Genomic DNA, 72,089 nt, shown 5'->3' with positions numbered 1-72,089 from the left:
ACGAATTTAACTTCCTAGGTTTTGAAGAAACAATGTCTTACACAAAACGTCTCATGTAGCCGAGAAAGACCAGTTTCTTGCGACATAACATTCTCTGTGGCATTCTTTGTGGCTCTTGAATAATTTCTCCCACTCTGTCTTCTAAAAATAAACTTGTATTTTAGAAAGACAGCTTCACGAGCCGCAAACCCGTCGTACTCGTGATAATTGAAGAGGGAAAAAATGAGCATTTGTTTCTTGTGAAAACTTACAAACATGGTACCCTTACCATTTCATATCTCATATGATTCGATTTAGTGGAAAAATAATCTAGACAAAATGATAAAATCCCCAAAAGGATCAAGTAACTCATAGTAACTTGATCGAAGTCCAAACCTTATCGAATAGCGTTTGAATTCTTATCCAATCATACATTATCCCATAATGCGTGTTAAGAGGGATTAAATTTGTGATACTATATCACAATTTATTTGGCTTATATCAAAGTCTTCACTTTGATAATCCCATCATGACTAAATCGTGATTCCTTGAACTCTTTGAAATTCTTCAAAGATTTCTCTATTTACCTTATTTAGTGAACATATTAGTGTCAACTTAAATCGTTGGTAAAAGATAATGATCAACCTATTTTGGATCGATGATTTACAACCTCGATCTCCTTTTCAACTAAAAGGCACGAGATATCTTGCTTTGAATACAAGATACGCATATACCATTAACAATCTAATGGTTTCAAGAGTACTCGATAACTCTTTGCGTTAATCATTCCAGAATTTAAGGTTTAATCTTGGGTTACCAATTTGAGTCTTGCATCATCTTCATGATATATCATTCTAGTTTGGTTTAGAATATAATCACCTTGATGATGGGCTAGCCATACATCAAATCATGGTGTATAGGGTCACAAAAGTGAAACCTCTTTTGTATCTTTAACAAATTGTATTCTTATTTAGAGTTTATGTACTTAATAGTCACAATTAAGTACAACTCCAAACCTGAAAACTAGATTTAGTACACAATGACTCTATCTCTTGACTTCATTGTTGCTAGTCGTCATATTCTAATCATCCTATGTATCAAACATAATGATGAAAACCACCACCGGTTTCTAATATTGACGAAGTAATACTAGCAAAATTTATGTTTAATCAAATGAACATTTAACGAAGAAGGTCCCATTAGATGTCCCACAACTAACTTGTTGATTCTTCAATAATTTGGGGTAGTTTCCTTTCTCGTGTCCAACATTTAAGACAATGGAAACTTTATCGGTCGGGATTGATAGGTTTAGTATCGTCATTCTCAACAACTTTACCTTTAACATAACCTTGTATCAATTCCATTCTAATTTTACTTCTTTAACCTCGTCCTCATCTTAACGGTTTAAGAAAATGCTCCCACTCATTTCAATGAGTCTTTACTTAGAGAAGCAAAGGTGAATCTTATAAAGATTACTCTTCAATTCAATCGTTTTAGTCTTAAAACTTTCATTGAAGTGGTTGCGTTATTTTGGTCAATTACGAATTCTGACAAAACTAATTACCAAAACAATTTATCTCTTCAAGGTACTTAATTCAATTAAGTATATGAAACATAATCCATTGTAAGTAGAAGTGTTAGTCAAGAATCAAAAACCTGTTTGATAATGAATAACTTTAATCTATACTCTTTACAAGAGATCCTTAGCAATGGTTCATTCGAGGTCTTTAGAAGAAAATTCAAATTTTGCCTTTAGATACGGTGTTTTAATGGAGTTTTGAATCGAAATGATATCGTATATGAATTGTGGTAAAGAAATAGAACAATATAACAACGGAATAGTGGAAAACTTAACATTTATCGTTTTATTAATACTTGTAAACAACAAGTAAAGCATTTACATAGTGACCTCTACCCAACTATGATAAATGATTCCAAGACCCAAATTCATATCGACTTAGGTACGGTATGGCCGATGAAACCCTTATCAATATAACTCGGTGGATTAACGTTTTAATCGATTCTACTTTTAGAACTCTTGGTCAATAAAATTACTCTAATAATTATCTATAGCCCAAAACACATCCGACAAGGGCACGGTATGGCCGATGAAACCCTTATCGAAAAACTTTTGTTGAGTTCAATCCAAATTTCGAATAAATGTCCATGATCCAAATCCACATCAACTTGGGCACGGTATGGCCGATGAAACCCTCATTAACATGAACTCGGTGGATTAACATTCATCACCCACTTCCCCTACGTAACAAGGTTTGTACCCCGGTAGGGCCGAGTGCACTCCCTCGCGAAATAGGTTTTCATGGTTTCTACTATTTGGTAAAGCTATGTCTCAATTAATTGTTTTAGCGAGAGGTCATGTCAATTTATTATCTATCACGTTTTAAGTGAACTAAAGCGGTGAACTACGATAATTCTAATTGACACGGTCGATAAACTCGATTAGATGATGATGCATGTTTTAGTTATGGCGATTTAGCGATGCATGTGACATATAAATAAAATGCAATGCATAAAAATAAATCCTAGTATGGCCTTCCTAAAATAGAAAATCTAATTAACTATTACATATTCGGAAACCAACTTCATTGGTCCCTTGAACTTCGGTTGTGGCACGCATCTCGAGGTAACACCGTCTTTATGTATCGCCATCTTGAAGAAATCCGTCTTTGGGAACTCCGAAATGAATAAAATTACATAATAAATTACATAATTTCCTATTATACATTTGTAACTATAATAAAATAAATCTATTAAATTACAAGACGGTGATACGAGATCACAATAAAATTACAACCGAATCGATATTCCCATACATTTCGGGAAATACCAATTAAAAAACTAAGGCCATACTAAGTAAAAATTACATAATTCAAAAATTACATAAATTAAAATTATGACAATCATAAAGAAAATGCAGCATTATAATATGTATGATGATGCCCAATTTTATGCTAAATCGCCTTTAATTAGCCAATATCGTATATTACTCGGTTTTTACGGATTTGCGTGATTTCAACATTTTATAATCACAAAAATTACATAAATTCATATTTATGTATAAGTTAATTACCCTAACCTCTTAGGACTCAAAAATTAGTCTTCACTAATTATTTGACCATAATTAACTCATGTTTCTAAAATTGTTCATTAATGGACCAAAAATTACAAAAATAAGCTATAAACTTCAAATAAATCACAAAATTTCAAATAAATTCAAAATTTGAAATTTAAACTCATGAACATTCTGGAAAAATACCATGACACTCATAATGTTCAAAAAACTTAGGTTAAAAATTTCGAAATTTATACGGAAAAACAATGTTGCGGTTTATCGGTTTTAACAAAATAATCATAAAAACATGAGAAAAATTATATTCATTAACTTTTCAATTTTATATCTGAAAAAGGTAATAAAATGCAACATATAATGTTTTTCCTTAGTCATAGAGTATGTTTTATTAATATTTCACTAATAAAGTCACTATTCATGCTATTTTACTTCAAAAATCCATAAATCATGCAAAAAGACTTCACTATAGCCTATTATTTTATACACATCTTATAAAATTGCATGTGATAACATACTAAATTTCTATGACCAGATTCGAAATTTATCTCATATTAACCTATTTTTCACTTAAATCCGATTTTAACAATGAAAAATCCATATTTCGAGCATAAGAACTCATAAAATTATGAAAATTTCCAGATCATCTAAAAATAATATATGTGAAAACATATCCAAAAACCACTGGAAAATTCGAAGTTTAGCTAATTTTCGTCCGAAAATGACATTTTTATCATAAAAATCACATTTTAATGCCAATATTGTATAATATGAACAATAAAAATCCATAAATTAACCAAAATATCCTAAAAATATTTTAGGACCAGAAATTTTAACATGCATGATGATTTTCGTGATATATCATAATAACACAAATTAAATAAGTTTTATAAGTTATTCTTATAACTCGGAAAAACTTTTAACCGATTTGCATGCAAACAACCAAGGCTCTTGATACCGATTGAAGGAAAAGTAGATCTATATACTCAACATATTCATATATGTTTTATTTTAATTTGTCATAAAATTAAATGGTGGATCTTATGCATGCAAACATCAATATTTAAAAGAAGAAATCGGTTCCTTACATTGCATGTTTTGGATATTTGGGCACTAGTAAGGTCACCTACCTTACTTAGTTCTTGAGCTTTCCTTATGGATGAACAAGATTCAAAGGTAGAATCTCTCCCAAAGACATATACCCAAGGAACACTCATAACAACCAACATTATTTAGATCTAGTAATAATATTAGTTTTACTATAAAATTGACACAAAATAAATTGTGTTTTTCTCTTGAATATCTCGGTCAAGAGGGAGTAATTTTTATGAGTTTATTTCTCTAGAATTATCATAAATTGTAGAGAGTTTTTTTTTTTTTGATAGATTTTCTTACACTAAAAAATAAGATGATAAGAATGAATGAATAATTGAAAAGAAAAACTCTTTTCTTTTCTTCTATGGTTGGCCCAAAAATTGGCCTTGGGTAGTATGCCCAATGCCTTTTATTTTTGCTCTTCTCAAAAGCTTAGGTTTGCATGGCTACTTGTTAGCTTTCATCATTGTGTTTTCCACTTAAACAATTAACACAATTTCTCCACTAACTCCCTCCATAATTTCGGCACTTTCATTATAAAATGGATGGTCCATTTTATTTTGTCATTTGTCAATTTGTCACATGTAACATGTTACATGACATGTCACAATGTAATGTATTTTTAACTTATTAAAAATCAACATACTCATAAAATATGTCATTTAGAAAATCGACTAGTAATTCGTAATTACTCGTACCAAAAATGTTTCCAAATTATAAATTACAACATTCTGTATTTATAATAATTTATTCATTCCGTTTCAATTGTTTCTGTAAACAATGATTTCATCTAAGTAATAAAACAATTCGATTACTTAGACCGTGTCTCATTTAATCATATTTACAATAAGATACGTAAATTATACTCACAAAATCATCCGTCAATTTTAAGCAATTTAATTAACTCGTATCGGTATACGATTAATTAAATAATCAATTAAGAGTATTTCCCTATAGGTATGACCTAAGGGGATCAACTGATCACCACCGTCGCACGACAGTAATGTCAAACTCTAGTCAGCCAATCATTACCGATATGTGTGGACCAGTTGACTGTAAAATATTACATCCCACATGTATTCTTAAAATGAGATTTAATAATGATATTTAAATCATGTGATCGCACTATTGTTGAGGACACATTTCCCAACAAAGAGCTTGTTGACGGAATCCGTTGATTTGGCTCCTTAAAGTTTGAGTTTTTTTCGGTGGAAAAAACTTTTGGTAGAAAGCAAGAGCCAATGTTTCCCAATTGGTGATTCCCATGGCGGTGCGGTCAAGGCTATTGATCCAAAGCTTGGCCTTGTCCTTCAAAGAGAAAGGGAAAAGTATTTCCCTTATTTGGACTTGAGCGACGCCCGTTTTGTAACACCCCCATACTCCAAGTGCCTTACCAGGACCACTCAGGTATAAGGATGCTACCATCTCGGTTACCCGAGGCATGATAATCATAAGACAATGAAGAAACATACTTTATTAAATAAGTTTAAGTGATTACATTACAAAACCAACTGTAAGCAAAATACAACTGTTCTCAAACTATAAACCAACTTGTAGACACCTCGTTTCTGCACCCCTCGCAAACCACCCGGTGATGATTGGGCCGCATGTTTGATTCGCGGAACGATTAGTGACAGTTCGTAAGATTATCGTCAAGTGATTGCTCAAATATTAATGTCAACCTCTTAAATGTCATCTACGTGCCGATACGGTCGTTTTGGCGATAATTAGAGTACATTCGAGTCCGGGTCAAAAACCGTCTCCATTTTCTTGATAACTGTTAAATCCCGAGTCGAATGTTCGGAATGTTCCGGATATTTCTATTCCATATTTCTCAAATTTTATCTTTCGGCAAATAATATCCCGAAATATTCAAAAGATAATCGAATTATTTCCGTCCTACCATAACTCAAACGCGAAATCTTTCTTAAGCGGAGGAGGAAACCTCCGGGAATAGACGCAAGACTTTCTTTGCGCGCTCTTCCAAGAGACGCAGTGGGCGCTGCGCCTCTTCCCAGGCCCTTCTTTGCATGATTTACGTATCTTTTTCATATCTTTCCGAGATTCACTTCCAAAGAGTCTCCGAAACCCTATTCCTTCACGTGATTAGTATAAATAGGAGCTTTCGTTCCTCATATTTCTCACGCGAGTGTCCGCCCTTCTCTTCTCCCTTTGCATTCTAGACTTCGTTCTTACTAATTGGCGCCTACGTGCTTGGACTTCCGACCACGTAAGCTCGGATCCTTCCGGGTACCAGCCTCTCCGTTGCATGACCGACCAATTTGACCACTACACTCAATCAATCTATTTAATCAATCTGTTTTAATCGTTTTCCTCTTTCGAGGGCACTCTTTCCTTGCATTCGCGTCGAGCATCACTAATCGATCTTCTTAGTTCTTCTCGTTCCGTCAACATGTAAGTCTGAGGGTGTATTAATCTCTCTTTTATTTATTGTATTTTATTTATTGTACGACAATTGTAAGGTTTATGTCGAAAGTACCTCATTAAAACCGATTTCTAAAACCGTCTTTAAAACCTTTTTTGCGGATTTCCAGTAGACAGACGTCGAGAAAAGACGCAGCAACCGCTGCGCCTCTTCGAAGGAGCGCAGCACCTGCTGCGCCTCTTCGTGAGGGGCCGCCGCAGCTCGCTTCTTTTCTTCTTCCTCCGTCCTCTCGTAATTTGTCTCAAATTTATTTCTTTTGTTTTTGTTAAATCTGTTAATTCTTCACATGATAGTTTAATAATTCATATGTATATTGACCATCATCATTAACATGTTTTAATCATCATAAATCCGACTTAAATCCTAAATAATCCATATTTACGGGTTTCCGTCATTAAATTCAATTCGAGTTTTAGAGATTCAATTCGTTCATGTTGAGTTTCTGGGATTCATTGTTGATATATTTTCACCTGTTTGTTCATTAATTCATCGTCAATTCATCATGTTTAGTTAATAATTCGTTTAGTTAGTTAGTTTAATTAATCATTCATTAACATCGACCCTTCACATAATTAATCCGTCTTGTTTCCGTCTCATCCATGTTTTACTGTTTTATGACCTCAATCATATGTAAATAATTCATTAATCACTTTCATCCGAATCTAATATCGTAATCAATCCTTAAAATTAACAAATAACATTAACGGTTTTGCGATTCCGCTTCGGCCCAGAACTCACCCTTGGAATGACGCAGAATCGCCGCGCCTCTTTCCAAAGGGCGCAGTGCTGCTGCGCTGTTCAGGTGAGTTCTGTCCTGAACTCCTTTTCTGCCTTGACCTAGTTTAATTAGCTACGTATTAATCAACTAATATCCGTATTATCACGCTAATTCCTGTTCGTCTTTTATTCTTTTATTCTTTTTTCTCAAATCATCCGTTTTAGAGGTATTTTCGACATAAATCGCCTATTCCAATGTAATTATTATATTTATATTTATTATTATTTTATTTTGTATCATCATTTGTATGTCTTCACATGTAAATCAACCTTAAATCCCAACTTCGACCCAATTGTTTGCTAATTACATGTCAACCGACTTAGTTAAATTCTCACATGCTAGGATTAATCTATGGATGTTGCATTGCATGCATATAGCCGACGATATATCAAGTACGAATAAACTTCCCTAATCATTAGTAGAGGCCGCTATCGAGGCGGGCGGGATTAGGTGTTCGATCAAAAGAGCTTCCTAATACGTACCCTCACCCCTTACTCCAGATCTCCGTGAGCACCCGTGTTCATTGGCATCCACGAGAGTCATTCTAGACATAGAATGCTAAGGGTAACGATTGCTTAGTGTTCATGTCACTACTTTGTGTCTTGACATGACACGAGGTATTCGAACGGTTCCAATTTCCCATAAAAATTGGTGGCGACTCCATACAAAATGCAAACGCTTGTTTTCGAGCCCCTTCACCAAGCGCCCCGTGGGCGGCCCGTCTCCACGCTTTGGCGACTCATGGGAAATACACTTACGTGTAGCTAAGGGTGAAACTTGAACAAGGTTAGGGAATAAGTTTGTACAAGACAATTGTCGGTTTTCATAACTCGGTCTTCCTAGACCGTTTAATTCGGCCTTCCTAGGCTCAACCCAACCCATTCGACCAATCGTCCCGTCTAAACGGTCCTAATTCTTATTTGGGCCTAAAGATGGATAGCGATTGACGTCATCCATACCATGATGCTTACTCTTGTTTGTATCAAGGGCCTTCACTACTTGAGGAAATGGACTAGGAATCGGCCTTACTCTTGTTTGGCACGAGCCTCTCCACAGACTTCGGGTTTGATGGTTCGGTATGGCAACCCACCCTTTAAACCAAAACCCTTCTAAATGCACTCAGCATCCCGTTATAATGCTTGTATAAATGTGTAAACCTTATGTGATCACCATTTCTAAACAAAACCATGACGAATTTTCAGAAAAAAAATCAAAACCCGTTTTCAATCAAGAATTTCGAAATAGGGCCTTTAATTAGCACAAAATCCGGTCAAAACTCTGTCCGTTTGTCATGTCAAAATTCGGGCCACAAGCCCATTTCAAACCTCACTTCGAGTCCACTCCTACAACTACACTACAGTTGGCTAGGACACACATTTTCAAAGACCTTGTCTTTCTTCAAAACTCACTCAACACAAGTGGCACACACCCACTTCACGAGTCAAGCCTTTTCCTCTTTTAGCAAGTGTGATGGAATGGTCGATCGTGTTTTGATTCGTCGCCGATCTCTTATCCAGTTTCCAAGATGCCTGGTCAAGTGATGAAACGAACCTCCAAAGAAATTCAAGAGAGTAATGATCGAATCCTAGCCGCGATAGCCCAAATGCAAATCACTCAAGAACAAACCTATGACCGCCTTGAGCTTATCGAAGGCCGTATCTTTGATGTAGAGGGAAAGCTACCTCCCCCTAAAGGTGGCGTGCTATAATTTTCCGATGACGAGTCTAAAGATGAGAATCCTATCCTAGGAACAACCGCAGCCGAGAAAAGACTCCAGTACCTAGAGGAGCAATTGATGTACCTTAAAGGGGATGACATTTACAGGGAGAACAATCGTAAGTATGAAGCCGTCAATTCCAAATTGCCCACTAACTTTAGCATGACGGATATCCCTAAGTTTAAAGGACATGAGAACCCTTTGAACCACATCCGAGCTTTCAAGGACTACATGTCTATCAAAGGCATCAAACCCGAGATGTTCTTAAGGATCTTTCCTTCATCTCTTGACACCATCCCAAAGCAATGGTTCTACACTTTAGATCACAAAAAGGTCGCTACTTGGGAGGACGCCGCCATCGAGTTCTCGAAACAATACGCGGATAATGCTGAGATCCAAGTCAACATGCGTACTCTAGAGGTTCTTACCCAAAACGACAAGGAAGGATTCACCGACTTTCTAAGTAGGTGGAGGAAGACTAGTACTCAACTAGTTGAACGCCCGGATGAGGCCACTCTTGTGGAGAAGTTCGTGGACAATCTCAAGCCCATATATGCCAACCATTTGAGATATCAAAATATCAAGACTTTCAAAGACTTAACCGTGTTAGGGACACGAATTGAAGATGATATCCGCAAAGGACTCTTGTCCAAAACGGTAGGTCGAGGATACCAAGGGTCCACGAGTCGTTCATACGGCTCTACTAGCAAGACCGACGAAGTTAACCTTCTCGAGCCTTCCAAGAAAACTAGCCCACCAAGGAAGTTCACAAACCTTGGAGATACATACTCCAATGCTCTAAAAAGGCTAATGAAGCAAGGTAAACTCCAACCCATTGGGCCTACTCCCGAACCCGAAAGGAAGTCCAAGTTTTGGGATGAAAATTCCTACTGTGAATACCATAGGGGCAAGGGGCATGACACAGAAAAATGCTACAAATTGAAACATGTGCTTCAAGATATGATTGAAGATGGTCGACTTCCAATCCCGCCAGGAGGTAAGCCCAACAACACTCAGAATCCTCTTGGAGTTCTAGTGATTACAAGTGACGAATCTACCTTAGATTGCTCACATCTCATTTCTCCCACCGAAAATGAAATTCATGCAATTGAGAAAGAAAGACTCTACTCTACCATCTCCCCTACCATTTCCGACTTCGTCGCATGGGCAAGGAGCGTAGATAGACAAGTGTGGGAATTAGAAAACATGGTAATGATCTTACGCAATCCCAATGCAACACCTAAAGAGCGCGTACCATTGACCTTCTCTCAAAATGCCACTATGCAAGAAGTAGTCGCCGTGGTCGACAAGCTAGTCGATCAAATCATACAACTAGAAAGTGACATCATGAGAATGAGGGAACTAGCCGCAGTTAATGGGGTTTGGGCCGATGATGATGAAGACGAATATCTCATTGAAAACTCCTTAGTCAAAGAAATAGTCCAAAATGGTGAAGACCAAGATGTGGATCACCTAACTCGCTCGGGTCGTCCATACCAAAGCACCACTCAAAACGGTCCAACCAACGTCATCACACCAAATGACAACGAAGACGACCCCACTGATCATTTGCTCAAGCAATTACAGAAAACCAAGGCTGATCTTTCAGTCTGGCAACTAGTGGCAAGCTCATTTCCGCATCGCCAAGCTTTACTGCAAGCTTTGGCCAAATTGAATGTAGCGCATAACTCTACTCCTGAAGATGTAGTCAACTTGGTCTTCCAAGAATCACCCAAGCTAAGTAATCCTATTACTTTCTCAGACGAAGACTTGCCACCTTTTGGCGCTAATCACAACCTTGCTCTATACATCACCATCATCTGTCTAAAGAAAAATGTGCCAATGACCTTGGTAGACGATGGCTCCGCGGTCAACGTCATACCCCTCAAAACGGCATATAAACTAGGCATGAAAGAGTCGGATTGGACTCCCACAAATCAAGGTGTACGTGCATATGACGGTACACGACGAAAAGTGGTAGGACTTGCTAACCTAACCATAGCAACGGGACCAATCGAACGAAAGGTTAACTTCCAAATAGTGGACATCGAAGCTTCATTCAACATACTTCTGGGAAGGCCTTGGATTCATGCTTCCAAAGCGGTAACATCCACCCTTCATCAAAAGATCAAGATCCCACTAAATGGCAAAGTTGTGACGATCACTTCGTCACCCATCAGGGCCATAATCGAGAAGCAATCAAATAATCAAGTCCTTGCGGATCCCGTCTACGAACTTGGGGGCTTCCAAAGTGTAAATGTCATAGAAAGTGAGTTGGCACCCTTATACTATAATCCCTACTCCAACTTGGTGGTCAACCACATACTCAAAAATCAGGGATACTTCCCTGGAATGCCTTTGAACCCGATTCGGAAGAACACCTTCGCGCCATACAAGAAAGGCAACTCATCGAGAATACCACTTGGACTAGGGTACAAGCCCACAACAGAAGAAGTTCTCGAAATGCTTGCCCAAGTCCAAAATCGCAAGTATGTAGGAGTCCAAATGAGGCCATATCTCCCCACCTTAAATGGATACTTCGTTCAAGAAGGAAGTTCGGAACTCTTTCATGGATTTCCCGAACCTTGGCATTACCTCGAGAGGAAGTTAGCCGGAATCGAGATCTTTCACGATTGCTACTTCATCCCTCCAGAAACGGTTCCTACCGTCAAAACCCGTCAAGCACCTTGCTTAGACGAGCAAGCTGTGAGCCTCCTGTTTGGAGAGGACCGATTTGTTAAGGCCGCGCAGGATGAGATCATTACTACGATACTTCAAGACGATCGCTTCAACCCCACCGCATTGATCACGAAATCGACACAAAGCGAGCGAAAGGATGGAGAAAATCAATCAAATGGACCGACAATCAGGGAAGACTCTTCAAGCTCACCACTGGAGAAGGAGAGATGTTCAAAGAAGAACCGGAAAGACGACGAGTTCGAATCGAATCGAGTCGGAGTCGGAGTCGAGTCAAAGTCTAGAGAAGTCATTAGAGAATCTACTCCCGTCGTCATCCCCACTCCCTTCATTTCTCCTAGCTTATTTTCAAATGGCCACGAGTAGTTCGGAAATGCCCCAATTCTCGTCCTTTACCGCCACCGACCATGGATCGGTTGGCTTCTTTGTTTCAACTTTACTCAAATCTTAATATGAATAAATCGGGTTCTGCTTACTCTTTGCGTTATCTTGAGTGCAATTCTGTTTATGATGATACCGAGGATGACCAAGACCCAGACTTGACCGAAATACCTCCCTACGTAGCCAAAGAAATACTACAGGAAGGGGAAGGGGGACCTGTAATTGAGGATATCGAACCCATCAATGTAGGAACTGAACTAGAACCCAAAGAACTTAGGATAGGGACTACCTTGAGCTCTACCGAACGGGCCGATTTCATAGACCTCCTAAATGAATTCAAAGACGTTTTCGCTTGGTCCTACAAAGACATGCCAGGGATCGACAGGGATATCGCCGAACATAGAATTCCGATTAAGCCAGGTTTCAAACCTGTGAAACAGAAGCTTCGACGAATGAGAACAGAGTGGGCTCTAAAGATTAAGGAAGAAGTCGACAAACAATTCAAAGCCGGGTTCATCAAAGTTTCCGAGTATTTCGACTGGGTAGCTAACATAGTACCCGTACCCAAAAAGGATGGGAGAATCCGAGTTTGTGTTGACTTTAGGGATTTGAACAAAGCAAGCCCAAAAGATGACTTCCCTCTACCTCACATCGACATATTAGTGGACAATACTGCAGACCACGCATTACTATCCTTCATGGATGGATATGCGGGTTATAACCAAATCAAAATGGCCATGGAAGACATGCATAAGACCGCGTTCGTCACCCAATGGGGAACCTATTGCTATACAGTAATGCCGTTCGGATTGATCAACGCCGGAGCTACATACCAACGCACCGCGACTACACTCCTACATGACATGATGCATAAAGAAGTCGAGGTATATGTAGATGACATGATCGTCAAATCCAAGGAAAGAGAGGGACATATTGCGAACCTTCGCAAGTTCTTCGCAAGGCTACGGAAGTACAACATGAGACTCAACCCTCGAAATGCACATTTGGGGTGACATCCGGCAAACTCCTAGGATACGTCGTTAGCCAACGAGGCATAGAAATAGATCCTTCCAAAATCAAAGCTCGATCGAAATGCCACAACCTCAAACGAGAAAAGGAAGTCGAGGGGATTCTGGGAAAAGTGCAATACATAAGTCGATTCATATCGAAACTTACGATGATTTGCGAGCCTATCTTCAAGAAACTCAAGAAAACAGACCACACCATGTGGGACGATGATTGTCAAAAGGCGTTCGATCGAATCAAGGAGATATTGGCTAAACCACCGGTGCTCATGCCTCCACAAAGAAGATCAACCTCTTGGTTTGTATCTCACAAGAATCAAAACCGCCATGGGCGCCATGTTAGCTCAAACCGTAGGAAGTGAAGAAAGAGCTATTTACTACCTAAGTAAGAAGTTCTTAGAATACGAGTGTAAGTACTCACAACTCGAAAAGACATGCCTCGCTCTTGTGTGGGCAACGAAGAAGCTACGTCACTACATGCTTAGCTACTCCGTCAAGATATTCTCCAAAATGGATCCAGTCAAATACCTCTTCGAGAAACCCGTCCTCAACGGACGCCTGGCAAGATGGACCATGATGCTCTCAGAATTTGACCTCAAATATGTGCCACTGAAAGTTATAAAGGGTCGCGCCGTCGCCGAATTCTTCGCAGAAAATCCCATCAACGACGCACAAACCATAGATACTTGGTCATTTCCCGACGAGGATATACTTCAAACAGATGTAGATTCCTGGGATCTATACTTTGATGGAGCATCAAACCTAAGAGGATTTGGGATAGGAGTGTTGCTCATTTCTCCTGAAGGTGAGCACACACCGATTGCTATCAAACTCGACTTCGAGGTGACAAATAACGCCGCAGAGTATGAGGCTTGTCTAATTGGACTACAAGCGGCAGTAAGCTTAGGCATCAAAAACCTCCGAGTGCATGGAGATTCGTCACTAATCATCAACCAAGTTACAGGATCCTGGAAAATCCGAAGTGAAAGCCTAGCACCCTATCAGGCTAGGATAGACCAAGTCGCTCAATTCTTTGATCACGTAACCTACTTACACCTACCTCGAGAAGAAAATCAATTTGCAGACGCTCTTGCGAAACTTGCATCTTTGATAAACATGCCAGATTACATGATGGAAATGCCTTTGTGTATCGAACGACGGTCGGAGCCGCTTATGTCCATCAAATTACCGATGAAGAAGAAATCGCACAGAACCCCGGTTCCAAGCAATCTGAACTTCAAGCTTAATGGTACCTATCCACCAGATATGGACAAGAGGGGACAACGAGCCATACGCCTATTGTCTTCACAATACGTTCTCATGCAAGGAGAATTATACAAAAGAACACCTCTTGGTGTAGTCCTACGTTGCCTTGATCATTCACAGGCACGAAAAGTAATGGAAGAAGTCCATGACGGAGAATGCGGTCCTCACATGAGTGGACCTATGATGGCAAAGAAAATCACACGTCTAGGGTACTATTGGACCACAATGGAATCTGATTGCATCAAATATGTGAGACATTGCCACAATCACAAATCTTCGGGAACGTACAACATGTCCCTCCTTCGTTGCTCTATACGATGACATCTCCTTGGCCATTCTCCGCATGGGGAATTGACATAATTGGGAAAATAACCCCAGCCGGAACAGGAGGTCACTGTTTCATCCTAGTAGCAATTGACTACTTCACCAAGTGGGTAGAAGCGGCTTCCTACACCGCTCTTACGGCCAAAAACGTAGCCAAATTCATACAAAATAACATCATCTGTCGATATGGTTGCCCACATGAGATCATTAGCGATAATGGGTCCCACTTCCAAGCCGAAACCGAACAATTGCTAGCCAAGTACAAGATCAAGCATCATCACTCATCGCCCTATAGACCACAGACTAACGGCGCGGTAGAGGCGGCTAACAAAAATGTCGTCACGATCCTCAAGAAAATGACTGACAATTACAGAGATTGGCCAAGCAAAATACCCTTCGCTTTGTGGGGGTATCGTACATCAGTTAGGACGCCCACTGGGGCTACTCCTTTCTATTTGACTTACGGCATGGAAGCCGTACAACCAGTCGAGCTAGAAATACCATCCCTGCGTATTCTACTAGAAAGTCAAATCCCGGAGGCCGATTGGAAGAGGGATAGATATGAAGAACTCATCCTCCTGGATGAACGTAGGCTTCGTGCCTTACATAACGTCCAGACATATCAAGCACGTATCAAACGAGCTTTCAACAAAAGGGTTAGGCCAAGAAACATCAAAGAAGGAGACTTAGTACTCAAATCGGTTAGAGCTCTTTTACCTGTCGACCCAAGGGGAAAATTCAAACCTAATTGGGCCGGACCATATCTAGTCAAATCCATACTCCCAGGGGGTGCAGTTAGAATCACAGACCTAGACGGGAACGAGTTCTCAAACCCCACAAATCTCGACCAACTGAAACGATACTATGCCTAGAATAGGAACAAAAACGCGCCTCGCGTAAACCTAAGTGTCGCTCTTGTGGCACTAAATAAACGGCCCCTGGCCCATTTGAATGTCACTATGCTCTTGCATCTTGGCAAACTTGTCATCCTCATATCATCAAACAAACTAAATTCGCACCTCCCGTGTAAGCAAAAGCTCATGCTTATTTTCTATGTTCATTACAAAGCTCTTGCTTAGAACAATTATTCTTTTACATTTACTCGAACTACGCGCAAGGGTTTGATTTCGCTTTTTTAAGTGAATACGTAGGCAATCCTTCACGGGATTCAACCCACCATTATATTTAAAATGTAAATAGAAGGACATTTGCATTGCATTTGAAATTCGACAAGAATAATTAAAGAAAATACCAACGGTTTCATAACCACTTAACCTTTTTATTTCATTCAATTTCTAATAATAATAGTACGACAAATAATAAAAATAGATTAGGCTAGGATTCTAAAAATCCCTCCTCTCTTATTACAACAATAATAATAATAATCAAATAAATAAGACTTGGGCTATTCCTCCATCTTTCCCTTGCCCTTGTCGTTCTTGTCATATTTCTTGTCACGACCTCGAGCCGGGCGCTCTTGCACCACTTCAGACCTAATCACCAACGGTCTTTCTCGAGGCCTGACTCTTCCATTCTTGCCAACCACCACCTCTGCGACAGGAGTAGTCTTTGATTTCTTCGAAGGATGAATGACTTGGAAACCGGCTTCTTCCTCTCCTTCTGTCAGATGCTTCTCCTTCTCTTTCTCTCCCTCTCGCACCTTGTAGTCAACGGGCTCGCGCTTCCTCAGTCTTTCGCGCTCTTCCGAAGTTGCAGCCTTCCTCCACCTCAGATAAGAGTCCGACACCCACAAGGCATTGGAGGAGAAACTCAAGAACCACATGTTTCTTTGGGCCCATTTCATAGCCCACTCTCTTCGGCTCTCTGTAGTAAGCGCCATAGCAGTTTGCGGAACGGTGTCAAGCCTAGGAATCATCTGGCTTCACCCAACCTGCCTCATCAATCTCTCAGGGAAGATGCATACCATAAACTCCAATCCAGGAATGCGCACGGACCTAGTAGGATCCAAAGAAGACACTCCGATGAGACTTGAGGTGCCACCACGGTCGACCCACCCGATCAACGGGCCATCATCATTCTTGACTTGTTCTTCCAATAATCGCAGACCCGGGTGAAGTCCACCATGTACAGCCGTGTCCTCATCGAAATCATACGGGCATGATAGGAAAGTGCATGAACTGGGGGCTCGAGCAATCGGAGCCGTTCCATAAGCCAAACCTACCAAAAAACAGGTATTAGACACCCGCCAAAAAAAAAAAAAAAAAAAAAAAAAAAAAAAAAAAAAAAAAAAAGAAAAAAAACGAAAAAAAAAAAGAAGGGTGTCTTTACCTGTAGGATAACGGGACTTCCCAAGAACGGCAGATCACGGTTGGATTTCCTATTATCCAAGCCCAAAATGATCTCCCCTAGGCATAGACAAGTCAGGGGCTCTGCGCGACTCCATCTGCTCAATAAGACCCAATAGACGGGGATCACCTCGCAGTTCTTCATCAACATGTCCCTGAAAGACATACACATGCAGCAAACAGAAGCCAAATGCTCTCCTCCTAGCAACATAAGAAACAGTAGGGTCGGCCCTGTTGATGAATCGGTCTATAAAATCTAGCATCCTCACGCCCTTCGGAGTAACGAGACGATCTACCTCGAGTCTAGTAAGTCCAAGCAAATCTCTGAACTTGCTCTTATACCCTTGAGCAGTAGAAGGGATGGCAGGTAGATGTTCGGGGTCCCACCCGCCAATAGCAGCAATTTCCTCCGGAAAAGGACAAATATCACCTCCTGGGAACGCAAAAACATGATAATTTGGGTCCCAATAATCAAGGCAAGCATCCAAGAACGGTTTTACAACCTTAATGAGTTTCAAACTCAATAAAGACCCAAGGTTATAAGCACCCATATCGTGCTTCTCAATGTTCGAAAACTCATTAGTCCATTCCTTCAAGCGAATCTCCAAAGTATTCATGATGATAATTTTCTCTTGAAAATTTATTGGGAGTTTTTATGTGTGAATCGACGAAGAAGAGACGGAAGAATTATATGATTCAAAGCTTCGTCGACGCTTCTATTTATACTAATTGCTGTTTCCAAAAATCCGTCAGAACCGACCTGCTTGGGAACAGGCGCGGCACCTGCTGCGCCTCTTCAAAGGGACGCAGCTCATGCTGCGCCTCTTCCCCAGCCTCACTTCTGTGATTTCCGTGTTTGGATCTTTCCTAATTCTATAAACAAATAATTTCCTATTCCTACGGGATTTTATTTTGGTAAATCCGAGAAATTTACCATGCTTCAGATTTCCTTAATCCGCGGACGCGCATTTCGAGGCGACATCGACATTTTCCGCCATTTTTCTCACACTTTTATATTTAGTTTTCATTTTAATTCTTTTTTATTTCAACATTTACTTAGTCATTTCTATTTTTTCCATTTTCTAACTTATAGATTTCTCTTTTTCTTTTTTTTTCGGGGGTAACCCTCCCTACCGTCCGGTCATTTCCGACAAAATTTTTGCATTTTTGCATTTTTGCATTTTCGCGTCCTTTTGAGTCTCATTTTGCGCTAATTAAAGGCCCCATGTGTATATAAAATGTACGTGTTGCGTGATTTTCTATGTAAATTTCGGCAGCATGACGGCGTAAACCGTTGTCTACCAAACCTGTTCAAAAGCTAACCTGCAGGTACAAACAACACCACCCAGCAGCAAAAGGCACTCAGGCCGTCGTATATACAACAAAAAAGCAAATGTACAAGTAAACTGGGGGCTTCGCCCCAAACAAGTCCAAATGTACAACTGGGGGCTTCGCCCCAAACAGGTCCAAAAATCCAAGTAAACTGGGGGCTTGCGCCCCAAAACAAGTCCAAAAATGTTCAAAATCAAGTCTACAAAACCACGCAGACTACTGCTGGGCACCCTCCAGCTCGGCAACCCTCGCCATAAGAACGGCAATCTCGGCGTCCCGAAACTCGAGCTCCCGCGACAAACGAGCCGTCTCCTCCCGAGACTGGGTCAACTCTCGCTCCAGCTCACGATCGGCCTGTGGACAACAAGAAATTGGCTCATGTCAATCAATTCAAACAAAATTGGAAAATCAAAAAAAAAAATCAAGGAAAAACAAATGAGGTTCATACCTGACGACCTCGACCACCGATGAGTGCCTCGATGGCGGTAGCTCGCAGCCGGTTGGCCACCCTCCATAGTGCCACAAACCGAGATGGCGCGACCTGCATTTCAAAAGAATTCTCAATGAATTGAACAAATTCAATCAAATGTGTTCTTACACGAAAACTATGCAAAACGGGAACTCACCCTCCGAATCAGATGCTGCCAGTCATCTAGGCCAGCATCCGTCATAGCCACGTCAAAGTCACGCAACTCGGAGATCGTCGTCCTCCCAGTAGCGTCAGTGTACTCAAGGGCCTCGGGGTACTCTGGGGGCTCGATGCCCGCCGCCTCAACCTCCTGCAAAGACAAATGGCTCTCGTTAATCGATGATCTTTCGTCGCAATTCTCGAAAATCAAGACCCAACAAGAAAACAAAAGATACTCACCACTACTGGCCAGTACGCCAACCTCCCGTAAAGGAACGCCGAGTAATCCTCGTCAGGAAGAAGAAGGTCGTCGCCACTAGCACCAGCCAAGTCCGCCTCCCTCTCAGCCTCAGAAGGCTCCCTGAACATCGTCCTCGGAGGATCGATGGGAACCGTCAACGCGCCCCGAGAGCACTGACGAGCCATACGCTCGCCCAGATACCACACAGGACCCATCGACGTCCACAACAGCAGCCGACTCGGGCTCCTAGGTCGAAGGACCTCAGCAACAAAAGGAGGCGCTCGAGCGTACTCCGCCCAAGGTCTGGGCACCCACTGCGACAAGATAAGGCAAAGATCATTCCTATGATCGATTAAGAGCAAAGGACAAGAAATATATAATGAATACGAGTGGGATACTCACGCTGCTCAGCTGAAGAGCGTTCACATCCCGCCGGTAGACATTGTGAGAAGAACGCTTGCTCTTCGTCCGGCACATGACCCAATCCCTCACCACGGGATAGGCCCTCTCCAACGGCTCCGTCCTCTTGGGCGCGAGGCCCGGAAAGTAAGAGTACACCCACGCCTGTAAAACAGAATAGTCAATGACGATCTTTCGATCCTTGATAAAAGAAAGGAATTTATTTTGGTCTAAAGGAAGGTTCATACCTCCAACAGTAGCCCAGGTCCGACAGCGCCAGGAGAAGTCCCCTTCTCCATCAACTCCGGACGAACCATGGCCCTCATAAAGCGGATGAGGACCGCAAAACCAAAGATGACCCGGTCCCAACGCCCTAGGGAACTCGGGTCGAAAGAAAGGGGAGAAGCTTAAGTCGACAGACCTCTCACCCTTGTCTCCGAGGTAAATCGAAGACAAGAACCACCAAAGCCACGGCAGCCCTCTGCTCACCAGACAGGAGGAGGAGCCGTCTCCCTCCCATCGATCACCACCGATCTGGGGTCTTCCCGCAAAGTAATCTCGAACGTAGGTACTGGGTACCAAACCCGGCACCGCAACAGCCTTCGGCGACCGGTTCCAGCCGATCAACCTCCTCGCCTCGGCCGAATCCGCCCTCATGCCGCTCCGGCCACACCATCTCCTCGATCCACCCACGCACGCACCGAAATCATGCCGTAGTCCTCCAAGGTGACTCCCACCTCACCAAAAGGCGGGTGAAACGTGGAAGTCGTATCCCAAAATCGATCCAAGAAAGCGCGGACCAGGGCGAGGTTGGCCCGCAACTTCCTCTTCACGATATCCCTCCGGACCAACCCGAGGACCAAACGCTCCACGCTCGATCATGGCCCTCTCCTCCTCCGACAGCCGCTCGTAATGCTCCATCGCTGTCGTGTACCCCGAGAACGACCGGATGTTCCCGGCCTCCTATTATGATTTGGAACAAAGCTATCTTTAGTTTTGAGTGAATTTGAAAGAAATTTGAACAAAAATAGAAAAGGATAGGTAACGAGTTAGGGAATTCCTATTTACCAAGCTCTTCACCGTCCTGTAGGACAAGTGACCCTCTGCAGCCCACACAAGGTGCCTACTCTCCCAGGTCTCGGCCCACGCGGGAGCTCCTCTCAGCTGACGACCCCCTCGTCCGAGGTGGGCCCGTCTCGGAATCTCCTCCTCCTCAGCAGCCTCCTCCTCGGGAACCTCGTCCGCAGCAGCCATCACCGCAGCGGTGAAGGCCTGCTCCAAAGCCTCCTCAACAACAGCGGCGTCGATGTCCATGGGATCTCTCCCAGAAGTAGAAGCATCGTCACCTGCAAACACTAAAGCAAATTCAGGCCGCGTCCCATGACGACAAGCCTTTGTTAAGAAATTTTCGAGCCTTCAAGGCCCGGGAATTCCCCATTTCTGGCCATCCTTGGCCATGTTCAAACCAATTCAATCACTCATGTGATGAGTTGGGTCAAGTCAAGTCCGAGTCAAGGCCTAGTCTCGGGTTCGAGTCGAAAATTCGGCAGCATTTCGCTATAATGGCGGTTATGCCCTAAAAAGTGTCCTGAAAAAGTTGTCACAAACCATAATTCCAAGATGGTAGAAAGTTTACCCATCATCCAAGGATCCCAAATATCAAGTTTCATCACAAATGGGCAATCCTAAGGCCATTTTCGAAGCAATTTACGATCTAGCTGTGAAACCGTCTCAAAATTCGCTCAAGGGCTCAAAACTCGATGAAAATTCAAAGTAAATACATGGTTATGTTCCTAACGTTACCTATTATCCATTTCTAGCATCAATTTGGCAAGACAAATCCATTTGGGGGAAAAGCCCCAAATTTTCGATCAAAAGGGTCGAAAACCCTAATGTTCGCGGCTCAAAATTCGACAAATATGGAAGATTAATGCAAGATTAAAGCACATACCTCGATTAGTCATATTTTAAGCAAGCTTTTGAATCCAACCTTGGCGGAAATGGTGAGGATTTGAGAGAGAAATTGCAAAAATTGTGTTTCGAAATAATGAACATGAACCTTCTGATTTTCGCGTTTTTACGCAGAAATTGCCAAATTGGGGAAAAGACGCAGCAGGTGCTGCGCCTCTTCCAAGAGACGCAGCTCTTGCTGCGCCTCTTCCTTTGTTTCCCTCCATATGGATTTTCAAAAATCCGTTATGAGTTCGTTATTCGTGGGCCCGTCTTTGGTGCGCCTCTTCCTCGATGACGTTTTATCATTTTGGTCCGTTTCGACGATTTTCTTTCATTCCGGCCCACGTTTTATCCAGCGCGACAGTATTTCGCAGTATTGTCCAAGATCATTTTATCCCGCGCGACAGTATTTCGCAGTATTGTCCAAGATCATTTTATCCCGCAGCGCAAAGATTTTGTGATGTTGCTCAATTTTTATCCAGGTAGCAGTAGTATTTTGCGATCGCTCACTCAAGACTTCCTTTCTACAACGATCAAGATGTTCCTGGTCGTCTGTCCCCAGCGCAGTAGTATTTTGCAGTACTGCTTACTCAAGGTTTCCCCTACGACGATCAAGATGTTCCTAGTCGTCGACATGTTCCCCAACCCGAGTTCGCTTGAGACCGACGCAAGCGGATCCCCAGCGGTTTCTACCGACGTCCTGCTGTTTTCAATATATCTTGTTTCCCCGCGAAGTTCGATTAAATCTCAGGTATGATCGCTTCTTATGGCTGGCGAGCCTCCTTACGTAGTCTAACGGACTTTAAACGACCCTCCCCGATAGTCGACAGACTCTAAAATGTTCCCGACGATAGGTCCTTGGCTCAGACCCCTTGAACCGCCTCGCGTCGCCATAGTCGTCAGGTTGTAATCTTCGATTGACCTGATGGCTATACTTTGACTTTCGCCTTGTCCAAGCCTCAGTCAAAGTGGGGGCTCTGTAGACACCTCGTTTCTGCACCCCTCGCAAACCACCCGGTGATGATTGGGCCGCATGTTTGATTCGCGGAACGATTAGTGACAGTTCGTAAGATTATCGTCAAGTGATTGCTCAAATATTAATGTCAACCTCTTAAATGTCATCTACGTGCCGATACGGTCGTTTTGGCAGTAATTAGAGTACATTCGGAGTCCGGGTCAAAAACCGTCTCCATTTTCTGATAACTGTTAAATCCCGAGTCAGAATGTTCTGGAATGTTCCGGATATTTCTATTCCATATTTCTCAAATTTTATCTTTCGGCAAATAATATCCCGAAATATTCAAAAGATAATCGAATTATTTCCGTCCTACCATAACTCAAACGCGGAAATCTTTCTTAGCGGAGGAAACCTCCACGGGAATAGACGCAAGACTGCTGCGCCTCTTCCAAGAGACGCAGTGGCTGCTGCGCCTCTTCCCAGGCCCTTCTTAGTATGATTTACGTATCTTTTTCATATCTTTCCGAGATTCACTTCCAAAGAGTCTCCGAAACCCTATTCCTTCACGTGATTAGTATAAATAGGAGCTTTCGTTCCTCATATTTCTCACGCGAGTGTCCGCCCTTCTCTTCTCCCTTTGCATTCTAGACTTCGTTCTTACTAATTGGCGCCTACGTGCTTGGACTTCCGACCACGTAAGCTCGGATCCTTCCGGGTACCAGCCTCTCCGTTGCATGACCGACCAATTTGACCACTACACTCAATCAATCTATTTAATCAATCTGTTTTAATCGTTTTCCTCTTTCGAGGGCACTCTTTCCTTGCATTCGCGTCGAGCATCACTAATCGATCTTCTTAGTTCTTCTCGTTCCGTCAACATGTAAGTCTGAGGGTGTATTAATCTCTCTTTTATTTATTGTATTTTATTTATTGTACGACAATTGTAAGGTTTATGTCGAAAGTACCTCATTAAAACCGATTTCTAAAACCGTCTTTAAAACCTTTTTTGCGGATTTCCAGTAGACAGACGTCGAGAAAAGACGCAGCAACCGCCGCGCCTCTTGAAGGAGCGCGCACTACTGCGCCTCTTCGTGAGGCTGCCGCAGTTCCTGCTTCTTTTCTTCTTCCTCCGTCCTCTGTAATTTGTCTCAAATTTATTTCTTTTGTTTTGTTCGTCTGTTAATTCTTCACATGATAGTTTAATAATTCATATGTATATTGACCATCATCATTAACATGTTTTAATCATCATAAATCCGACTTAAATCCTAAATAATCCATATTTACGGGTTTCCGTCATTAAATTCAATTCGAGTTTTAGAGATTCAATTCGTTCATGTTGAGTTTCTGGGATTCATTGTTGATATATTTTCACCTGTTTGTTCATTAATTCATCGTCAATTCATCATGTTTAGTTAATAATTCGTTTAGTTAGTTAGTTTAATTAATCATTCATTAACATCGACCCTTCACATAATTAATCCGTCTTGTTTCCGTCTCATCCATGTTTTACTGTTTTATGACCTCAATCATATGTAAATAATTCATTAATCACTTTCATCCGAATCTAATATCGTAATCAATCCTTAAAATTAACAAATAACATTAACGGTTTGCAGTTCCGGCTTCACAGCCAGAACTCACCCTTGGAACAGACGCAAAGAATCGCCGCGCCTCTTCCAAAGGGCGCAGCGATTACTCTTTGCGCTGTTCAGGGTGAGTTCTGTCCCTGAACTCCTTTTCTGCCTTGACCTAGTTTAATTAGCTACGTATTAATCAACTAATATCCGTATTATCACGCTAATTCCTGTTCGTCTTTTATTCTTTTATTCTTTTTTCTCAAATCATCCGTTTTAGAGGTATTTTCGACATAAATCGCCTATTCCAATGTAATTATTATATTTATATTTATTATTATTTTATTTTGTATCATCATTTGTATGTCTTCACATGTAAATCAACCTTAAATCCCAACTTCGACCCAATTGTTTGCTAATTACATGTCAACCGACTTAGTTAAATTCTCACATGTTAGGATTAATCTATGGATGTTGCATTGCATGCATATAGCCGACGATATATCAAGTACGAATAAACTTCCCTAATCATTAGTAGAGGCCGCTATCGAGGCGGGCGGGATTAGGTGTTCGATCAAAAGAGCTTCCTAATACGTACCCTCACCCCTTACTCCAGATCTCCGTGAGCACCCGTGTTCATTGGCATCCACGAGAGTCATTCTAGACATAGAATGCTAAGGGTAACGATTGCTTAGTGTTCATGTCACTACTTTGTGTCTTGACATGACACGAGGTATTCGAACGGTTCCAATTTCCCATAAAAATTGGTGGCGACTCCATACAAAATGCAAACGCTTGTTTTCGAGCCCCTTCACCAAGCGCCCCCGTGGGCGGCCCGCTGTCCACACAACTGAAAGGAACTGTTCTAATAAACACAGCGGAAGACTAAATACTCTGATATGTGATGACTCCATCCCCAGCTAGATCCCACGCGTATCCAAGATATACCTGCCAAGCAACTGCTCACCACCCCCGAATGGATCACCACAGTTTTTAAAACATTTAAACGGGGTCAGTACTAATCACACAACTTATATATATATATATATATATCAACAGTAAGATACACAGACAGCTTAACCGTCACACATACACACAACTACTCCAATCCCATCAATCTCAATCACCGACTGTCCACTGGACCAGCCCTGCCAGTGGGGGACCGCAGCCGTTCCCACCTAAGCCCCGCTCATCATACCGAGCGATAACCCTGTCCATTAATGTGCACATCCCCTTCCGTGGCGGGTTCCACGAAGGGCGAAACTAGGGCGTGAAGTCACTCCCGCAAGTGACCCCACTCGGTGAGAACCCATCTCGAGAACCATCAACAGCAATCACAACCACAAACACAGTACAAACATTATATCAAACAACCAAATACAGCACATCACCAATACCCCATTATGGGACTAATACTGAGTAGGAAATCCTACCTGGAAAGCATAATTATCAGACGGTCTCTACAACTGTATCAAAAAGGCTCTTCTACAAAACCTCCTCCTATCATACAAACATACAAACACTACCGAATCACAATCTACACAAAAACCCCCAAATCCCTAAATTAGGGTTTAACCAAATCAAAGGAAATACAATAAAAAGGGTACATAGATCTTACCCTCGACGCAAGGAACTCAACGGTACGAACAACGACAAGAACTGACCGTCTGAACTCCGGGAATTGCTAAGAATGCGATTAGGAAGATGAACTGGTTGCTTTCTCTCTTAAACAGGGTTTTAGGTTTTGTAAAAGTGATTTAAAACAATGACGACTATGTTTAAATACCTTAATCGCATAATTAACAAAACCCGAGAAAACTCCCCGTAAAACCGGACACTCGATCGAGTACCCAAGGTACTAGATCGAGTACCCCCCTACTCGATCGAGTGCCTAAGGCTACTTGATAGAGTACCCCCTTACTCTATCGAGTACCTAAGGCTACTTGATAGAGTACCCCCTTACTCTATCGAGTACCTAAGGCTACTTGATAGAGTACCCCTTACTCTATCGAGTACCTAAGGCTACTTGATAGAGTACCCTCTGATCGAAACTTTTCTAAAACGCAACTTACCCTTACTCGACAGAGTAAGGCCTACTCGATAGAGTACCCCAAGACTTATAAATACGGAGTATTACAGTCTTCCCTCCTTAAAAAGAACTTCGTCCCCGAAGTTCAACCCATACTCTAAAAACAACCATACTAACTCGACCAAGACACAACAACATAACTAAGAACTCAAAAACTCGACCAAACATAAAACATGAACTCTTAACACCCACTCCACCAACTATGTTTACTTCCTTAACATGACTCACGATATCGCATCCACCACATATATATCTCTCACGGCACCAACTTCATACATAACCAACCACCATCCACTAACACTGCTAGCTCCATAATATCATCCACTATCAAATCCAAAATCAAGACACTCCTATACATCAAACGGAATGTTACATTCTACCACCCTTAAAAGGAACTTCGTCCTCGAAGTTTACTCAGACTCCTAACATCATCCTCCAACTGTCAACATTATATAAAATATTCCCACACTCTGAAGCATCACACTACTACAAGCACGGCCATGGCCTTTAATAAGTATTATCCACAAAATAAATCCCTCCTTTACACTACGCTAACACTCTACTTCCAATTATATTACAACATGCACCACCATGAAACTCTCTTTTATCGCCTCCTACTCCTCTTAAGATAAATGTTACGTCCTCGTAACTCACTAATACTAAATCCTAGACATATCTTTTCATAATCCTCATCACCGTCGCATGTCAAAGATAACCACCTATAATCTAAACACTCGCCATGCACCTACCCAAGGCTCACTTACTTAAACAACTCTCATACTTCACTTCTCTCGTCACACCACCTAACCTATACCACAAAATCCTTAATTTAACCCAAAACTTCACTTGTTCCCTATTACCGCAACATGACACACCTCTCTATATAAACTACATAAAACTCTTACCACCAAAAGCATAACTCACGATCCACACTTGTTACATACACTCACACTAGATCCTCAAGTTCCTTTCTTTTATTACCGCAAGCCTCATACATAACTTAACACGACACTAATTACTCAACGCCCTACACTCACTTTGTCTCAACAAAGGATTATGAACCACCCGCATATATCGATCATTACTACACATGTTCTACGAATCACTTGCCATTACCATGTCCACTAAAGCCTTATCTAGAACAAGATCAAAATTATCAGAATAACCTCTCACAACCGTGTCCCATCAACAGAATATCACTATACCATGACAACAATGAAAACATATTCAACTCTATTTCATATCATACTCTACCTCATTCTTAACTTAACCTGGTAAAGATAACATCAATAAGCAAGACAACTGTCTACATGTTCAACCAAAACTCACAAAGAACAACAGCAAACAAAACAACAATCTATGTATAACTGGTATGCACTTTCGAAAACTCGTATCATAATCATCCCGCCTACTCCACCACAACCGGTGACGGCATCACAACACCGCCACCAACAGCCACACCGTAGTGCGAAAATACCCGCATCACAACACTAAATATCGAGCCCGGATCACCACCCGAGGCACCACAACCACATCGATAGACATCACAACTACATACAATTCCATAAATACTGACTCGGAAATAACCTTTCGGACAAGAAAACTTACTCAAATCCACTTTACTCAATCACAACGCAACATATTATATGAATAAACAGATAAGCATCTCATGAACATCATCTCTACCATTTCACGGAATACACGTGTGTTATTAATACACCTAAAATTATAACTAGCCATGTCAAATTAATCAAATTATTACCTTTTTGGATATCATTCAATTAAACTACCGTGTCCAACATATATATTACAGAACATTCATAAAACAGCTTTATAATTATCACACCATACCACTTCTTGTGAGATCAGAACCTCACACAAACATTTACACATATCATAGACCCGTAATCACAACCAACTAGTCAATCCCGACCACGTAAGTCACCACTCAACAAAGGTTACCTGTTGTCCGAGCTTAACTCGCATGCCCCTCATCACATTCTTCCATTCGCATCACCAAAGACCTTCTCGCCATACATAACCATACCGCTAACACTCATTATGAGAAACCACCTCCTAAGACTATGTCTTATACTTCCTGACAACCATACTTTTATCAATTCAGTCTTTACAAAATCAGCCTCTTTAGAATTGCCACTTTTCTAATATACCCTTACCCTTAAACACTAGTCAAAGACCATAACACTACCACTGTCCGGACATCAAACCTCTTCACTCATCTCTAAACATCATGATTTCTTTTCTATCTTTGGTTAACATCCCAAACAACGAACATCGAATCCATGAACAAAATTACCTCAACATTCTTCCCAATATTTTCCTTAATTGAATCATCATCCATTTCTCCACCAAAATCTCATATCATGTAGATATTCTACTAACTTCTTACTTTCCTTAATTTCTCGAAACTCATTATTAAACATGTTGTCCTGAAGCTCCCATATAACCATTAACTAACATCCTCATGATAATATCACACATTTCGATGATTCCTTACCTTTATATCACATAACTCCGGTGAATATTTTCCTCAACTTACTTTTATCCTTCTTTTCTCTTTACACTCAATAATACCAATTAATAGTTCAACTCCTTATTCCTTCTAGCTAACTCTTTAGAAATCCAGTTACCCCTTCGTTGCTCCAAAACTCAAATTCCATTACTTTCTACCGACATCATCCCACTCTTTCTTACCATGGACCTTCTCTTATTATGCTATCACTCACACTTGCCACTAATCTATCCATAGAATCAACGTTTAATGTTCAAACAATTGCATCTCCCTTTTTACATCTCTAGAAATCATAATTCATTTAATACCGTTAATTACCCAAGGAAATCACACAGTAGTTTCGTCTCTCGATAACACAAATTTCCAAACTCAGTCACTACCTGCAAATCCACGTCGCGACATGTCCCATTAAGTTCGCTATATACCACTATTTCCAAACGACCTTTCATTACATATGTTCTTACTCAACACTATTTCTAGCCATCTCCCTCCATAATTTATTATACATCTCAGGTTGCTACTATCCACATCCTTTCTTTCAATCTTTTCATTCTCACGTTCCTTAAACTTACATCATTCCTTGCCCACATTCACTTACATTTTCATTGCTCAACATACAATCATGTCACTCATCTCGTCTCACACAACATGCTCTATGTCTCAATTAAGTCTTACTAATCCCAACACATATAAATCATGTCCTCCCCACCGAACTCATACTCATCATAGGTGCCACTCTTTGCACCACAAAATTGGGTAACTTACGCGTCAAGACCAACATACATGTAAAACAATGCATAAAGAATCAAAATAACGCCTTTGAATTAAACATAATATGCAACGAAGTCAAAAGATAAACATATGACCCAAAATAGGGGTCACTAGATCGAGTACAGGCCACTCGATCGAGTAAGGGACTTACTCGATCGAGTAGGTGAAGATCCGAAGCACGTAAAACAAATCACCAGGGCTACTCGATCGAGTAGCTAAGGTACTCGATCGAGTGCCCCTTACTCGATCGAGTACCAAGGATACTCGATCGAGTACCCCAATTCTCAAGACTGTCCGTTTTTCGTAAAACAGCCATAACTCACTCATTTCTTGGTCGTTTTGGGTGTGTGACCTATCGTTAGAATCGTAAAAGAACAAGCTATCACCTCCAATTGGAATCACATTAAAATCATTTACGCATCTCAAGTTATAACAGTTTAAAGACAACTTTGCTTTGTAATCGACGACATAATTATTTGATTTTTACTTCCAAACAACTTAAACAACAACCAAGTTAAACGAAAACAACCCAATACTCATGAAACCAGTAGCCCCAATCACATATTATTATTTTCGAAAACAACGCAACAACATTCATCATGCACTACCCACATGCTTTTATTCTATAGCCTTTCGTAAGACAAATCATACTCATACATTACAAATCCTATTCCATGTTACTAACATAACAACACTATAAAATAACTTCCATTATATAACCTGCTTAATCCGGAACCATGTTATCATACCACGATGATTCATCTTTTTCCACTAATTCATCCATCATACCACATATTTACCCACCATATACGTTCAACATATTCACCCAGCACATGTTCAATTCATACTCCTAACCTTCTGTACTTTTACTCAACACGACAACAACAACATGTATACTTACACATCGCTTTATATATATATATATATAGACAAAACACTTTTCCTTACGTAATTATAACATGTCAAATTACATGTATCAATAATTATACTTTCATGCTTTACAATCAACCAACATACAATTCACGTCATTATCATCTTTCATCCATCAATTCATACAACATACTACTACATAAATACACACAGCACACAATAAGCACATAACGATCCCGACACATATCCCATGGTGACCGGTTCAAAATTGTAGGGCGAGTTCGCGACTTTAGGACGTCTCCCAAGTCTTTGCATTAGCTCCTACAACCTTTACCCCCGGTTCATTTTAATTGACTCCCTAGATTCATTAGATTCATTGGTTACGGTTTCAGATCGTCGCTCGATACCATTTGTAACACCCCCATACTCCAAGTGCCTTACCAGGACCACTCGGGTATAAGGATGCTACCATCTCGGTTACCCGAGGCATGATAATTATAAGACAATGAAGAAACATACTTTATTAAATAAGTTTTAAGTGATTACATTACAAAACCAACTGTAAGCAAAATACAACTGTTCTCAAACTATAAACCAACCGAAAGGAACTGTTCTAATAAACACAAATGAAGACTAAAGACTCGATATGTGATGACTCCATCCCCACTAGATCCCACGCGTATCCAAGATATACCCGCTAAGCAACTGCTCACCACCCCGAATGGATCACCACGCTTTTAAAACATTTAAACGGGGTCAAGATTAATCACACAACTTATATATATATATATATATATCAACAAAAGATACACAGATGACTTAACCGTCACACATACACACAACTACTCCAATCCCATCAATCTCAATCACCGACCGTCCACCGGACCCGAGCCCGCCATGGGGGACCGCAGCCGTTCCCACCTAAGCCCCGCTCATCATACCGAGCGATAACCCTGTCCATTAATGTGCACATCCCCTTCCGTGGCGGGTTCCACGAAGGGCGAAACTAGGGCGTGAAGTCACTCCCGCAAGTGACCCCACTCACCGAGAACCCATCTCGAGAACCATCAACAAAGAATCACAACCACAAACACAAGACAAACATTATATCAAACAACCAAATACAAAGACATCACCAATACCCCATTATGGGACTAATACCGAGTAGAAATCCTACCCGGAAAGCATAATTATCGAGACGGTCTCTCTCAAATTTGTATCAAAAAGGCTCTTCTACAAAACCTCCTCCTATCATACAAACATACAAACACTACCGAATCACAATCTACACAAAAACCCCCAAATCCCTAAATTAGGGTTTAACCAAATCAAAGGAAGTACAATAAAAAGGGTACATAGATCTTACCCTCGACGCAAGGAACTCAACGGTACGAACAACGACAAGAACTGACCGTCTGAACTCCGGGAATTGCTAAGAATGCGATTAGGAAGATGAACTGGTTGCTTTCTCTCTTAAACAGGGTTTTAGGTTTTGTAAAAGTGATTTAAAACAATGACGACTATGTTTAAATACCTTAATCGCATAATTAACAAAACCCGAGAAAACTCCCCGTAAAACCGGACACTCGATCGAGTACCCAAGGTACTCAATCGAGTACCCCCCCTACTCGATCGAGTGCCTAAGGCTACTTGATAGAGTACCCCCTTACTCTATCGAGTACCTAAGGCTACTTGATAGAGTACCCTACAGGTCAGAAACTTTTCTAAAACGCAACTTATCCTTACTCGACAGAGTAAGGCCTACTCGATAGAGTACCCCAAGACTTATAAATACGGAGTATTACACGTTTGACGGATCATAGAGCAATAATCGTAGAAATTTTGCACATGAAAATTGGGATCCTCTAAAGAACTTCCCCCAAATTGCTTCATCTCCACAAGGCTAATGAAAGCCGATTTGATCTCAAAGTCCGGCGCGGTAATTTGAGTAGTTGTGATACCGGCCGGAAGCATAGCCGCGGTGGGCTTTGAGTGATCGGAAAGTTTCACCATCTTTTTAGTAGAAGATGGTGGTGGTGGTGGTGGAGATGATGAACTTGAAACCTCCTCCTCTTCAAGAACTTTTAGATCGTCTAGGTAATACTTTCTAGCACTTTCAACTTGCACGGGAGAAGCGGCTTCTTTCACTTCTTTCCAAAAACGTCGTCTTCTCCTAAAGGTTTTCTCGGGATTGGAATCCGGTGAAAGTAATTCTCCACCACGAGAGGACCTGGGCATAAGACAACAATTTCTAGAAAATGATAAGTAACGGTCTCAAGGAACAAGTGTTCCTTAAGACAAAAGAAAACAAGATAAAAATTGACAATTCAAAACGCAATAGAACCGTGCTCCCCGGCAACAGCGCCAAAATTTGATTGGCTTATCGTGTACCTATGCAAAGCTAATTACCCTAGACAAAAATTAATGTAGCAATAGGGGTCGAACACAAGGAGACGAGAATTGCGTTGTGAAATGCTATGGAAAGATTCTTATCAAGGTCGGTTTCGTTTTGTTTGTTTGTTGTTGGTTTGATGACTAACAAATATTAATATGTAAACTATATGATAAAAGGGAGTCTAGGGGAGTCGGGTCACACATGCAAAGGTAAATATATGATTATGTTGAACTCGGTAATTATAACATTGTCAATTGTTTAGGCTTAGAGACACCCACCTTACGATATTAGTGTCAACCATAGACCGGGTCCTATAGAAACTCTCGTTTATGACTAGGTCGTCCTACTACACATGCTTAGTCTAATTCAATTCCATGCCTCTCGACTTTTAGAACGAATGAACAAACTTAATCAATGAATAAGGCCTTTAAACAAAGATTAAACGTGACGATGCAAACATGTGATAGAAACAATTAGACAATATTACATCAACCTAATTTACCACTTTATATTTGATTTTGCATGGCTTTCCTAACCCCTAGACTAAGGGAAATTAGCTACTCATGGTGTAATGTAAACTATAAACTTTGTTGTAAGAAATGCTAAACATGATTGTAGAAATGTTATGAACTAAATGATATAACATAAAATAAGAATATTACTAGTGTGATATAAATAAGGTGCTAATGATAAACTGTGCAAAAACTAAATAGAAATGTAAAATAGTAAACTAGAAATAGAAATACTGTAATGGAAATGAACTTGCAAGGAAGAAACAAAGTAGAACCAAATGCTTGAATATATAAAGTAACCAAATGTTTGATAACTAAAAGCTTAACAATATTGAAAACAAATATGAAAACTAATGAGAGAAATATTACTTAAACCTATTATAGAGTATATGAGACGTGAGAATAAGATAACCCTAATGACGGATTAAGGCCCCTATTTATAGTAAAATAGGGGCATAACATAAAAGTCCTACAGGGGGTCAACCCCGATCGGGGTTGCCAGCCCCGATCGGGGCCGTGGGTATCCGGGTATTTTTCGTTCAATCTGTGCTTAAATGCTCCAAGGAATCCTAAGTAAAGCCTTAACTCCCCCCTTAATCACCCGGTTGAATGCAATGTTTGGCATCTTAGAAAGGATCTCTATGTGACTTTAGCATCCTAAGCATTTGTTGATTTGTGAATTATGGGCTTGACTTTGCATTTGCAATTCTTCAAATTAATCCATCATTTTATTCATGCAAGTCCATGCACATCTTCCATGTTGGTCCATCATCTCTTCTTTAGCTTAGCTCATGCTTCTAGTATTTGTACTTGAGTAGAATTGGGCTCATTTTAGCTCATTTTCCTACAAAACATGAGAAAACATACAAATGGAACTAGAAAGCAAATATTATCTCATAAACACTAAAGGTAGTGCATAATACATATAAAATGGAGCTAATCTAAAGGGTAAAAGTATGTAAATTATGCACTTATCACTAATCTTAAAATTGAGAGCCTATAGCTAGAGTAGTGCTAGAACCGCATTTTTTGGTAAGGATCGATCCAGTAAGTGCGATATCTAGTCAATGTCACCCTAAGGAGGCCATAAAACCGAGAGGATGTGTCCAGACCTAGATAGACCCAATCTCGACCTTAATCCGTAAATCGACTCAGATCAACCTCTATCACATGAGTGAACCCGACGACCCAAGCTAATTTTTTTAATTGTGTTTGTTTTCACTTGTTTATTTGATCCTTGTCTTTTCGTTTATTTATCTCAACATAAACCTTCTTAATCGACCAAACTAGAACGAAAAGTGAGAGGCTTATAACCTTACTCGTCATGTATGTGGTTCGACCTTGACGTACCATATTGTAATAATTATTTAGATGACCAAGTTAATTTGTTTGATTTAGGTAGCACGACACTACCTACATCAGTAGCTAGAAACAGCCGCCTCAACTTCGTGTTCGGGTCATATGTAAACAGGTCACATACCCTGCAGCCCAAACTCAAACCAATTATATTTCTTTATGTTAACCCAACTATATAAATAGGTCATCAAGTCTAAACCCAAACCCTTTAATTTCGTATCAGACTCATGTCGTGTTTTAATGTCATGCCAATATTTGGAAAGTGTAAATATATCTATGTGACAAAGGATTGAAATAATTTAGGGTTAATTTTATAAATAAGTTATTCGTATTGGTTTTTATGTTTAGAGAGTTCAACCCAAGTCCGTGTCAATTAAATCACGTGTGTATTCATGATGACCCACTTACATAAATGAATCATTAAGTCTTAATCTAACCCCCTTAATTTCGCGTCGATTTTGTTTTGTTTTTTCATTGTTTGCCAGCTTTATGTTGGAAAATGATGATAAAAATATGTAGAATTAAGAGAAAAGTTTAATTGATTGACGATTTGCATAATTTGTATTGACAACTAATAAGGTATTTATACAAGAACTACAAAATAGAAAGGGTAAAAACATAGAAATACTATAATCCTAGTGATTCCAAAAATATACACACTACTTGGAGATTAAGTATATGAATATATACAAATTTTCATTTAAGATGGATACTATCCGTCTAGAACTTAATAAGGGTCAAATACATACCAAATTACCCCACTTAATGCCTAAAAAAGGGAAAAAAATTGTTTTTAGGACCACTATGTGGTAGTATTTGACCCGTCTTAAGCTTAAGACGGGCCATTATGTTTTAGTGTTTGACCTGTCTTAAACTTAAAACGGATAATGCCCGTCTTAAGCAAGATTTACTGAAGAATACAACAACAACAACAACAACAACAACAACAACAACAACAACAACAACAACAACAACAACAACAACAACAACAACAACAACAACAACAACAACAACAACAACAACAACAACAACAACAACAACAACAACAACAACAACAACAACAACAACAACAACAACAACAACAACAACAACAACAACAACAACAACAACAACAACAACAACAACAACAACAACAACAACAACAACAACAACAACAACAACAACAACAACAACAACAACAACAACAACAACAACAACAACAACAACAACAACAACAACAACAACAACAACAACAACAACAACAACAACAACAACAACAACAACAACAACAACAACAACAACAACAACAACAACAACAACAACAACAACAACAACAACAACAACAACAACAACAACAACAACAACAACAACAACAACAACAACAACAACAACAACAACAACAACAACAACAACAACAACAACAACAACAACAACAACAACAACAACAACAACAACAACAACAACAACAACAACAACAACAACAACAACAACAACAACAACAACAACAACAACAACAACAACATCATTACCCCAGTGCCTCAATAGTTCCCGCAAATTGCGGAGTAAGGGGGTCGGATGTACACAGCCTTACCCTTGTGTTAGAAACACAAAGAGGCTGTATCCGAATGACCCAAGATGAAAATTGCGTCGAGAACAGCATCGAAGCACTGCTACTTCACAAGAGAAAGAAGCACATCCACTTTAGTGAGTCATTTTGCTTTAGTCCATCATAATCCAGAACCAAAGAGTAATGTGTATTTGGCTCCATTGAAAATATGGAAGCTGAAGAATATAATAACAAATTATAAAAAAGATTAGGTTATGGAATATCCTCAATATATGAAAATTTTGAAATCTTTGGTTAAACTAGTTAGTGGTCCGCAGCCTAACGGTCGTGGCATCCTACTACGTTACTTTGTCGTTTATCTCCGTTACTATGAATGCATAGTATAATTTTTATTACTCGCTGAGGGCGTGGTGTTCAACTGGGTTATGTTATCGTTCGTCTCAAATGTATATACTTTTGTAGCCCGATGGCTCTCAGATATAGGTGCGCGTGGAATCCCGATTCCTATTGCAAATCAACTTAATTAAATTACTATATATTAGATTTTTTTTCGAATGCTAAAAGGCAAACCTCCGCTGTCGGCACTGGTTTACAAACCGCACAAATCACTTGTTAAGGGATCGAGGAGCCTAATAATCACTGAAAAGCGCAAAACCCTTAGACAACAATAACCGGAAACTGCGATAATGGTTACCAAGGTGAGTGAAGTTTTTATATGGATCTAGAGTGAAGGATCGAAAGAATTTGGGGCCATGAATGACTTGGGCGATTGAGAAGAGTGAAGGATGGAAGTGTACGGTAGAGATTAGGATAATAAATGTTTTGTACGGCTAGGATCATGAACAATTTAGATGTGAGAGGGTGAGTGAGTGACCTAAATTGTTGGCAATCCCTTAGTGAATGGATGAGATTGAAGAAAGTTACTATTGCTAAGGACTATTCATAAGGATTATACTATTTGTAAGCAAAAGTTGGGGCAACTTTATACCTTTTAAGAGTGAAGGATATTCATCCTTTTATCGAGTTCTGATCTAATAAGATTATTTACTATGAAGAATTACATGTAGATTTCCCACATTAGGGAAATAGAGAATGTAATCTATTTCATAAACTTAGGAGCAACTCTATTCATTGTTAATTGGTTTTAGGATGGAATCGCCTTTAACTTGTATAGTAGACACACTCTCCTTCTCAGTGAACGTGACCCAGATCCATGTGTGATTTTAACAAGAAAAAGTGTATTCCAATATTTAAAGCTATATTTTTTTTTAATGATAAAATACAATTTCTCCTTGATATGTCGCTCTCTGGCACTCAAAAGGCAAGAACAAACAAAATAAATCTTTTTAGTAATTGGAAGACTATAATTTGTCCATATTATGGAGCTAATGGCGAGGGTTAAGGGCCTAACAATCTCCAATGATAACATCTTTCTGCGCAAAGCGTACTTTTGCTACTACTTTATTTTCTTCCATTCGTGCTTGCCTTTTGATATTTAGTTTGTAGAATTTTCTTTCGTCTTCTCCCAAACGCACGTTAAAAATCTACGATAAGTCTTGTTTAAAATGGAGCATTAGTCTTAAATTTTAAAACAGATCAAATATTCTGATATAGTAAAAATAAAGACAAAAATTTTGGCATTTTTTAGATAACTTGTCATATGACTTGGTATGCATTTGACCTGTTTAAAACTTGAAAATGAATGTTGAATATCGGTTATAATTCGGTATCCTTGTATTTTTTCCAACTTTAACGTAATATCCCTAGCTTTCAAAAACATCACTGCTGTCCTTCAACTCCATGTGCAATGCTTAATTGTGACATCTCGTCATTTTGTTCATTGATGTGCTCTAGTAATTAGGTAGGAAATGGCATTTTTTACGCCTGCTTAGTACATTTGTTATGTTTCGTGCTTAATCCTTTAACAAGCATCATCTAACATCTTGAGACCTTTCATTAATAGGAGTGAATTGAAAACTAAAACATAACCTCTCCAGAAATAACCGAGCATCACCTCCTTAACTTCAATAGTTCAACCCCCATAACAGCTTCAAAACCACGTAGGAGACTTAATCAACTCTTATCCCTCCACAACGACAACCATCATACCATAAACAACCTCCATGGTTTCGGATTTGCATTTGGCCGGCGTTACCTGGTATATTATTAGCCTTCTAGACTTCGAGCATGTCATCCTCGAGTGGTTTACCTGATATACGTGGTTTGCAGGCTATCGTGTATATCCGAGGGTTTATTCAATGCGCATCAAAGATAGCAGTTGCGGTTCCCTCGTCAGCAAAAAAAAATGAGACATAATAGTCGGTCTCGTTCACTCTTATGCAAACCCCGATATGTATTCTCAAATCTCAAGTCCTACTTAAATTACACGAAATTCGTCCAACGAATAAAATAATAACAATAATGTTATAACAATAACAACATTATTACGACAATGTCTCGAAAGTCCATTGAACCCGAGATAAAGAAAATCAAAAGTAGCATACCACCTTTACACAAGAATCTCTTTTCCTATGTGGGGGTAAAAACATAGATGATGAGTGAAGATAAATTGCTCGTACCATATTGTCCCAAAAACTTTGTCTATAATGCAACAAACAGAATCGAATGTACCATAACACTTCTTCACAACAATTTCCTTTCAACAAGTCTCTTTTAAGTTTAAGACGAGTCAAATACATATCACTTGTGTATATAAGAATGCATATGGAAAAGCAATATATATTGTCTTATATATACAAGTGACATGATACTTGACCTGCGTAAAGCTTAAAACGGAGAGTACATCTGTCTTAAACGGGAATTGGGTGATTTCCTTTAGCCAAGGGTGGAAAAAACATGGAACATGGGTGAAGTTACATATACCCAAAACATCTCACACACACAATTACACCAAATAGCAAACCAAATTTGGCATTTTCATGTTGCAAAAGGCATAGACCTTGACCTTCCTACCACAAGGCTACCCTTACTACTATTACCATTCCCATTGATATTGGTTGCTCGTACTATTGGTGGCCCACCACTCACATGCCTTGCCGTAGAGGGTGGCCCATCTTGGATTGGACACTTTATTGGGCTTGGTCCCACACTTATAGCCTTCTCATTTCTACATCCCAACAACAAACCTCCACTACTATTCTTTCCACCCACTTTATTACTATTGTTGTTATTGTTGTTGTTGTGGTGCCACCCTTCACGACCGTCTCCGCCATCGCCGCCGCCATTTTTGTATTGCTCCGCCTCACGTCTCATTGCAACGTATGCAAATTCTGACGCTGAGGCGGAGAAATTAGAGACGCTACCACGGTCAAACCCCTCGGCCGTGGTTACACTCCAATCGATACTTACTTCACTAGGAGCGTAACAATCGGTTGGTGCAACCGATGGTGTCATAGGCTCCTCGTCGATATACTCATTTCCATTACTATTACGGTTATTATTATTATTATTGTTGTTATTACCGTAACCCGGACAGATAATCCCAAGTTTCTTCATACTAGTACCAAAATTAGAACTATGAACAATGATCTCGTCCATTGAATCCCTATAGGGATACGTCGACGTAGAAAAACTATCAATTTCGAATAAATCGGAACTTCCGTCACTCATATTCTCGTCCTCGTAACTCGTCCTACGTGACTTATTTGGACTTGGGTGACTTCTCGGTTGAAATACTTCCAATGAATCGCGATGAGGCTCGTCATTAATATGATGACTAGGTGGTAACACATTGAACATCTTTTTCACACCAACTGGCGGATTTTCGAGTATCGGGAACGTAAACCCGTTGCTAGACACTACCGCGGTAGCAGTAGCAGTAGTCGTACCACTAATAATATTATTAGTAGCAACATCAACACCCTCATCACTAACTTTAGCAAGATCGTCATACACTCTCAATGGGCCCACCACCTTGGAATTCAAGCCGCTCAATGAAGAAAACCCGCTATTCGATTGATTACTATTATACCCGGGTTTTTCAATTGGGTTTCTAGGCAAAAGATTGAAATTGGAGGTTCTAGAGTCGTGAGGAAGATTTGGCAATGTTACGCCGATATTTTTGGGACTAGTTTGTCTAGGAGAGTACAAAGTACTACTACACCCATTAGAATTACCTTGCCTTAAATCAACCATCCTAGGCACGGTCTTGGAATCGATCCTTTCTTCGACTTGGACCGACTTTTTACCCAAACAAGGACATTTCCTCCACTTTGTACTAATCCTAGACCATTTCGCACTACTACTACCATTCGTTCCACGACTCCCGTTACTATTATTTGAAAAACTCTTGATTATGTTAATTCCAGCTGAGCCAGGCGGGTTTGCCAGCAAACCCGTCTGGCTATTCCAACTAGCTTCAGAAGAAGCGGTTGGTGTCGCATGAAAAGACCTTGTTCTATAATTACTATGGCTATTTCTACCACCATAGTTACTACTTGTCTCGACTGATGATGAGACTGATGACAACCTTGGAGGAACGGGTGGCACGTCCACATCTTTCGTGCATTGGTCTCGCTGTTGTTGTTGGTTGTCATCATTAAGACCGCTAAAGTACTTAGCTGCATCAAATATGCTTATTTGATCAGATTCCTCTGCTTTGGTACTTTGAATTTTATCATGACAATCAACAAACTTTTTAATCTCATTATTATTGTGAGGTTTAAGGTAAGAAGAGAAGGATATATCTTTTTTTGAAGCAAAATGAGCTCTAACTATAGAGGGTTCTATTACATCAAACATTGGCTTGTTCTTTTGTTGTCTAGGATCAACTTGTTCCATTTTTATTTTTTTTACAAGTTATAATTTTTGGTGTGTGTGTGTGTAGAGATTATAGGAAGGGTTTTGAGTAGGGGAATTGGGTTTGATATGTTTGTTTAGGTTAAGGAAGATGAGGTATATAAGAGTTATGTAAGATGAATGATTATGAAGAAAGCAACAAAAAAATACAACTAAGTATAAAGTGTGAAAAGAAGGGTAAATGGGATGGATATGAGGGATTGGGCACACTTATATTCATGTCCATGACTTGTCAAGAATCGATATGACCCTGTGTGTTTTTAGAGTATAATCAACTATATATGAGTCTAACTTATGTGATATATGTGGTCCGGATTAAGTTTCGGGGTAATGTCTATGCCTAATAATCAATTATGTCTTTATATCTGATAATAAAAAAAAAAAAAAAAAAAAAAAAAAGTTTTATAAACCTATTAGTATAGTGTAAAAGTGAGATGCATGTTTAAGAAAATTGATGTTAAAAATTGTATAAAACATACAAATTTATGAAACGTAGTATTATCTCATTAAATAATAGAAAATGATACGGAGTATCATGGAAGTATACGACGAGAAAGGAAACAAGTTGAGATGCATGTTTTTTATGATATTCTAAATTTTGAACTTTAAATTGTATTTAAGCCAAACTAGTATTGATTTGACTACTAGGCCATTTTCTGTTCGGCAGATCTAATCTATGTAGGATATGGGTCATGAATTTAGAACAACTAGGGTATGGTTTGAATTTTTCATAATTTTTGGGGCTAAAAAGAGGTACATGTGCATAAACATTTCACATCAACTATATATAGAGTGCAATAGTACTTGTTAAATGTGAAATTGTCAATATCATGATAATGAAATTAGAATTATGGCTGGTTTAGGGGAGACGTCGTTGAATTTATTTGGAATAGAAAATTTTGGAGTATTCTTGTAAATGCATGGCCCGTTCGCCTACCATAGTTGTTACTACTTGTTACTCTTATCTACACTAGTAGTAGATGTGTGTGACAACTAGTCATTCATTATATCAATGTGTATAATTGTCTAATTGAACAACTCAAATCAATTTTAGCTTAAATTTGTAGCCCTTGTGTAGTTGCATGTGTTGGCTAATTGGCCAAGACTTTTTCGATAGATAGATAGGTATGTCTTTTAAAGGATTGTTCCCTATGGTAAAGAGTTCGCCTTCTGACCAGGTTGTCAAGGGTTCGATTCTCAATTGAGTTAAAATATAGCTATGTTGATAGGTAATCTGTAAATACCACTTTAAATTCTCAAGGAGACAGGTAGTTTGCCCTGACCTTGAATTGGGTAAGGCTTATCTTTAAATCTAAACTTTCGTAAAAAAAAAGGAAATATTGAAAGGATGATGTTATCGTGAAGCGGAACTACCCTATGTTTTTTAAAAGATGATAATTGCTTGACATTAAGTTTTGACCTTTACTTTTAGTAAAAGTATGAGTTTTTGAGTAAGATTTGTTTGTTGGATTCAAGTTTAAGCTGAAATTTTTTGGTAAACACGCTTTGCTGGATCTTGATCCACTCTATAACAAATTCAAATTTAAATCCAAATACAACATCTTAAGAATTTTTTTGGTGTTATGCGTAAAGTCAGTACATATACACGGGAGGGGGGTTTAAACCCGTAATTTATTATCATATTGCATTTGTCTTAATCACTAGGCTAAGGCCCTGTTCTTTTCGTTGATAAAAGCTGAACTGAATTGAATAGAGCTGAACTGATGAACTGAAATTAGTTGAAGTAAGAATTAAGTTGTGAAAAGATGAACTAAATTGAACTTAGTAGAGGCAAGCTATGCTGAATTGAAATTAGCATAAGTAAGAGTTAAGTTGTGAAGAAACGAGCTGAATTGAACTGAATGAAGTTGGGCAAAATGAACTGAATAAAGTTAAACTGAACTAAAATAAGCTGAAATTAAACCAGAAAAACAGTTCCAAAAATTAAACTAGTCATTCATATTGTATGCATGTTGCTCACGGAAAATAGCAACGTTAGAAAATATTTGAACGCGTTCATTTCAAAATGTATGTGGAAGTTGTTGGATCACTAATTGCTTAATTAGTTGTCCTATTTAATTTTGTACCAACATGATCAGATGATCACCTCTCAAAATTAAATGAAGAAAGTAAGAATTAAATAATATGTGCTCATGCAAAACATATTTTTAAGATATGATATCATTGAAAAAAGGTTGCCAATTGGCCACATGGGAGTATTGTTAACCAATGAACCCTTAAAAATAAAATTATTACATGAATATAATAATTTAATGTATCCGAACAATAGCTCTGATTTTATTTTTAGACGGTATTAAGTTAAAACTTAAGACCTCTCGTATCCCTTTTATTTTTAACATTATTTAAATAGGTTTTAAATACTGTTTCAACTTGATGTTCATATTTATTTAGTAAAGTTTGCCATATCCGAATGAGGTTCCTCTAGCTAGACATGAGTTCTTAGTTCTTACTCTATCTGAATGGCGAATGAGGTGCATCTAGCTATACCAAATCCATATTTGCTTCAATACTGGAAACGGATTTATGTTGAAATTGCTAATTTTCTTGGGGGTCCTAAACTCCTTATTAAACAACTTTTTTTCATTTTTAGATGAATTGGTGCTCGGAAATAGTTAGTAATGTCGAGCAGCCAAACAATCTACCATTTTTGCAACTTATGTAATCTCTATTTTATATTTTGACGAGGACAATCAAACAACGTCTAAAATAGACCTTTTCCGACAATAAACACTCTAAGAGCATCCCCAAAGGTGGGGAGGTGTGTCCCCATATGTCCTCTCTCTCCTCATACGGCGCCCTTTGTTGCACAAAGCCCCTCCCAACATTTGAGGTTACTGCTTTTAGAGGAGCTCCCAAAAAAAAAGTAAGGCAATTTGTGTTACTTTTGGGGAGGTTCCCAAATTTTTGTGTGTGAATTGGGGAACCCCATTTTTGCATAAATGTAATTATGAAATGGGGAGGATAAATGGAAAAGTTGGTGGAAAATGAGATGGACGAATAAGAAAAGGAAAGAGAAGATATGGGGAGCCTCACCTTTGCGAATGCTCTAAAAAAACACTAGTCATATAAATTAAAAAACTATTTTCAATAATCCCAAAAAGACAATTAATTTTCCAATGGATTATAAACTCCAAAAGGGAATAAATCTATCTTGGAACAGTTAATTTGTTGGGGAGTTGGGAAGAGACATAATGTTAAGCAGTGTCGACTACGCTTCACGGGATTAAATTAGTGTGGACAATGGACATCACATTTACATTTCGTAGGTCTACTCTCAATTGTTGGACTTGTATTAAGGAACTGTTCTTTTGGACTTAAAATCACTTAATATAAGTTTACTTCAGATTCTATAAGTTCAGTTCAGTTCAGTTTAGATCCTATAAGTTCAGTTCAGATTTTATAAGTTCAGTTCAATTCAAATCCTATATAGTTGATTCGATTCATATCTTATAAGTTCGATTCGATTCTATAAGTTGATTCGATTCGATTCATATCCTATAAGTTCGATTCGGATCCTATACCTCACTTAATTTAAGTTCGATTCGATCCTATAAGTTCGATTCGATTCGATTCGAGATCCTATAAGTTCGATTCGAGATCCTATAAGTTCGATTCGAGATCCTATAAGTTCGATTCGATTCGGATCCAATAAGTTCGATTCGGATCCTATAAGTTAAGTTAAGTTCGATTCGGATCCTATAAGTTGATTCGGATCGAGATAAGTTTGGTCCAAAATAACAGGGCCTAAGGCCCCATTCTTTTGGACTTAAAGTCACTTAATTTAAGTTCACTTGGATCCCATAAGTTGATTCAGTTCAGATCAAATCCTATAAGTTTAGTTCGGATCCTATAAGTTCGATTCGATTCGATCCTATAAGTTCGATTCGGATCCTATACGTCACTTAATTTAAGTTCGATTCGAGATCCTATAAGTTGATTCGATTCGATTCGAGATCTTATAAGTTCGATTCGAGATCCTATAAGTTGATTAAGTTCGATCCTATAAGTTCGATTAAGTTCGATTAAGTTCGAATACTATAAGTTCGATTCGATCCTATAAGTTCGATTCGATTCGATTCGAGATCTTATAAGTTCGATTCGATTCGATCCTATAAGTTTCGGTCCAAAAAAACAGTCTTAAAGTCACTTAATTTAAGTTCCCTTCGATCCTATAAGTTGATTCGATTCGATTCGAGATCCTATAAGTTCGATTCGATCCAATAAGTTGATTCGATTCAAATCTTTTAAGTTCGATTCGGTTTAGATCCTATAAGTTCGATTCGATCCTATAAGTTCGATTCGATTCGATTCTATAAGTTCGATTCGATTCGAGATCCTATAAGTTTAGATCCTATAAATTCAGTTTAGAAAAGTTATATACAGAGTATTATTTTTAAAAACCAATGCAAAAACATTTGACATTATTAATTATTCGATATATGTATACATTATTATTCTTTTTTTTAAAAAAAAAAAATCACTCTTTTCATTATTTTTTATCGTAATGTAACCGTAGTATAATGTATGAACAAACCGTAGTATTATTTTACCTAGTGTTTTCACGTTTGCCAACACGTGTTTTAAACGATAAATATCATTAGCTACGTATTTGCAAAAATTATAAAAGATATATATTTTTAATGTATTCGTAAAGACGAATTAAACAAGATCCTACATGATTATATTTTCACTTAGGTATTGAGAGAAAATCGAAATTGAATGTGCACTTGTGAATAGTGTAGAAAATGGAAATAGGTAAAGTGGAGTTGAATGGAGAAAGTATTTTTTTATCGGTGTTCTCTCTTGGCTTACCACTAATTTCTTGTAAAAAAATTGTTTAATCTCAATAAAAGTTTGCGTTTATTTTTATTATTATTATTATAATTATAATTATAATTATAATATTAATATTAATAATAATAATAAAAGTTGCGGTTTTATAAAAAATAAAAAAATAAAAATAACAACCAATAATAATAATAATAATAATAATAATAATAATAATAATAATAATAATAATAATAATAATAATAATAATAATAATAATAATAATAATAATAATAATAATTAATTTAAGTTAATTTAAATTCGGATCGTGTAAGTTCAGTTCAGATCCTCCAAGTTCAGTTCAGATCCTATAAGTTCGATTCAATTCGAGATCTTATAAGTTCGATTCGATTCGATCCTATAAGTTGATTCGATCCAATAAGTTCGATTCGATTCGATTCGATCCTATAAGTTCGATTCGATTCAAATCCTATAAGTTCGGTTTAGATCCTATAAGTTCGATTCGATTCGATTCGATTCGAGATCCTATAAATTGATTCGATTGAATCGATCTGTTTTTTTTTTTTTTTTTTTTTAGGTGAAATGTGAATATATATATATATATATATATATATATATATATATATATATATATATATATATATATATATATATATATATATATATATATATATATATATATATATATATATATATATATATATATATATATATAATCAAAAATCCAACTAAAGACATACATCGATTGTTACCCACTATCCTTTCACATGAGCCGTCACAATGTGGAGCTTTTACAGCACAAGACTAAATCTAGACTTCATTTCATTACTCTTATACAAATTCTGAATATAACACCTAATCTCTTTGGCAATGTTGTTTGGACAAGGTACCCTGTGTTCCTCTCTACAAACATTCCGTGCCATCCAAATGTGATAAATTAGAGCCACCATAGCTGCATGAACTAGCTGTTTCTTCAGCAGTGACCTACACCTCCACCTACTGCACCATTGCAAGACATCAGTAGTTGGCAGGGGTACCACTAGCCACGCCCTCAAAAGGTCCCAGCATCTGCTACTAAAATCACACAAATAGAAAAGATGTTGATGGTCTTCCATTTGTGTCCTGCAGATTTCACACAGGCCATCAATGAGGACACCAAACCTTAGCATCCTATCCTTAGTCAAAAGCCTCTCCTGGATCATTAGCCACCCAATAAACGTATACTTAGGTAAACTGAGCCTGTTCCATATCATAGGCCACCAATCCACCTTAACCAGGTCCCCCTGCAACCAAGCATATCCACTGGCCACAGTGTACTGTCCCTGATTAGCACACCATACATCATTAATGAACCCTGCTTTCACTCTGTCTTTCACTTTGCAGATAGTCCTCCACACCCAGCTTGAGTTCAATGAAGGAGAATAATCATACCAGTACCTTCCTTTCATATAAATATGGTCCACCCACTTAATCCATAAGTGGTCACTTTTAGTAGCTAACCAGGCAGTGTATTTAGCTATCTGAGCAGTATTCCAAAGCCTGCAATCCTTAATTCCCAAGCCACCATATTTCTTCCCCAGACAAACTTGGTCCCAAGATACAGCAGGAGCTCTACCATACTTGTCACTGCCTGCCCAAAGATAGTTCCTACAAATTCTTGTGATCTTATCAATAACAGTGAGTGGGATAATGAATATCCTGGCCCAGAAAGAATGCAGCTGTGTGAGCACAGCTCTGATGAGAACTAAGCGTCCAGCATAGCTAAGCTTCCTAGCCCCCCATCCACGTATCCTCTCAACAACCTTCTCAACCAGTCTTGAACAGTCACCTACTGGCATTCTTTTGTAAGATATTGGAATTCCCAAATACCTGAAAGGAAACTGTCCCAATTTGAACCCAGGCATTTGCAGAATATAAGCTACTTCCCCAGCATCCAATCCATTGCAGTAGAGCTCAGACTTTTCCTGATTCATAGTTAATTCAGAGGATCCAAGAAAAGGTGGTAAAAGCTCTAAGAATAACAGTGATTGACTTCCTGTCCCCTCTACAAAACATCAGAAGGTCATCTGCAAAGCACAGATGGGTCAACTTCAGAGCTCTGCATAAGGGGTGAAAAGTGAATTCCCTCCTAGTAGTAGTGGCAGCCATGAGTACCCTACTTAAGTACTCCATGCAAATTGTAAACAGAAGAGGAGAGATGGGATCCCCCTGTCTAATTCCTCTTTTACCTTGAAAGTAGCCAAAGCATGACCCATTAAGTGAAAGCGTGAACCAAGGTGATGAGACACACACCATAATCAACTTAATGATCTTCTCAGGGAAACCCAAAGCACCCAACATCTGCTCAATGAAGTCCCATTCTATAGAATCATAAGCTTTTTTTAAATCCACTTTCATCAAGCATCGTGGTGAGCATGTTTTCCTTTTATACAACCTCACCAGATCTTGACAAATTAAGATATTATCAACAATTTCCCTCCCTTTAATAAACGCACTCTGGTTTTCACTGATGACATGAGGAAGAACAGCTGCCACCCTATTATAGAGCACCTTAGATATGGCTTTATATATAACATTGCAACATGCAATTGGTCTGAAGTCTGCAACAGAAATGGGCCGAGCTTTCTTAGGGATTAATGTGAGTGTTGTAGCATTAACCTGCCTCAATAACTTTCCATTAGTGAAAAACTCCATCACAGCTTGAATCACATCATTCCCAACCACAGGGAATGCATCTCTATAGAATTGAGATGAAAAGCCATCAGGGCCAGGAGCCTTGCTAGCTGGAATAGAAAACAATGCTTCCTTGACCTCAGATTCAGTAACAGGCCTCATCAACTCAGTCACATGCTCAGCAGTCAAGGTTTTACCCATTTTAACAACAGGAATAAGTATAGGGTGGACAGCCTTACTAGTTCCCAACAACTGAACATAGTAATCAATAAAAGCAGTTTCAATAGCTTCAGGCTCAGTATGAAGGACACCCCTCACATCTTGAATGCTTAGGACTTTATTCTGCAGCCTTCTAGCCTTGATTACACTATGGAAGTACTGAGAATTCACATCCCCATCCTTCATCCATTGAGCTTTGGCCTTCTGCACCAGAAACTTTCTCCTTACCTCATCTAATGCCTTATATGCATCAGCAGCCATTTTTGCATCTGCCTGCATCTGGGAATCAGTAGGATTTCTCTGCAATTGCTTCTGAACATTATACATATGCATCTTAGCCACTTCTGCAGCAGTTTCAACATTGGAGAATCTGTCATTATTCAGCTCCTTCAATGGTTTTTTCAAGGCCTTAAGTTTCTTGACTACTTGAAACATCTTGACACCAGCAACTCTGGTATCCCACACCTTCCTCACAATGCTTATAAATCCATCAGCTTGCCCCCACATATCAAAATATTTAAAATTGCTTCTCCTCTTATCCACTGAAGGCCTAAGAACCATTGTACAAGGGCAATGGTCAAAAATCCCCTTAGGATGGAAGGTAGTGAGAGTATCAGGGAACCTATCCAGCCAATCATTAGTGATCATAGCCCTGTCAATCCTACTGAAGACCATAGACCCCACCTCATGTTTATTCGTCCAAGTAAAGAAAGCTCCCGAAAGCGGTGCGTCCATCACCACAATAATCCACACAATCCTGAAACCCTTTAAGTTCAGCTACTGTGACTTCAGATCCAATTCTTTCATTCATTGCAAGCACATTGTTGAAATCTCCTAACACCACCCAAGGTCCATCAACTAGACCACTCATAGTACTCAGAGACTCCCATAGTGCCTCCCTTTCAGCAATTCTGTTGTAACCATAAACCATAGACATCCACCAAGATTCCCTAGTAGGTCTATAAGTTACTTTAGTATGAATGACTTGAGCTTCACTGCCATGAACCTCCACATTATAATTAGTATCATCCCAGATTATCCAAATTCGTCCACCATCATGACTAGCTATGTTAGTTACTAAAGACCAGTGAGTACCAATGCCTTGATGTACTTTATTAATAGAATCTACTTTGACCCTAGTTTCCAACAAACCAAAAACTCTTACCTTATTATTATGAAGAAACCACTTAACTTCCTTCTGTTTATTCACACTATTTATCCTCCTAACATTCCAGCATCCAATGCTACCCATTTTCAATTAGTGACGAACCCTCCTCCTGTTCACCACCAGTGACCTTCCTTATTTGGATAGAGTGCTCCAACACCTCCAAATAAGTAACCCTGCCAATGTCAGTACTAAATCCCCCCTGCCTTGTCATCTGAGTTATAATTCTTGTAGGTGAAAAGGAAGGTCGAAAGGAGAATGGCAGTGGTGTAACTAAACCATTGCCAAGTCCCATTGCCACCGTTGACACCCTAGGAACTACAACAGGCTGCACTGGTACAGAAGGTTGTGGAGGAGCTGCCTGAGGACCTCCCCCATTCTTCTTAGGGACCCAAGCCTTCCTGGGTTTAGGTGCCTCAACCTTCTCCTTCCTCCTGCAATCCCGTGCTATATGACCCATAATCTTGCACTCAGTACAGATCACAGGCTTCCACTCATAATGAACTATTTGCCTATGATGTATGTACATTTCATCATCAAACTCCACAACATCAGACAACACATCCCCCACTTTCACTTCAACCATCACCCTTGCATACCCCAGAAAGGTTTTGAGTTGAGTATTGCTGTCACACCTGACTGTAACTCCCACCAGACTAGCAATCGAATCCATATAGGCACTTTATCCACCATTCCACCGCCTCTTTGATGAGCTTAGTCGTTGGCGTCCATTCCTTAACTACCACAGGCTTGTTATCAAAGAAGATGGGACCAGCCTGAAGTACTCTCAACTTCATTTCCTCAGTTTTAAACCGCACAACAAAAATACCATTAGAGTGAAACGAGAGTTTCTCATAATCAGTATACCCCCAAATTCTTTTAACAAATCCGTCAATGCTTCAAACCGTATTTTAGATACTCTGTATTTAATCAAGGAAAATGATAAACACAACTCAGTAGATTGTATTTAAACATTTAATAACCTTTTATATTTGGTATTAATTTAGAAATTGGAGAGTAAATTACACATAAATTAATGTAATTACTGCATATATTAACTATTTATTTCCTCTTTTAGTTGCTTAAATACAACTCACCGGGTTGTATTTATCATAACCCTTTAATCAATTCCTTATATTTATGATTATATTAACCTAAATTCTTATTTCAGACGGTTTATTTTTGTATTTTCAGAAAAACGGAATCAATATTATATATTAAATCCAGAAACCAAGGGACTCCCATGTAATTAAAGAAAATTAACAAATTAATTATACTATATAGTTTTAAATCACTAGCACCGTGTGATGGACCCGATTAAGGGATCTTAATGCAAATATTATATAGTTTAGGTTAAAATTAAATTATATATAAGTTTGGTAATTTTGCTAAACACTAAAATACAATAATTAATTAAGATGGTCAATTTCCTTAAAATAAAATAATTAGTTAAGATAGTAAATTTCCTTACAATAAAATAATTGATTACGATGGACAATTTCTAGGAGACTAAAAAAAAGAAAATGCCTGATAATTTTCCTATATATTTATAGAAGACTAAAAGAAGGTCAATTTCCTTAAAATAAAATAATTAATTAGTATAATATGCACACTTATGGTATTAATTATTATCATCATAAAATTATAAATTAAATTTAAAATCTATGCAATTTTATTAAACTTTATTATAGTTTATTAGATATATAAAGATGTTAATTATTTAACATACAAAAATATAATAAGTAGGTTATAAATAATTTAAGTTAGATTCCATAATATATAATATTGCATAAGTCTTTCGATTTGATTTAATGTATATATGTAATATATTTATATAAATATATAATCCTCTTAAAATTGCATGCCTAAGTAATAAAAGTAATTTCGTTGGTAAAGAAAATAATCACTCATTTGAATAGTAAAAGTAACAATATTATCAACGAGATTAGCGAGAGTAGTAGAAACAACAACGAAAGTAGTGAAATAATCAATATTAATGCGGTAATACTGAAAGTAACAATAATTACGACGGGAGTAGTGAAATTATCAAATGCGGCAGTAATGACAGTAACAATAATTACGGCAGGAGTAGTGAAGGTAACAATGATTACGGGCAAGTAGTGAAATGCTATTACTATTGTTTCATTAATAAGAGTAAAATAGTAATAGCGGGAGTAGTGAATTTGTCTCAAAATTAATTTTATCGTAATTTTAGGATATGTTATAAAAATTATATTAATGATAAATTTATAAGTTATATAACTTTAAGTAATTTTATTTAATGAAAAAAATGTAATGGTAAGTAAAGGTAGCCCGGGCGAAGCCGGGCACCAATACTAGTACTATATATTAATTCCAGAAACCAAGGGACTTCAATGTAATTAAATAAATTTATACAAATTAATTATACTATATAGTTTTAAATCAATAACACTGTGCGATGGACCTGAACAAGGGACTTCAATGTAAATATTATATAGTTTTGGTTGAAATATAAATTTAGAGAACACGGAATATGGTAATTTTCTTTAAAATAAACATGCCCCGCTTATGGTATTATTTAGTACAAAAATATTAACTATTTTAACATAAACAAACATAATATAAGTATATTATATTTTGAAAACTATTAAAAAGTAAATAAATCAAGCTAGATTTCCAAAAAAATATAATATTACATAATTATTTCGACTTAATTAATTTAATGCATACATGTAATATAATTATTTCGAGTAGGAGAGTAATAAAAGTAACCTTAATGTGATATACTAATCACTCATTGGATACTTAAAGAGTAAAAATAATTCTGTTAGTAGTGAAAAGAATTGTACTAACATTGGGTATAGTAATATGATAGTAATCACTCATTTGAATAGTCAAAGTAACAATATTAGCAGCGAGCGGGAGTATTGAAAAGAACAGAAGTAACAACGGGAGTAGTAAAATTATCAATATTAATGTACAAGTAGTGAAAGTAACAATAATTAAGTAACAATAATTACGGCGGGAGTAGTAAAAGTAAAAGTAATAATAATAAATGTAATAAAAGTAACAATTCTAAGAACAAAAGGAAGTATATATGAAAAATTAGCTAAGTAATCGATTTAAGTAAAATATTAATAGCGGGAGTAGGGAATTTGTCTCATAATTTATTTCACTTAATTTTAAGATATACTTTGTATCATAGAAAAATATATATTAATGATATTTATAAGTTATGCAACTTTAAAATAGTTTTAGTTAATTGAAAATATATTTTAATATTAAATACAGGTAGCCCGGCTGAAGCCAGACACCCATACTAGTACTATATATTAAATCCAGAAACTAAGGGACTTCAATGTAATTAAAGAAAGATACAAATTAATTATACTAAATAGTTTTAAATCACTAGCACTGTGTGATAGACCCGATTAAGGGATCTCAATGCAAATATTATATAATTTGGGTTAAAATTAAATTATATAGAAACTTGGTAATTTTCCTAAATATTTGTAAGAGACTAAAACATGTTGAATTTACTTAAAATAAAATAATTAATTAAGATGATCAATTTCCTTAAAATAAAATAAATAATTAAGATGGTCAATTTTAAGGAGACTTAAAGAAAGAAGATGTTTGGTAGTTTTCCTAAATATTTAAAGAAGACTAGAATATGGTCAATTTTCTTCAAATAAAATAATTAATTAGTATAAACATGCACACTTATGGTATTAATTATTATCATCATAAAATTATATATTAAATTTAAAATCTATGCAATTTTATTAAACTTTATAGTTAGATGTATAGAGATGTTAATTATTTAACATACAAAAATATAATATAAGTAGGTTATAAATAATTCAAGTTAGATTCCATACTAATATAATATTGCATAATTTTTTCGATTTGATTTAATGCATATATGTAATATATATTTATATAAATATATAATCCTCTAAAAATTTCATGCTTAAGTAGTAAAAGTAATTTCGTAAGTTAAAAAATAATTGTAGTAACATTGGATATAGTTATATGATAGTAATCACTCATTTGAATAGTAAAAGTAACGATATTATCTGCGAGATTAGTGAAAGTGGTAGATATAAGGGGAATAGTGAAATAATCCATATTAATGCGACAATAGTGAAAGTAACAATAAATTACGGCGGGAGTAGTGAAATTATCAATATTAATGCGACACTAACAATAATTACGGCGGGAGTAGTGAAAGTAATAAACTAATAATGATTACGGGCAAGTAGTAAAATATTATTATTATTGTTTCATTAATAAGAGTAAAATATTTCAAAATTTATTTTATCGTAATTTTAGGATATGTCATAGGAAAATATATTAATGATAAATTTATGGGTTATGCAACTTTACGTAATTTTATTTATGAAAAAAATAATTTAATGGTAAGTAGATGTAGCCCGGGCGAAGCTGGGCACCAATACTAGTTTTATAGTAATTTTATGACCAAATGTAATTACAATGTTCCAGCTTATGAAAATTTGTTTTTCAAAAGTGATCACATTTGCCTATATCATTCATTCAAACAAATTTTATACATTTATTAAAATAACTTTTAAATATATGCAGCATTCATATGAATGAAATTGCCTTGAACGAAAAGAAGATTGTATAAATATAATCAGCTAGTCTTGTTTGTGACGGGCTAATCCCGTCACAAGCTTGTGACCTCTCATAAAAAGGGAGAGGGGACAAGGTGGGGCACCCCCATGTGCTTCACACTCACCTCTCAATGGGTATTTTGTGAAAGGAAACGATACCTGTCACAAGTTTGCGACGGATAACTCCGTCACAAATGAGAATTTGTGAAATATAATAGCCACTTGGGCAGTAATGTTTGAGCCACTCAAAATAACGTTGTTGAAATTTTACTATTTACCCATAATTCCAAAATACTTCATCAAGGAAAACGCTAAGGATGATATAAACCAAAATAATTTTAAGAAGAATAAAAACAGGCTTCAAAATTCTTTGGAACATATCTAAACAAGACGACCCAAGGTGAATAAGGTGATGAATTATAACAAGCATGCATGTGTGCTGGTTTGATTGTTGTTGTGGTCCTTGAGGATGACTAAATACATGAGTATAAAGCTTATGATGTTCTTCTTTTTAATTGGTGATTTGTAAAATAGTTCTGATATATCTCTGAAGTTTTTTTTTTTTTTTTTTTTTTTTTTGGCCTTAATTTGTTATCTTTAGTGTTTTTATTTTATGTTTTTTAAAACTCGATTTTTGGCATAAACAACTTTTTATTGAAAATAAGAGAAATAACAACAATCTATAACCCAAATTACTAATCAACCATTTACCAGCTAAACTAACCGATTTCTAGCATTTGTTATATGCTAAGAAAAACCCTCATGTGGGCAATAGCAATGGTAGAAGTTTCATACCACTTTTTTTATATCGTCAAACTTATTATTTTATCTCAATGGTAAAAGTCCCTTATAAAGAAAAAACCAATTTTCTACTTTAAAAATCGATTTCATATAAGAAGCTCTTTATTTTGCAAATTAATAGGTAAAGAGCTCCTTCTATAGATGAAACTCTTTATTTTTACATCATTGTTATTGTTCAAGGTAACAATGATTAAGACGGATATATTCTTCTTAAGATTAAAACGGGTCAAATACATGTCACTTGCATAGTCAAAGATAAGTCTTTTGTTAATATCTGTGCATTTTGTTTTTGTCTTATTTATGAAAGTGGTAACTATTTAACCCGTGTTAATCTTAAAATGGACTATATGAGAATGTGTGATCATAGTTAGATAGAAACTTGAACAAGTGATGATATACATACCATCATACATGTGGTGTATATCTTCTTGATCTCAATGGGTCCTTAGACCCACAAACCATGGGCCATGTCCTTGAAGAAGGAGGCAATCCCCAAACTATTAATGAACAGTTACAAAGTACTAGACAACTCTGATGAACTGGGAGTAAGGCTTCAGGACCCATACCTAGACCTGGCAAAACGGGTCAACGGGTCGGGTTCGGGTCGGGCCAATTCGGGTCGGGTCTGTTCGGGTTTGTAACGTTGCCGGGTTAGTTCGGGTCGGGTCGGGTCTTTTCGGGTTTTCCGGGTTGTTTCGGGTCTGTTTGTCGGGTCATTTTCGGATCAAGCGGGTCGGGTTGTTTCGGGCCGGGTCATTTTCGGGTCAATGATAAAGCGGGTCGGGTTATTTCTGGTCGGGTCATTTTCGGGTCGGGTTAGTTGGAGCTGGGTTGTTTTGTATCTTCGCGTTTTTAAAATACATAACCAAAGTTTTTTCTTCTGTTCCTTTTACTTCAGTTAAGTTATTCACTAATCGAGTATATATTATTTTTAAGATATTTTATTTATAATTTATAGTTAAGTTCATATCAAATGTTAAAGTAGTTAATATGAGATGTTTGTAAATTGCAGTCGTATTTCAACAAATTCCTTTATTCTAAACGTATTACATTTAAGTATTTAACCCAACCTCGAAAGACATACGTTTAATAATTAATAACAATATTATAGACGGGTACAATATTAATAACTGTTAAGGCAGTCTTGATGGATATCATGTTAATAAAGTTTGTGTATTATTACTAATAATTTACATTTATTTACAACAGTCATTTAAATCTTAATTTTGAAACGTTCACACATTCTTATACAAGTGATCTAATGATAGAGTTATTTGAGATTGAATTATAACGAGATTGGTTCATAATATAGTACATTTCCTTCAATTATCGACAAATTAGTAATACGGGAGCTTGTCGCACGCGTGTGTCTAGCATACAAGTTACGATCAACACAATTCAATCATAATTCACACCATTGCTTGTTAACCTGTTAAATACTTCGTAATATAGAAACATCTTATAATAATAATATATTAGAATCGTTTCATAATGAAAATTTGTTTTTCTTGTGGGTTAACACGAGATTATTTTTTAAGTGACATTAAAAGTTGAATTAATTGTAATTGTAAATTATTAATAATAATAATAATAATAATACGAGTCTACGACACACCTATACGTTTACACTCCATAAATAATTTGAGACCGTCTTTTAACCTTAATAATTATACGGCACATTTGTATACTCTATATCAAATTAATAAATTATAATCACAATTACACAATCCTAAGAATTATTTTATTCCAAAAAAAAAACTTAAGAATTATTTTGGCGCCAAATTGTTCAGTTCAGGCGGCAAACTTATTGACAAAATTACAACTTTGGCGCCAATTTTACCATTTTAGATAGTCTATAAAGCAAAGGACAACACATAGCTATACTAACACACCTAGCCTGACTCCTCCTAGTCTTCTACTTCTTTTCCCATCTTCCAAAATTCTTGATTGTAATCTCCGTCATTCCTCATAGTCTTCATTTCTTCTACTCTTCAATAATACACCCAACAACAAAATCAAATTACTCAATTAACAATCTAAAAAATTAACCAAAGCATTCTCAATTGTAATCTCCGTCATTCTCTTTCATCTCTGAAACCTTGTATTTTTTTTTTTTTTTTTGTGTAATTACAAGTATTCAATACTAAATGTTTGCCTTTCCACATCAATTCAATTCAATTCTCCAAAAAATCAACACAAACTTTCAAAATCCCTCAACTTCTTACTCGTAGTAATTAATTAATTCAAGTAAAGATGATGTCGTTGTTCAGCTCGTTTGATGCTGTATGCGCCGAATCCACCGGCTGGAAGAAGCCGCTCAACTTCTCCGGTTTGAAGAAGGAGAATAGTAATCAACAAGTTGAGAACAAGTTGCAGATCAATTTATTCATATGTATATATACTGAGTTGCTGTTTTTAAAAACATTTTGTCTGAAATATTATGTTCTGTATCTACTGAAACTTTCTCATTCGTTTAAATGATGGATAACGAATTGAATTTTAATGTTTCAAGTGCAAATGAATGATTACCAGTCTTATATAGAATTTGTATGGAGTAATTTAGTTCTTTTTGTTAGATGATCAAGTTCAAGCACAGGTAAAGATTCAGTTTTTTACTCTTATGTTTTTGGTAAAGATTTGTTAAGCAAAAAACACGAATCTGGGTTCCATTAGTTGGCTTCGATAAGCTGGGGAAGTGCGCCCATGGCGGTTGACAGTGAGACGCGAATGATTAGGATATGGGTGATTGAAATTGATAGTGTTGGTGCAGGACTCCATTGCAGGAATCAATTGTTTGCATTTAAACCCAAATCAAGTACGGTATTACTTTGTGAATCAATTGTAGGAAAATCGGAGTAGAAAAGGTGAATTATTGATTCGCAATATTTGGGGATTAGGGTTCTAAAAAGAGAAATTGGTTACTGGGTTTTCATATTGAAGGAAGGACTAAGAAAAGTTGCTTAATCAAAGGGTAATTAATTATTTTTTCTACTATATTTAGAGATAACAATTACTTTGTAATATGCAAGTAAAAAAAGGACAAAAAAAACCGAATGGATGAGTATAAATTTTGAGTAAACAAAGTTTGTATAATTTCATTTTTAATTGTTTTGCCTAGACTTATAGTCTTATAGTTTACTTAGTGTTTTCAACTCGTCAAATTAATTTAATAATATTGTATACAATTTCACATTAGCTATTTCGGGTCCACTTCGGGTCATTTAATTCGGGTCATTTACGGGTCGGGTGGTTTCTGTCCGGGTGGTTCCGGGTCGGGTGGCAACGGGTCGGGTCAATAGCGGGTCTAGCAAAACTCGGGTCAAGATTGGGTCAGGCCGGGTTAATTCGGGTTTCGGGTCATATTCGGGTTCCACAACTCGGGTTAATTCGGGTCTCGGGTCAACGTTTTCGGGTCGGGTCATTCGGGTCGGGTTGGTTTTGCCAGGTCTACCCATACCTATACTATACCCTCCCTAATCCCTACTCATTTGGTATTCATTACCCAACTTTACCAAAATATATGGTCATAAATTACTTGTGCTATTATTTCTCCTTTTCCTTAATTTAGGGAACAGAAGAACATAATAATTCATCTAAAACTAGCTGGATTTTTGGGTTCAATCTAAATCATTCCCAAATACTCAGTTTTCCCATGTTCTGAACAATTATGTTCAAATAATATGACAAATATGGTGAAGAGCAATTAGCATTATCAGAAGGATAACTGACACATTCTCAGGATGGAACCAAAACTCCCCATCATCTACAACTTGGAGGATAATATTGCGGATTTCGATGGCGGTTTTGGCTGCACTTCTCAGACTGAGAGTTTGGTTACCCTGACTTTTTCATATTATACTGAGCCAGATTAACCTTATTCAAACCCAACCTGAAACAGGTAAGGACAAACTAAAGATTGACCCAAAACCTAAATTGACCCAGACGAAAATAACATGAAACTTCATACAATTGATAGGTAGGGAACAGATAATGACTAAAATCTAACAAAAACCATAACAGTGATGAAACGAACAGACCAAACTATAACCATCCGTCAAAATAACCTGAAAACCCACAAATCTAACCTGACCAAACCAATCCAGCTGTGTGCTTTGCCATGACTCTTATCATTCAACAATCAGTATAACTCAGTATCAGGATATGGATATGGCATTTAAAACACTTCTCAAAAACATGTGGACTTTCATAAAATAATCGAGTTTAACACTAGGACACGTCCCTTGTCAAATACTTCTAAACGAGGACATAACACAGAATACATAAATGTAAAAACAAAATTAATCAGCTTTCTTCTTAACAAAGCGCTGCAACGATTTTGGAAGCTCAGCTCCCTCGTCAATTCTCTGCCTCTTAATCCTAGACAATTCATCTTCCTTCATTTTCTGCTCTATGAATGGCCTCTTCGCATTTTCAAACCTCTCCTGCTTCTTCCTCACCATTTTACTTGGCCGGTTCTTACCTTTTGTTTTGTTCTTAAGCTCCTTTCCCTTGACCGCAGCTACCGCGGCCTCTTCCTCTTCTTCCATTTCTTTCCGAGTAGGTTTGTTCTTCTTTCTACGTGGCTTCACTGTCCCGATTTTTTTCGGATCCAACATGATGGCCTCAGGTGGGAGTTTCTCAAGGAAAGCCCTTATTTCCTTTTCACGCCTTTGCTTGGGGGTCTCAAATGGGTTAGCAACCCAAGTATCAAAATTTGGCTCGCCTGAACCAGGCACAAGGATAGATGCCCATCCCATTGAATGACCTAACGCTAGAACATCTTCGTATGGTCTAAATGTCACATTATGTAATTGGTATCCTTTAGCCATAGAGTGGCTCATATACTGATCGTAATTTTGAGAACCAGAGTCTCTTAGAACTTGTACATATGACCCGGTTGACCTAGCCAGCAGACCTTTCTGACTGAAATCCAAGGACTTGGCATTACCGGGAATTGTTTGAAGAACCTGAAATTTCCTCAAGTCCCACAATTTGATTTTTCTCTCAGTCCCGGCAGTTGCCATGAGATGTCCATTAGAATGGAATGCCACGGCAGTTAATGGACCGTTATGACAAAGCATTTTGACAAGAGGGTTTGAGCTTGTGGGCTTCCACATGGTGACGGTGCCATTAGAATGGCCCACGGAAACGACGGCATTGTATGGATTTACCTGCATTACATCAGTACGGCCTAAACCAGTTCGGTGATTTGCTGTCATTTGACCCATGGTGACATCTTGATAGTGAAGCTGCCCAAATTTGTTGATAGATGCCAAAAGAAAGTGGTTCTTCAAGAATTGAAGCTTTAATACAGAGCCATGTTCCTGACATACAAACACAAAAACTTGTCAAATGCTGTTGAATGTTAGATAAGATGGAAAAGGAAGGGAGAGGGGGTAGAAAAACTCTGATCTTCGGTATTCACAATTTTAAGGTGATGCATGCGATTAAGCCATAGTTAGACTTATTATGATCATTAGTGAACTGAGATTTAATACCCTGAATGCATGGGACAGTTGTTCATATGTGCACATTTTTCAAGTTTGGCAAAACAAGTTTAAGCGGTTACTAGGTCAACACAGTTTAACAAAAGGTGGCATTTATATCCTAAAATTTGAAGAAAGCTTTCAATTAAACAAATATAGCAAAATTGAAGATACAAAATTGACGAAGAAAGAAAGGTCGCGAGATATTATCGTCAAATGACAAGCATATCAAATCAAAAAGATGCAGCCAATTATTAACAAAGTCAAAATTTTCAGACATTCACATTGCACTGTTATGATCTGATTTTATAACAAGTTTAGCCCTTTGTTGAATAGAATTTTGGAAAAACCAGTGGACATTAAGAGACAATGACAAGACAATTACAGATAAAAGATGCAAGAAATTCAGTGTCTCACTTCCGTAACTTGAGGTGCGAAGTTGTTCAAATCCATCCAAACGTTTTTAAGGGTACAGAGACATGAAATAATACGCAGTTAGGTGGCACCTTGAGTGCCGGGGAAGTTATTAAACCCTTTATTCTCAAAGTGGATTTGTAACCTTGTCACAAACATGGTACCTGAACTTTAGGATACTAGTGGGAAATTTTAGATGCAATTAAGGGTGAACTCTAATTTTAAAGCAATATGAACTACAAAAAAAGGCACGCGAGATATATCATCATTAAGCATGCTACCTTCAAACAATGAAGTTCCACGCCATCTCTGTTATATATGTAAGGATACCTGCTCAATGCAAGTTTTTTTGTTAGCTTACTGAATCTGCAGTGACGATGCACAAACAACAGAAAGAAGGATAGATACAAATAAAATAGCGGGGAATAATGTGAGCAAGTCTTATTAAGCTAATGTGAGTGATAATCACAAAGCCAATATAACACTAGAATCTAACAAAAAAGAAGAAAAATATAGAATAAAAGATAACACTTTATTTTACATGAGAGGTCTCACGATAAGCTTATTGCGAGACCGTGTCATGTAAGAATTGGTGGGAAAAAAACAGTTATGAGAAAGGGTGCAAACAGCAATAAATGGATCCACAATAGGAAAGTAACGATTCAAAAACTTATCCCAGTAACTATTAGCCCTCTATCTGGTAAATCAAATCAAAGAATTGAATAACGTATAGATGAAAAATGAAAGAAGATAATTTCCCAACCACCACATTTTGTAGGACACAGATACTAGGCTTTACATTAGAGCTGATTAAGCTGAACTTACATTTGCTTGATAGGCAGGTGAAAGTGTGAAACACACATTTTATAAATTACGCTTTTTCCTAAAAGGACTTCTGACAGCAAATTGAAAGATAAGTATGAATAGAACTTAAAACATACTACCTTTGTTCCCATTCCATGCATTTAATTAACACACTCCTCACATATATTATCCAATCGTGTGGAATTAGAGTGAACGGAGGGAATACCATAAAAAGGTGCATATGGATTACATGTTACAGAAATTGTAACACAAAATGAAATGTCAAATTAGTTATTCGGGAATTTCAAATTTGTTGGAAACATTTTACACACGGCCTGAAGTTACTTTCTCATAGTATCAAAGGTATTAAGGTACAGCTGAAATTCCATGTCTGTCATCTTGATGTAAAACATCCTATTAAAATGAAGTAGAAAGACTTGAGTCAAAACTTACAACTATTGCCATCTCTAAATACAGTAATACTTGTATACATCGGTTGCACATTAATGTTATTGTAAAACCATCAATTACTTTACTTAATTACCCCCTCACTCTAATAACCTCCACTAACTACCATGATTGGCTAATAAGGTCATCAAAGTACTTTGTTAATGGTTTTACAATGTTTTATCATAAATCTGTTTACAAAAGACTTACTCCTCTAAATAATAGTGAATGAATGACTGATGCAAAAGTTGGCATTATACAAAAATCTAGGTCATAAGTTATAGATACAAACTTAAAGCAAATAAGTGAGCCTGCCTGTAATACACTTCAACAAGAGTTGCCTCTACTACTCAACATCCTCACCAACATCATATCCTTTTTCCCTAGTATCTCCATTCCTCAGTTATTTAAATTATTTGACTTGTTAAAGGAAGGATACACGTAAAAATCGTGTACAGTGTAAGAGAAGAGATTGACAGCATCAAAAGTACACAAATTATCATTTATGACGTGTCACAAACTTTTGACGGAGGAAATGTGACCATTTTATGATAAAAAGTGACCATTATCTTGTAAATAAGAATTGGTGGATGGTTACTTTTTATAATAAAATGGCCACATTTTCTCCGTCACAACTTGTGACCATCACAAGAGAGACCAATTGTCAAAAGTAACCTTTCCCAAATTGAATTAAAGACTGAAAATAATAATGAAAAAATATAAACGTTTATCAATTTGAAAAAGAAGGAAAAGAAATCTCACTTCTTCTGAGCAGTGGCAAAAAACAGCTCATTGTGCAGAAACGTGACATCTCTTACAGTTTCCCTTACCTATAACAATCATGGACAGTAGTCACGAAGCATTCAAACAAGAAGCCAGCTTTAATATAAAAATCATATTTTAAAACAAAGTACAGCCTTCTATAGAACTCTACGCAGCAGGGGAAAAAAAGTCTTGTCCACCCTACCAGGGTAAAAAAAAAAAAAGGCACAGCAGAAACAAGGAAAAAAAAAATAATGTCACTGTCATTCTGATAATTAATTACATCATTGCTTCCCAAGAGATTCCTGCATCGAGCAACATTGGAGAAGATTGGATAAAACAACCTTCTTTATGAAATAACAAAGAGTTTGTTTCCAAGTTGACCCCTGAATGAAAGCAGCACTTAGTACAGTTTGTTCCCAATTAACTGAAACATTTAAACTGAAGACCCTAGATAAGTAAGTGCTTCACAACAACAGCAGCATTTGGCTTGCGAGCTCTCCATCTTGCTTATGAGAATCTATTGCTTTTTAAATGTTTTTTTTTCTCCCGAGTTATCATCAGTTTACAATAAATAAGAGAAAACTTAATGTCAATATAAGTACGCACACATTATGTTCACAATCAAAATAGGGAACATTAAATGCAGTTTCAATGAAGCCTACGTAACTTTTGATTGTATTTTCCAACATTCAAACTCAATACGAGTCAACAAAAAATTCCACTTTTTCGAAAGAATGCATTCATTGTTTTCTGTTCCTTGTTCTGGATCCAAATAATAGATCTAGGACAACAAATTCAAAAGGTTTTAACAAAATGATAGACATGGAAAAAAGAAAAACAAATTTAAATGCAGTGTTGTAAGTTGTAACATACCTGGAACTCCTTAATAAGGCTCATGCTTTTCACATCGAGGACAGCCAAGTGGCCCTTGCGCCCTGCGAGTGCCATATGACTCCCGCTGGAAGTGAAACTAAGAGTGTATGGACCCAAATCTGTGTTTGACGTTCAAACAAATAATCAGAAAGGACAAGGAACTGCTAAAAAGTAAATACTATCAATATTACATTTACATGACTACACCAGATGATTCTCAAGAGTCAAAATATACAAAAAAGGGTTAATTCGTAACACCCCCCCCCCCCCCCACACACACACACCTTTTCTATACCTCAATTTCACACACGCACTTGTGTGAACATCTCCTCCAGAACTCCCACTAAAAGCACATTTTTTTTGCCAAAATCGAAGACATTTTTCCAGCATTGAAGCTACATAGTACATATTTCGTATAAGTTCCCCTAACATAAAATTCTAAAAAAACACAAACTCCTGCTTTTCCTTTTATCAATTTACCGAGTCAGAAAAATAAAATTCTAATTCAAATCCAAATTGCAATGCAGGTAAAGCACATCGGCAGGCATCCCTAATTTAATGACAGTATGGCACAATAAGGTGGCACACTGGCACCTTGCAAGAGAAAAAGTTCATGATTCATGAATGCGAACGAACCTGGTAAAACAATATCAAATTGCTTTCTTTTACTTAAGATGTCAACTTCCCGAGCAATATCATCCTGTCTAAATCTCCATGTCTTTTCTATACCATCAGGCTCCAAGAACCCTTCTACCGAAGGCAAAAACCACTGAGTATATGAAATTTTAGTCATCAGCAGGGTCATCAGATCACAAAAACAGATGAAATCAAGAAAAACAAATATTGTTCCAGCGTTTTTCCCCTAGACAAAGGCAAAACAACTAATGATAACTTGCATGTTGAGCTTATCTTGTTCAAATCACATGTGAGACCAGCGTTGAGACCAAAAAAACAATTATATTAGAAAAAATGGTGCCATGATTTGTTCATCTAATATTAAAGTAGTGCCAATAAATTGTCATATTTACTCCTCAGATGCTATAAGACCTAGTAGTCACAAAAGCCAGATGTTAGGATGTTCTAAAAGTGGAAGAACATAGCAAAGCCTAGAAAAGACTGCACTGCATTTCATCCACTAGAAATTACAAGGAATTTAGACAACTCTCTTTGATGTTCATTAGTCAAAGGCAAATAAAAATACCACACCAATCAGTTATATCTAATAGTTGTCATCAACAACAACATTGCCCCTGGTGTTTCAAAGGCTCCCATGAATTGCAGATTAGGGGATCGGATATACGCGGCCTTAGCCCTATGTGAGGAACACGAAGAGGTTGTTTCAACATGACCCATAAATAAAAGATGCTCGTAACAATATAGAGTTATAATTGCTAACTAAGTAACAAAAAGATGAAAGGTTAGAGAGGGTGACCTTTTGGAAATTTGTAGCTGCTATTGCAGACCGTTTATTGAGCCCTTCTCTAACAGCAAGTTGTCCCTTCAACTTTTTATCTTGCACAACCTGAAACAACAATTACAAGTCCAAAACCCGAGAAGACAGATGAGGATTATTACATCAGCAGCAGAAATAAACAAAAGCAAAGGGTTAAAGTTGTTGAAGAAGAATACCTCTAGGTCAGCGCCTTCTCCTCTAAGAAATTTGTTCACATCTTCATCCGCCATCTCCTCATCCTGCATGAATAAACAAAGTTTTTCTGATTACATAGCAGAAACCAAGCAAAATCGAGATGAGATGGGGAAATTCCAGATAATCTACAGCTGAAAACATTGAAGCAAGAGTTACCTCTCTATGCCGGAGAACGGGCATGTTTTTCATAGAGATTAAGTGTTTTTAGTAAGAAATAGGAAAGATTTCTGAATTATCGGGTGTAAATGAAAACACCCAACTGACCAAAGTGTGACGGCTGAGAGAAGCCTAAGGTTTTCTTGCAGCTTCTCTCCTTTTTCTATGAATAAATAGAAAAAGGAGAGAATCGTACTTGTCATTCATCTACCGCCGTAAACTGTTGCAAACTAAATCTCCCAAAACACAATCCCTACTTTCAATAGCCCACTATAACACCCCCATTAACACAATAACAGCTCAAAAGTAGACTCCCTCCGTCTCAATCATTTGTTTTCCTTTTTTATTCTTTGTGACGGATATTTTGATTGGGACGGAGGGAGTACACTCGTAACCCTAATCGCTACCCGACCGTTATAAAACCTAATACCTACTCCTCAAACTTTGAATACTAACCAAAACAATTTACAGTAAAAATTGCGGTAAATTAGTTTAACTACACAAAAAATCACTCAAAAACTTGATAAATGATAAATTAAATGCAAGAAATATAGTAAAAACAATTACCTGTTCGAAAGTAGTAACAACCATTTTATTTATATTATATTAATTGGGTGAAACTAAAACTGGAATTTAATTTGGTTGATAATAATAATGCGCAGAGTAAAGGAGGAGGAGGAGGAGGAGGAGGAAGAAGAAGAAGAAGAAGAAGAAGAAGTATGAAGCGCGGCGTTTTTTTTCTGAAGAGATTTTGTGTTTGATGTGTTGCGGACTTGCGGTTAATTTAACCCGGTCCATTAAATTTCGGGTTGAAACTTTGGTGAGTATGTAGTTTCGGTAAAGCACTAAAGCCCATAAGTTAGGGTCAAATATGAGCCAAGCTTATTACGGGTACCAAAGCCTATAGATAGTCTTGTGCAACTCTTCCAAAAACATTACTTTAAAGTCACGTCGCTCTCTACGAGTATTAGAGGCGGCAATCATTGACACGACCCGAAAACACGACACGAACCTGACACGAAGTTAGTGGGTTAGGGTCAAGACGTTGGGACCCATTTAACTAATTGAGTTGACACGACACGACACGAAACTTAAATGGGTCGGGTTAGGGTTGATGTCTTTTGACACGAACCCGACACGAATAACCCATTTATTTAAAATTGTCATAATATATTTGGCTTGAGTCAATAATTCAACCAAACAACTTAATAATTAGCATTTTAATTCATCATTTTTGGAATAATAGGGTTATAAAGCGTAGTTTATTGCATTAGTTTATTGGGTTAAATGGGTTAAAAATGACCTGCTTAAAGATAAATGGGTTAAACAGGTCGGGTTGGGTTATAGAAAAATTAAATGGGTTGGGTTAGGGTTGAGACAAATGACCCGTTTATGTAATTGGGTCGGGTTAGGGTTGGGGTAGTGGTGACCCGTTTAATATTGACACGAACACGAACACGACACGACCTGATCTGTTTGCCAGGTCTAACGAGTATCATATCATCATATCAATTTATATCTATAGTTGTTCCTCCGCGCGCGTTACGCGCAGAGTTCCAAGGACAATCTCTGTCTATCTTGAAAATATTAAGCTTGCATATAACTCAAAAGATTTTTTTTTATAATATTTGTTTATGTAACAATTGCTTAGGTACAAACTCTAAGTTAAAAATTGATAATTCGGAGTCCCAAGGCCATCTCCGTCTCGTTTCAAACTATCAAGCTTGCGTCTAATTCGGAAAGATAATTACGCCATTTACGAGGACTCTATGGTGAGATGTGCATGGAGGGATATAGACCTCCTATTGGCTGTGAGTCGTCGACCTCGAATTGTAACGAAATTTTACTACGAAAAATTTGAGACTTTGCTAGAATAATGACTTTGCTACAAACTAAACCGAAACTCAGTTGTATCAATTTTTTCAAGCTCCCTATGCCTCTTAATAACAGAAGACGTGCCATCATGGGTGACACCAGAGCATCTACTCAGGCTAAGCCCACGTACTGAGGCATTGTAGACGGTTGGAGTTGAGGTAATCCAATCTGATGTCGATTTTTGTGCTCCTATTTGGAAGTCATAGTCATGAGTTGATAAACCGGTAAGCAAAGTAAGCAAGGAAGGTCCAATAGCTTGAAGGAGGCAAAATCAGGCCGATCATCTGAAAGTTTGTTACAAGCATAGAATTGTTCTAGTGTCTCAATGGCTCTCTCATAAATGGGGCTCTGAATGCAGCATCAGAGAATTGTTCATTTAGAATATACCTCATCTTAAAATCAAAATTTATCACATCTCCTACAACCATATTCTAGTGCGTCAATGGCGCTCTCATAATAGGGCCAAAGGGGGCACGTTGCGCGCGGACCAATATGCCCAGCAACTTGCGGTTTACCTGCGCGCAAAGAACAGCACGAAAACAACTCCGTTCCCCAGGCATTTAAAAATTCCCGCGCGCAATTAAACCACAACTTAATTTGACTAAAAATTCCAGTTACTTTAGACAGAAAAACTTGCACCGATTCATTTTCCTCAATTGCAGCTGGTGTGCTGTATCTTGAGACCACTTGAGACCACTGCTGCTCTTAAGCTACGAGTCCTTCTTGTGCACTAAATCCCTAGGAAACGGAGTTGTTGATGTCCATTGCTTCTTCTAACCTCTGCAGCCAGACAGCGGGGAAAAAACAATACTTCTGATCTTTGTTAATTAGACTCAGGTTAAACTATTCTTTTAGCAGAGATTTTAACATGAAAACTAAATCTACGGAATCAATACAAACAACACATAAATATGACTGGAAAGCTATCAAATTTCTGTTTAGTCTGGCCACATAGTTGGTGAACAGCACAAGAATGCTGTTTCCGCCTAGATTCATTTGTACTTTAAAAGACCGTATCAATTTTCATTGATAGGAAAATTACTGCAAAATGAAAAGGTTGCCTAAAAATAGTAAATAAACTCTTTTTTCAGCATTACACGACCGAAAGTAGACATCTACATAATCCACTGTAAACGTAAATTCCAAATTAACTTCCACTATTAGGCGTTCCTAAATGGTCAGTTTTGTCATACTGGACTCCTCAATGACCGAATCATCAACATTTGTATTCCTTAATTCGAAAACATGAATCTTTCTCCTATTTCTCTAAGGGTTGTCTTTGATTTTATAGATTCTCTATACACCCATCCTCCTACGCCTAATAACCTCCCCCTTATTTAAAAACCTAATAACACAATATCTAATCGACTTTAATTATTGTGTTTCATTGTCAGTTCCGAGGCATACAATAACCAGTCGCCTCCATAAAATCCTTACGTGGGCGCTAATCTACAAGGTCCGTAATTTTTGGTCTTTCCTTGTTAGCTTAAGCTTTTAGTTATATTTCACAGCAGATTAGCCCAAACAAGCACAAGTATAAAATTTATACCCTATAATAAACGGCCATACTAATTAACAAACTAATTTAGCGCCATTAAATATCACCGGATGCGCAACGCACAACAACCACCTTTTCCAGACCATCTTTAAACACACACTAATTTACAAACCTCACCTGGCCCCGAAGAACCCGACACTAATTATCAAAGTCCATTAGATCTGCAAGGTACGACCATCCCCCGTCTACACAACATCTCTAAACGGCCATCAATTTATAAGGTCTGACAATTATTTGCCTATGATTGGTACACGTCCAATAAGAGAGTTTCGTCTGCTCGTTAATTTTAGCCACAGAGATTGGTCATCTGTTACCTTTATTTGTTCTTGATCTGTCTTCAGCCAACACCTACGAAACAAAAAGCCAACAAGCTTGTTTGGATAAATCACATTTGTTTAGCCATTACACTGCAATCAATTTAAACCCAGAAACTAAACCGTATCTATTCAATTCACAATCAATGTTCTAGCTCAATATGTAACATCTAGCATCAAAATCAATGGAGTTAATTAAGCTTACGCTACCTCACTAATGCATGTTAATCGCTGGCGACATCGCCATCAGCCCATTGTTATATATAGACCTCCATATCTTCTCCGAGTAATACACTCTCTTGTCGACATTATCTCTGTCCTCAACAACTGCAATCGCCCAAAAAAATACCAACTGTAAGAATCAACCGGAAAATGAAACAAGGACTTTAAAAAGAAGCCTAACTATAAAAATCAGCCATAAATGGTAAATAAAGATTAAAATAAATAATCCCAATTATAGTAATTAACCGCAAATAAAATGAGTAATAGAAAAGAACTGACAAATAAAATGGGAATTGATTGTGAAGAGTAAAGAGAAAGGCTGAGAATAAGAATAGAAGGGGAGGACTAAAATGGTTGGTGAGATGAGTGGTAAAGAAGCACTTCAAAATCCACATACAACCATGTTGTACCTCAAACAATCCCATAAAAAAACAAACACAATCATACGAGCATTATAAAGTGTAACAACAGTTAGCATACCATTAAAACAACTAGGGGCACCACCTACCAAAGTTGAAAGTTGATCTGCAGAGTCTAATCGATATCAATTGGTACGGGGCAAGCAGAAGATGCCTTCACAAAGCCCGAGAGCAATAGCAAGAACAGACAAGCCTGATAAAGGAAAAGGGTAGGACAACCCTAAAGCTGGAGCGTTGGGGGCGTCGTCAACAGTTGGGAATTCCTGTGAAAGCACGGAGCAACCATGAGATGAGGCAGCTCAAAGAAACCATGCTATAATCAGAGGTAGATAAAGAAACTACAATGAACCAACTAACTAAAAGCCGGAGCCAACAAAAGCATGGAGCACCCAAATTAACCAAATAACGAAGTTCGCAAGCCACAGTATATATGTTAGTTCAAACTAACCAATTAATCTAGATTAGTTGTTCACCTCTGCAAAATTACCAATCATCAACCCACAACCAGTTATAAGTATAGGTAAACAGATCAATAAGCTACATGCTTTAAATACAAATAGACCTGTAAAAAAAATGAAAAAAAAAAAGCATTGTGCATATCGAGGCTTAGCATAACAAGTTCAGTTATCGAAGCTCTATTTCTTTCCTTAATTCATCGAATTCCGCTTGATCTGGGCTAATTAGTTTGCGTTTTCATCTATGATTTGCTTAGATTTCTAAAGTGTCAAAGTACGGACATCGTATGGAGGTATGCATCTAATTCCATTTATGTGTTAATTCCCATATTTGACTATTGCATACTCAAACCTGGGCAAATAATCAATTATCAGCCCCAAACTCACCAGTTCACAACCAATAACACGCCCTTTACGGTTTATCGGGGGTGTTAGGGTTAAGACATAACCCCAAATTTACCAATTTACCAAACATACCAAATCAGCTATAATTATTAAGCCTAAACAGATCAATAACATAACCCCAAAATTTACCAAACACACCAATTCGGCTATAATTATTAAGCCTAAACAAATCAATAATATTTGGGTTTGAAATACAAATTCGGCTATAATTATTAAGCCTAAACCAATCAATAATATTTGGGTTTGAAATACAAATATATATGAGCACAAAAAGGCAAAAAAAAAAACAATGAGCTTACACAGTAACACCGCAGAAGGCATCCCCAAACTTGATATCCTATAGAGAACATTCCAAAATTATGTAGCAATCAACTATAAAAATGCTCGTTGACAGCATTCATCTGTAAGGAATAATTTACCGATACTGCAATCAATCAAGGATTGAATCATCAAAATAGCTATTACAATTCCAACTAATTTAGTTAGTGCAAAAATTGAGCATCAAAATTAATTCCAGGAATTACCAAAATTCGACACACATAAATTAAATGCAAACCTCACTACTGGATATCGGAAAAACGGGTGATCGCTATACAATCAGAAATCAAGCAGTGATACACATGAGATAATAATCAGTTAATGTAAAAATTTAAAATCAAAAGTAATTACAGAAATTACCAAATCTCGAGTAAGAAATTATCAAAATCAGAAATAATTAATTCTATCTTTATTGTATTATGAAGAACTTGTATCAAAATAAGAAATTACAATTAGTTCAGTGTATGATGAACATATGAAGAGTTTGGAAAATCTATAAATATTATTAAAAGGGTAACCCAAAATATCAAATAAATGTGACATGGCAAAAATCAATTGTGACAT

At 37.7% G+C, this 72,089-nt stretch overlaps 4 protein-coding genes across 4 annotated transcripts; all 4 read right to left on the bottom strand.

Moving 5' to 3' along the window:
• Positions 1-38,845: 38,845 nt before the first annotated feature.
• On the bottom strand, positions 38,846-41,347 carry LOC141657389 (uncharacterized). The gene has a single exon (XM_074464611.1). It carries the CDS (start codon positions 41,060-41,062, stop codon positions 39,200-39,202), a length of 1,863 nt encoding a protein of 620 aa, XP_074320712.1. The 5' UTR covers positions 41,063-41,347; the 3' UTR covers positions 38,846-39,199.
• Positions 41,348-46,680: 5,333 nt separating this feature from the next.
• Positions 46,681-47,862, bottom strand: LOC141655355 (uncharacterized). Its single transcript, XM_074462441.1, has one exon. The coding sequence runs from the start codon at positions 47,860-47,862 to the stop codon at positions 46,681-46,683; it is 1,182 nt and encodes a 393-aa protein (XP_074318542.1).
• Positions 47,863-49,472: 1,610 nt separating this feature from the next.
• Positions 49,473-50,619, bottom strand: LOC141655354 (uncharacterized). Its single transcript, XM_074462440.1, has 2 exons — positions 50,030-50,619; positions 49,473-49,917 (listed from the first exon to the last, which is right to left on the bottom strand). The coding sequence occupies exons 1-2, from the start codon at positions 50,617-50,619 to the stop codon at positions 49,473-49,475; spliced, it is 1,035 nt and encodes a 344-aa protein (XP_074318541.1).
• Positions 50,620-59,549: 8,930 nt separating this feature from the next.
• Positions 59,550-66,718, bottom strand: LOC141657388 (putative U3 small nucleolar RNA-associated protein 7). The gene is made up of 8 exons (XM_074464610.1): positions 66,527-66,718; positions 65,785-65,847; positions 65,588-65,677; positions 64,792-64,924; positions 64,156-64,274; positions 63,280-63,347; positions 61,548-61,596; positions 59,550-60,690 (listed from the first exon to the last, which is right to left on the bottom strand). The coding sequence occupies exons 1-8, from the start codon at positions 66,548-66,550 to the stop codon at positions 59,665-59,667; spliced, it is 1,572 nt and encodes a 523-aa protein (XP_074320711.1). The 5' UTR covers positions 66,551-66,718; the 3' UTR covers positions 59,550-59,664.
• Positions 66,719-72,089: the final 5,371 nt, after the last annotated feature.

The sequence above is a fragment of the Silene latifolia genome, chromosome 5 (genome assembly GCF_048544455.1).
Source record: "Silene latifolia isolate original U9 population chromosome 5, ASM4854445v1, whole genome shotgun sequence".
Taxonomy (NCBI): domain Eukaryota; kingdom Viridiplantae; phylum Streptophyta; class Magnoliopsida; order Caryophyllales; family Caryophyllaceae; genus Silene; species Silene latifolia.
This window is presented reverse-complemented; position numbering and strand designations above follow the sequence as displayed.

Coding starts and splice junctions, on each gene's coding strand:
- LOC141657389 (XM_074464611.1), bottom strand. CDS start 41,062: ATGGAACAAGTTGATCCTAGACAACAAAAGAACAAGCCAATGTTTGAT.
- LOC141655355 (XM_074462441.1), bottom strand. CDS start 47,862: ATGAATCAGGAAAAGTCTGAGCTCTACTGCAATGGATTGGATGCTGGG.
- LOC141655354 (XM_074462440.1), bottom strand. CDS start 50,619: ATGGATTCGATTGCTAGTCTGGTGGGAGTTACAGTCAGGTGTGACAGC. Junction 49,918..50,029: donor TCGTCACTAATTGAAAATGG/GTAGCATTGGAT, acceptor GTTGGAAACTAG/GGTCAAAGTAGATTCTATTA.
- LOC141657388 (XM_074464610.1), bottom strand. CDS start 66,550: ATGGTTGTTACTACTTTCGAACAG. Junction 65,678..65,784: donor GAGAAGGCGCTGACCTAGAG/GTATTCTTCTTC, acceptor TTGTTGTTTCAG/GTTGTGCAAGATAAAAAGTT. Junction 60,691..61,547: donor TGGAACTTCATTGTTTGAAG/GTAGCATGCTTA, acceptor TTTGTATGTCAG/GAACATGGCTCTGTATTAAA.